At 34.0% G+C, this 72,089-nt stretch overlaps 2 protein-coding genes across 4 annotated transcripts; both read left to right on the plus strand.

The window, feature by feature from the left end:
• Positions 1 to 9,015: 9,015 nt before the first annotated feature.
• LOC120067718 (late embryogenesis abundant protein At1g64065-like) lies at positions 9,016 to 9,739 on the plus strand. The gene is made up of 2 exons (XM_090307740.1): positions 9,016 to 9,156; positions 9,251 to 9,739. Exon 2 carries the CDS (start codon positions 9,266 to 9,268, stop codon positions 9,707 to 9,709), a length of 444 nt encoding a protein of 147 aa, XP_090163866.1. The 5' UTR covers positions 9,016 to 9,156; positions 9,251 to 9,265; the 3' UTR covers positions 9,710 to 9,739.
• Positions 9,740 to 19,953: 10,214 nt separating this feature from the next.
• Positions 19,954 to 24,429, plus strand: LOC120092637 (RING/U-box superfamily protein). 3 transcript variants are annotated; one of them, XM_039050782.2, is made up of 9 exons: positions 19,954 to 20,277; positions 20,382 to 20,655; positions 21,959 to 22,060; positions 22,169 to 22,251; positions 22,347 to 22,463; positions 22,701 to 22,803; positions 22,872 to 23,478; positions 23,590 to 23,783; positions 24,054 to 24,429. In XM_039050782.2, the coding sequence occupies exons 1-9, from the start codon at positions 20,159 to 20,161 to the stop codon at positions 24,141 to 24,143; spliced, it is 1,689 nt and encodes a 562-aa protein (XP_038906710.1). In that variant the 5' UTR covers positions 19,954 to 20,158; the 3' UTR covers positions 24,144 to 24,429. The 3 variants fall into 3 exon arrangements, with proteins under 3 accessions (XP_038906710.1, XP_090163867.1, XP_090163868.1); XM_090307741.1 differs by having other exon boundaries at positions 19,972 to 20,277; positions 20,389 to 20,655; XM_090307742.1 differs by having other exon boundaries at positions 20,058 to 20,277; positions 20,392 to 20,655.
• The last annotated feature ends 47,660 nt before the right edge of the window (positions 24,430 to 72,089 follow it).

Raw genomic sequence — 72,089 nt, forward strand, 5'->3', positions numbered from 1 at the left:
TAAGTTTTACAAGTGCAATTTACATGTTCATTGAATAAACCTCAATAACATCTTTATTGCAAATAGAATATGTATATTACAAACTGCGAATTTTGGGACATACAACCCAACAAACTCCCACTTGGACTAAATATCCAGTGGGTTTACATATATATAAATATATACAACGTTGAGTATGTGAGAATAAATATAATAAACTAGGTCATCAGATACAAAATAATTCTCCCACTTGCCCTAGATTGATCTTTCGTAGTCCTAGTCCTACTAAGTTACGCTAGAACACTTTAGCCGGGAGGGCTTTTGTGAACGAATCAGCTAAATTGTCTTCTGAGGCTATCTATGTGATGATCACGTCTCCTCGGTGTATGATCTCCCTTATGAGATGGTACTTGCGCTCGATGTGCTTTTCGTGCTTATGGCTTCTAGGTTCTCTGGAATTTGCAATTGTTCCACTATTATCACAATAAGGGGTGATTGGCAGGTGCATATTTGGAACCACTTCCAAATTGGTCAAGAACTTTCTATGTCATATGTTCATGCTTAAATCGATGTTGTTAATTTGACTGTAAACCAAAACAAAAATATTTATAAATTACCAAAACCTACATCTTATACTAACAAGTAGCATAAGCGGTGAGTACGGGGTCGATCTACATGGAAGGTTTATGTCTAATCTTTTCTTAAGCTAATTTTAACTATGGAAGTAGAATTGAGGGAATTATCATAGAAAACATAGCTCTTTTAAGACCTATCAAAATACCGCCACCTTGAACCTTGGTCATCCCGAGCAAGTTGAAACTAGAAATATGTATGCAGTTAAGCAAAATATGAACATTCATTTGTGCATTCATTCAAGGAGGTCATTCAAAATGTTTATATGTTCACTTGACTTACACAAAAAATTGATTTTCATCTATCTTTTCAACAAACAAAGAAGTAATGATACAAATAGGCATTTATAAATTTAAAATTTTGCCAACAAATAGTTGAAACTTATTTTTGAAAAGAAAATGTTCTCTTGTAAAGTCATAAAAGAAAAGATTACTAAGTTTTAGTTTATTTAAAGGTCAAAACTAGTAGAAAAGTGATATCAAACTCTCAATTCCTCTTTGCTCTACACTAGCTCGGTTATCGGTCTCAGATATACCTAACTTGCAAAAAAGAGAGGCAATTCTAAGACAAGGGTGCCTTTTTATAAACTCATGCACACAAATTTTAATTTGCATTTCTTTTACCTAGAGGGATAACTTTCACACTCACACCGTAGGGAACCTATCGCTTTTTTCTCGCGGGCTCTAACTAGACACGATGGAGGTAGCTCTTTTCACCTCTATCCATGCACACACACGTTAGTGAAAGTCATGTTATTTTGTAAGCTTACTTTGTTTTTTTAATTTTTTTCTTCTGGAAGACCTTATTTGATCCTCTTTGTCTAGATTTGCTTCTAAAACAAGATGGTTGTTCTTAGACCAAAGGTTATCCTATCAGAGTAACAAAGAAAATTAAGTAGATATGACGTTTCTAAAAGTTTTAAGATTCTAAATAAATCTAAAAGTTAAGTATTCGATTTTTTTAATGAAATTTAAAAAAAAAAAGAATTTTTCTTTTGAAAAATAGTTTCAAAATTTTGTTAGAAATTTTAAGAAATCTAAAATTTTGTTTGTATCTTTACTTGAAAGAATGCGTCATCAAAGTTTCATTGATAAGAATTGAGAGATTGTTTAAAAATCAATTGATGCATAAAAACAAGGTGAATAGTGATCCTTGAATGTTGTGTTTCATGCATAAAATCAATTATGCATTTAAAGCAAAAATGAGTCATTTTAAAAATGTCAAGAGATCATGAAATATTATATTCTCAGAGAACAAAGTTATGCTATCGAAATGCATTAGAGCCTTATAAATATATCAAGATATATCTAATCACAATCACAAAATCTAAATAACCCGAGCTCAGGTGTTTAAGAGTTCCAGACATGGATTTGTATCATCATAGAGCAAAAAAATTTTAGTAAGGCTCATTTTTTTACAACCCTAATTAAAGAATTCCATGAACATGCAATGTTCCCTATCCCTAACTTAAACATTAAACATTGTCCTCAATGTTTTAAAATATAGATATAAGCTTGAAGACAAAAAGATAAAGGGGAACATAAAACTCCCCTGATTTTTGTGCATTGGGTGGTGATAAGACTGACAGTTTCAAAGCGATGACCTAAGTACCTTATTTTGATAACACTAATGGATGTGGCCTACTTTGTATTTAGTACAAACTATGTGATCCTGAATAGTTTATGTGGAGACATGCGAGTGGGGGCGTCCTATGCAAAGAGTTTTCATAAGACCGGACCAAGAAGTAAGTCACTCTTACTTTATAACGTTGTTTACTGTTTAAGACTGACAGATTCAAAACAATGACCTAGGTAACTCGACCTTAATCCTGAACTAACTACGAACTTCTATTTATTTGAGATTATCCTTAGATTTTCATAGGTGAGGGTTGGCTCAACAGCCTCGGCTCAATAAGTGTCCCATTTCAGGGGTAAGACTAGATAGATAGCTAGGGATATAGGGTGCAAGACAGAATTCACTCCTATCCACTTTTAGGATAGTGGAAAGATGGTTCTCTTACTGATTCAAGGTCTTTAACAAGGGGTCATACCCTCTCATTGACCCGAGAGGGACTCGGTTTGGTGGTTAGGTCACGAACCTTTTGTTCATTAGATGATCAATGGAACTTAAGGAGCAAGATGTAATCTCGGGGGTGAAACAATATTCCAGCCGTTATTACGAGCAACATGTGAAGGGACGACTTACTCATTATGGTTAAATCAAGTGGACATAAATATATCTACAGTGAGGGAAGTGAAACTACTAGACTTTAATGAAGTGACCCGATAGTTAATGACGGTTGATTGATTCGTTTTAAAGAGTTTAGACAATTAATCTCAGATTGTTGGACCCATGATCTGTAGGTCCATTAGGTGCCCCTACTAGCTCATAAACAAATTGAACCTTAGAATATAGTGATGAGTAAATTTGAAGTGTTCAAATTCGAATTAAGGGAACTAGTTATTATATTCAAATTAAGGGAATTAGTAATTATATACGATATAATTACGCGTTTAATTATTGAATTAAACAAAGTTGGAGAATTGAATAATATTTTGATAGAGTAAACTAACATGCAGCAGAAAAAATCAGAATTAATAAGCACTATAATTACACTTAATTTGAGTTTAAAACATGCATTGAAACATAATTTATGAAGAGGGTTTTTAGAACACAATACCTTTGATGAAAACACTTCAATTCTAGCAGATATCCATAAATTTATGCTTCAATCTTTTAGTAGACCACCACATAGACCTTCTTTACTAATCTCATGCTTGGATTCTGTGATGAAAACACTGAATTGAGCTGGTTTTTGTGAGAAAGAAGAAGGTTTGTACAGGGATGATTTCTGTAGAATTTTCTTGGTTTAATCAGATTGCATAAAGTCTGAATTAAAGTTCAAAACTCCAATTTGTACATGAAAATCATGCAATAAACTTAACATGTTTGATGCCACTTCAATTTCATGGTATGAGGTGTAAAATTGAGTAGGATTCTGGATTTTCCAACTTTCAATTTTAAATTCAATTTTAATTCTTCAAATTTTGATTTATTTAGTTCAAATCTAATTTTCAAAAAATAAATTTTAATTTTAATTTTATAATTTTGAATTTTAAAAAATTCAAAATTTAATTAATCAAATTTCTAATTTTGAACCATTTCAAAATTTGAATAAAATTGGATAATTAATTAAACTAATTTTAATTAATTAAATTTAACATCAAACATTAAATATTATATTACACCTCATCTAATATTTAAATCAATATTTAAATATTTTGAACTTTCTAATTTCGTTTAATTTTGATAAAATTAAACGTTTCAATTTTATCAGATACAATTAACAAAAACCCTAAATGAATTTGAACATTTTAAATTCTAAATCCTGATTTCAAATCCCATCTAATTCACTCAATTCACTAATGCTAATCCAATTTACGAATTAGTAGAAGGACCTTATGGACCTATAGATCATGAGCTCCAACGATTTGCAATTAATTGGTTAAACTCTTTAAATCGAATTAATAATTACTCGTTAACTACCAAGACATACCACTATAGCTCGATAGTTGCACTCTTCTCACTGTATATATATTTCTGTACATTTTAACCATAATCGGTAAGTCGATCCTTCACAAGTCATCCGTATGTACATCTAGATCAAAATTACTGTTTGTCGATCCTTCACAGGTCATCCGTATGTACATCTAGATCAAAATTACTGTTTTACCCCTATAAATACATCTTGCTCCTTAAGCTCCCACTGATCCTCCATTGAACAATTGATTTATAGTCCAACTTATAAATCATGATCCTCTTAATCATGAGATAGTGGAACCCCGTTGTTCAAGATTAGGCATCAGCGCTTAAGAGAACAACCTATCTGCTAACCCTAAGTCACGTAAGAGTGAACTCCATCTTCCAAAGTTATGTCCCTAGCTATCTATTCAGTCTTATCTCCAAAATGGGAAGCTTACTGAGTAGTGTTGTTGACTACTCTCATCTATGCAGATCAAAGGATAATCTTGAACAAACAAGAGTTCATAATTAGCTCAGGATGAAGATTGAGTTACCCTAGGTCATTGAATTTGAAATAGTCAATTTTAACAGTAAACGGTTGTTATAAAGAAAAGTGACTATTTCGAGGTCCAGTCTTTATGCAAACTCATTGCATAAGATGCCCCCAACTCACATGTCTCCACATGAGTGATTTTTGTATCACATCATTTGTATCAGTATACAAAATGAGTCGCATCCAATAGTGTCACTAGAATGAAGTACCCGATTTTATCTATATACTTATAGACTATTTTGGCTATATACTAAAACTTGATCCTCTTTTATGTCGTCACATAAAGTTAAAGTATTCATATTATAACCATGGATTTGTTTATTAGATTTTTATAATAGAACGCAATATCAACAACTTATTGAATAAAATACTCAGTAATGGTTTTATTGATAAATAGAATATGTTAACCATATTTACGAACTGTGAGTTTAAGACATTCCTAACATATTTAAATTCAATTTAAATATTAATTTCGTTAATAGAGATTAATGATTGTGGAATTGGTGTTTTAATAATTTAATATTATATATTAAATTATATTAATCAATTAATTAAATTGTTTAATTTATTAAATATATTTTATTTAAAATTAATTACTTGAATTAATTTTATCTAAAATTGAATTTTGAATTTTATGAAAATTCAAATGATAAAATTGAATTTTGATTTAATTTAAATTTATTTTTTAAATTTGATTTAAAATTAACTAATAAAACCCAGTAGTTACACTTTTCTCATTGTAGATATATTTCTATCCACTTGATTTAACCATAATTAGTAAGTCGATCCTTCACAGGTTGTTCATAATAACGGCTGGGTCAAAATATTGTCTCACCCCGATAATACATATTGCTTCTTAAGTTCCACTGATCCTCTAATGAACAATTAGTTTATGATCCAACTACCAAATCGAGTCCATCTCGGGTCAATGAAAGGGTGCGGCCTCTTGTTCAAGACCTCGAGTCAGTACTTAAGAAAACGAATTTTCTATTATCCCTAAAAGCGAGTAGGAATGAATTCTGTCTTGCACCCTAAGACCAGATCTAATGAACAATTAATTTGTGATCCAACTACCAAATCGAGTCCATCTCGAGTCAATGAGAGGGTGCGGCCTCTTGTTCAAGACCTCGAGTCAGTACTTAAGAAAATGAATTTTCTACTATCCATAAAAGCGAGTAGGAGTGAATTTCATCTTGTGCCCTATGTCCCTAGCTATCGATCTGGTCTTACCCCGAAATGGGAGGCTTATTGAGTCAGTGATGTTGAGTCAATCCTCACCTATACCAATCTAAGGATAATCTCGAATAAACAGGAGTTCGTGGTTAGCTCAAGATTAAGGTCGAGTTACCTAGGTCATCATTTTGAAACAGTCAGTCTTAAACAGTAAACAACGTTATAAAGTAAGAGTGACTTATTTCTTGGTCCGGTCTTATACAAATTCTTTGCATAGGACGTCTCCACTCGCATATTTCCACATGAACGATTCAGGTTCGCATCGTTTGTACTAAATACAAAGTGGGTCACATCTAATAGTGTTACCAATATAAGGTACCAAACCTTATTCGTATCTATAGATCATTCTGGCTATTTACTAGAACTTGATCCATTTTTATGTTTCCACATAAAGTTCAAGTATTCATGTAATAGCCATGGATCTTAGTTAATTGGATTTAGGTTTTACAAGTGCAATTTACATATTTATCGAATAAACCTCAATAACATTTTTATTGCAAATAGAATATGTTTAATATTACAAACTGTGAATTTTATGACATACAACCTAGCTAATTGAACTTTGATTTGTATAAAAAAATTTGAATCAAATCAAGAAAAGATCACTATCATCATCATCCAATTTGACTGTGATGGTTAGACATAAAATTCAATATCATGCTACAAAATTCACATATTTCAAAAATTTATCACAAGAACATCTGACAATCAACATAAATGAATCACTAAAGGCATGTTTGGTAGGCAACTCAGATTCTGTTTTATGTTTTTAGATTCCCCGAGTTCAACAAATATGTGTTTGGTTGGCAGTCTGGATTCAATTTTCGAAAATTGTTTCCGAATTCATTGATCCAAACAATGCAAATTTTGAAAACATTTTATTTTTAATGTTTTTAGTGTATTCAAATTTTGAATTCAAAATTTTAAATTGCAGAATTATATTGAAAATGATTAAAACAATAACAATTGTATTATTTCATGTTATAAATTCAATTATTTTTGTTAAACATAAAATGTGTAATATATCATATATATTATGTGATATTACAAAACAATAATTATATAAAAGTTTTAACATAAAACAAGTTCATAAATTAATTAGTAATGATTTATGTTCAACATCGTATTCAATAAGTAACTAAATATATTTACAATCATATATTGAAAATTTATTTAAATTGGAATTTAATTTTTGAATATGCTACTAAACACATTTTTGAAAATATGAAATACAACTCTGTTTTCATCGAATCCCTTGTATTCAAATTTCTATTTTCGGATTGCCTACCAAATAAGCCCTAATTTGCTCATCATAAAGTGGAAACTAAATATGTTGAGTTGTCTCTCAAAATTTTTCAAATCATGTCTTTAGTAGAATGATTTTGTCAACAAATTATTATTATTTAAAATTAATAATGATAAATGCTTTCTATCTTTTCTTAATTTTCGTTCTCAATTTTCAATGAAAAAAATTCTTAATTTCATATAATCATTTAGCAATCTCAAAAATAGAAAATTAAAATATAATCTCTCTCAAAATTTATTTTTAACAAATAATTATTTAAAAGTAAATAATTCCAACTAAGATTAGCAACCAATAAATGCATGCCTTATACGGTTAGACCCAACAAATTTATAATTGATTTTTCCGGAAACAAATAATTACCTTCTTTGTTACAATTAATTCTTAGAATTAATTTCAAATAGTAATAAAACCTTTTTTCCATTTTCTTTTCGTTTACTTGGTCATTTCCAAGACTCTGCAAAACAAGTATCAAATTGACTCCTCTTCTTTGAAGATTGTAGTTGGCATGAGATGATATCAAGTAAGGCTCTCCAATAGAAAAATTTAACTTCCTTTTGATGATTATTTTGTTTTTATTTTATTTTTTAAAAAAATGTTAAGCCTATGAATACTACTTCTACCTCCAAATTTATTTTTTTTAATCTATTTTTCACCAATGATTTAAAAAACTAAGTCAAAATTTGAGAATAAAAAAAAAGTAACTTTCAAAAATTTGTTTTTATTTTTTAAATTTAGCTAAAAATTCAATCATTATATTAAGAAAGATGCAAATTGTAAAAAATGTGGATGAAATAAGTTTAATTTTTTTAAAAAAACTAAGGCCTCGTTTGATAATTATTTTGTTTTTTGTTTGTGTTTTTGAAAATTAAGTATGTAGACACTACTTCTACCTCCAAATTTCTTCTTTTATCATCTACTTTTCACCAGTGGTTTGACAAAATTAAAGCCAAATTTTGAGAATAAAAAAGTAACTTTCAAAAAGTTGTTTTTGTTTTTGAAATTTGACTGAGAATTCAAACATTATACTTAAAAAAGATTCAATCTTTGTTAGAAATGTAGATGATATAGACTTAAATTTTAAAAACAAAAAATTAAATGATTATCAAATGAAACCTAAATGATTACCAAATGATATCTTTTAACTTTTCAGAAACTAAGGTGCCATAGTAACTTCCACAGCCAAAATTTTACTTTCATGATCCGCCGCCCACACAAATCAGGACATCTACAACCAAAATTAATTTGAATATGATAATTAATTTGTGTATTAATGTCTATCTTTTTGGTGTAATTAACTGATGTTCTTTGATGTTTAAAGTGGTTCACATTTTTTTTAATATCTTCCACATTTTAGAGCTTCAAATCAGCGTTTGATTGATATCAAACTCATTCCCAACCTCAATTTTTCTTTTAATTTGGTACAAAATCACTCCTAATACATATTTTCTATGTTTTTCCTTTTGTCAAAATTTAGGCCCCATCCAATTTATTAGGAAACCATATTTTACACACATAATTAAAGCACTTTGTCCCTACTTATCCCACAAAACACACAGATGGACCAATTACAAATTAACACAAACACACAAATATATATATAAACAATACAATATGAACAACTTGACTTCTTTTTCTATTCCTCTCTTTATCAGTGCATTTACAACCACTATATTATAATCTAAAAGTCATGCATGTCTTTGCTTTGCCTTCAATTCAACATTGTTCAATGGCTTCAAATTTTGGGCATTTCCCCAAACCATTGCCTTATAAACTCAAGCACTCAAAAATTCCATAACCTAATTTTTTGCCCCTCTCCCATAACCATGGTGGACAAGGACCAAGCTCAGCCCCTCGCCCCAGCTACCCATCATCGTTCGAGCAGTGACAACGGCGAAACAAACTTACATCTAAAGAGAATCCAACGAAGAAGGTTCATTAAATGTTGCGGTTTTATAGTTGTCTTTCTTATAATACCAACGATAATGATAATCATCATCTTGATGTTCACTCTATTTCAAATCAAGGATCCCGTAATCCGAATGAATAGAGTTTCAATCACAAAGCTTGAGTTGATCAACGGCGCCATACCAAAGCCAGGATCCAACATGTCACTGACCGCGGACGTATCGGTGAAAAACCCTAACATGGCATCGTTCAAATATAGTAACACAACCACAACTCTATTCATTAATGAGACAGTAATAGGAGAGGCACGAGGGCCTCCAGGGAAAGCCAAGGCACGACGGACGGTGCGAATGAACGTGACCATCGACATTGTCGCCGATCGAGTCTTGTCGAACCTCGATGACGACGTGAGCTTGGGAAAGGTGAGATTGAGAAGCTTTTCGAGGATTCCGGGGAGGGTGAAGTTGTTGCATCTTATTGGGAGAAACGTTGTTGTCAAAATGAATTGTACATTCCTGATCAATATTTTCAATAGGTCAATTGAGGATCAGGAGTGCAAGAGGAAGGTGAAAATGTAGACTTTTTTAATATATATTATTTTTTCTTCATTTTGAGGTTTTTTCTTTTTTATTTCCCTTTTTATATTCCTAATTTTTGGTTCGTGGATTGGTGTTTGGAAAGCTTTTTCCTTGATTTCTCATTTAGCAAAATATGAAATGAATTATGTTGGGTAAGTTTCATTTCATAACCAATAAAGAAAACATATGTTCCAATTTTTCGATAAATCAATAATAAACAATAATGGTTTATTTTTTTTAGGTGAAAAAGTGCTGGTTCGGCTATGACTAAAATAGATATTATTGTAAAATATATATATATTTTTTAAATGATAAATTTATTTAAAATATTTGTAAATATAGTAAAATATTACCGTCTATCAGGAAATATAGACATCTATCAATATTTATCAGTGGTAGATGATAGTAGTCTATCACTGATGGACCACATTTTACTATATTTGTAAATACTTTGATCTATTTTACTATATTTGAAAATAACCCTATTCTAAATTACATCTAAATTGGTACTTAATAATCAATATCTAATTTTTTATTTTAGAAAAAACAATATCCAACTGTTTGTTATAAGATAAATGTTTTAAATTTTATATAATTTAAATTACATAACATTTCTATTTACCCTAAACCAGCTAGATTTATTTATTTTTATCTTTATGAAAAAAAAAAAAAAGATTGTTAGAGCTGGAGCATAAAGTTGATTTTATTTAATATTTGGTATTTTAAATCTCAGATAAACTTTAAAGCAATTTTGTATAAATTAATAGATAACAAATGAAATAATTTAGGAAGCGAATTAAAACTTCCAGATCATACTTACCTTGATACCAAATTAGAATTAAACGGATAAATTTTTATGCTTATTCCTGCTTACAAGTAGTATTCGTTAAGATAGCTCATTAATCTTTCTTTTTTCTTTTCTTTTTTTAATTTTTTAATTTTGTTTATATTGGAGTTTGACTGGTGTGGTTCATTTACTATATTCCACCGTTGAATTATTTGAGATAACAACATAGAAGACCTTAATAAAGGTTTTATATTTCATTTATGTTCGAGCTTTTTATTATTTATAAGAATGTCTATATCTTTTCAAAATTAAAAAAAAAAAAAAAAAAAAAAAAAAAAAAAAGTAAAAGAGTCTAATTACCATTTAGACCCAACCATTAATTAACTACAGGATTTTTTGAAATAGAAAAATCAAAGATCACACGTGCCTTTTAAGAAAGATTTATTATTTTTCAAATATTGATTTATTATTTTTCAAATATTTTCAATTAAACCAAAATATTTTCGAAAAACCTAGAAGACTTTCCATCTTCAATGGTCCCCTCTATTCAATCCTCTCTTTCACACCCTCTCCTTCACACCCTCTATCTTCTCCAATTTCTCTCCTAAAAAATCCTATCTCTGAGATCTTTTCGACCAAAATGTTAGGCATATTTAAATAAAATATGTTTAATTAAAGTATGAGCTATTTATATAGATTAATAATTTACTATATTGGGTTATTTTATTAGATTGTGCCCTATTATGTAATCTGATTAATTAAGACCCTAGATTCCTAATTGAGTAGGGACGTATGAACGTAGAAGTCTATTCCTAGTTAATTAGGATTTAATGACAAATCTAATTGAACTAGAGACCTTAGGGCTATGGTTCCCGATATACCAAAGTCTTGAATCCCATCTAGAGAGAGATCTCACTCAGGGCATTTGGAGTTTTGGTCGAGAAAGATCATAGTCATCCTGATCCTAGGGTTTATTTTTTTCAATATAGATATTAAGAATTTATACTAACAAGTGGTATCAGAGCATGATTTCATGTTGGATTGTTGGTTTAGGTTTGTTTTCCATTGAGATTTTGATTTTTAGTTAAAGAATTTAAAGATTATTTGAAAGAAAAAGAGAAAAAAAAAGGTTGAACACAATTTTATTAAAGGTTCAGATTTTTCCGTGCGGATTTGTGTTCTTTTGCAATTTGATTTGTATTTTTTTAGCATTTTAATGTTATTGAAAATTGGCATGAACATAATTTTTATTTCAATTTTTTCTTTTAATGATTTTTGCAATTTGTGCAAGTTCTTGGGTAGACAATTTGTGTTCTTGTACAGTTTTTTTTTTTTTTTTTCTTTTAATCGATGAATTTGGTAGATTCAAGTCCAAAGAACTGATTAATCGATTTTGTTAATAATTAATCGATCCAATTTTTCCAATCTAACATCTATTGGGAATAAAACAATCTATTTGATTTTACCAGTGGTTTTTCTTTAATCTTGCTGATGATTCTTGATTTTAATTATTGATAATTTAGTGAATTTAAAATCAAGATTTTCAATTGATAATTTTGAGAATTCGGTTTTAATTTGAGTGAAAATATTGTCAATTTAATTTAAATTTGATTAATCATGTTGTGAATTTGATTTAAATTTGATTAATCATGTTATTGATTCAAGATTTATTGATCATGTTGTGGACTAAATTTAAATTTGATTGATATTTTGGTGAATTTAAATTTAAATTTGATGATGATATTTGGCGATATTCACATATTTATGCCGCTTTAATTGTATAATGTGTATGCAATTATTAAGTGAATATTGGTAAGGACTATTTGGTGTTCTTCCTCCTTTATTTTTATACAATAATATTATTATATTATTGTGTCTTATATTTTCGATTGAATTGGTCAAAATAATAGTAGCCTCTGTTATCTAGATTAATTTAATTCTAAAATATAATATGTGCATATTCATGAATTTATGCAGATAATTATCAGTCCAAAGGAAGATAATTATTTGGCCAAATTGTGGATATGCATGTGGTAATGAGTATGTGACAATTATAAGGATTGCTCAGGTGAAAAATAATCGGTCCAAAGAAAAGCTATTTTTTAACAGAGTTAATTGTTAGTACTTTGATTACTACGTTGAGAGTACCATTTACAATTGGTGTTTTTGCTCAAAAGCTGAATATCAATGTTGTGTTAGGTATCTTGTTAGAGAGACCCATCACATATGTGAAATTATTTTGTATATTTTAATTGTGAGCATATGTTTTGTTGTTTATTGTTTCAATTGGTCTTACTCAAATATCTGGAAATCTGAGTTCAATCCCTAAGTTGAATGGATCGAACTTCAAGATTTGGAAGGAAAGCCTAGAGATACTTCTCGGGTGTATGGATTTGGACCCTCAATTAAGGACCGATAAACCAACTTCTACTGAGGAACAGCCAAATACGGCTAATATAAAGAAGTGAGAATGGTCAAATCGCATGTGTTTGATGATCATTAGGCACTCCATTCTGGAGTCTTTTCAGGGCTCTATCACGGAAAGTAGAAATGCCAATAAGTTCCTTGCTCAAATTGAGAAATATTTTGCTAAAAATGAGAACGGGGAAGAAAGTAGTCTTTTGACTTCTTTAACTTCCATGAGGTATAAGGGCAATGGAAACATAAGGGAGTACATTATGGAAATGTCCAATCTCGCAGGTAAATTAAAGACACTTGATATCGAGATAAATGAAAATTTACTCGTGCATCTGGTACTTATCTCTCTTCCTACACAATTCACTCAATTTAAGATAAGCTATAATACTCAGAAGGATAAATTGAGTATTAATGAGCCTATCTCACAATGTGTGCAAGAATAAGATAGGATTAATAGAAAAAGGACAAAAAGTGCTCATTTGGCAACATGCTCTCATTATAAGAAAAAAAAGGAAATTTGTGGATGTTGCAGAAGGGACATCTCAACAAAATAAAAACAAGAAACAAGCTACTGAAAATCCTTGTTTTTTTTCTGCAAAAGGAAAGATCACTTTAAGAAAGATTGTCCCAAATACGCCAAGTGGCGTGTAAAGAAACATAAACTTCTTACTTTTATTGTTCTGAAGTTAATTTAGCTTCTGTACCTATAGATACTTGGTGGGTAGATTCTGGTGCTACTACTCACATAAGTATATCAATGCAGGGTTGCCTGTAGAGCCGACCGCCAAGTGATGTTGAAAGATTCATCTATATTGGCGATGGCAAAGCAGTTCCAGTTTAAGCTATTGGAAATTTTAGATTACTTTTTAAAACTGGATGTTATTTGGATCTGAGTGAGACTTTTGTTGTACCGTCATATAGATGAAATTTAGTTTCTATTTTCAGTTTGGACAAATTTGGTTTTTCTTGTTCTTTTGGAAATAATAAAGTTAGTCTCTTTCAAGATTCTAAGCTTATTGATACCGGTTCTTTAATTGATAGTCTATATATGCTTGATTCTTTTGCTTCATTTAACGAGATCTTGCTATCTATTTCATATGGTACAAAATGTAAATTAAATGAGAATTTCGCTATGTTATGACACAAGCGTTTAGGTCACATCTCTAAATAGAGAATTCAGAGACTTGTGTCAGATGGAATTCTTGATTCCCTTGATTTAAGTAACTTCAACGTTTGTGTGGAATGTATTAAGGGAAAATAGGCAAACATAAGAAATTAGGTGCCAACAGATGCTCAGACGTCTTAGAACTAATACATACAGACATTTGTAGTCTATTCCCTATGGCCTCTTGGAATGGACAATAATATTTTATTACGTTCATAGACGATTATTCAAGATATGGATACCTATATTTAATTCATGAGAAGTCTTAATCCTTGGAAAGAAAATTAAGGCTGCCAAATCTGATCGTGGTGGTGAATATTACGGTAGATATAATGGATCGGGTGAACAATGTCGAGGGCCCTTTGCCAAATATCTAGAGGAATGTGGAATCGTCCTGCAATACACTATGTCGGGCAAATCCAGCATGAATAGTGTAGCAGAGAGGCAAAATAGAACACTTAAATATATGGTAAGAAGTATGATTAATCATTCTTCTCTACCAGAATCCCTCTGGGGTGAGGCACTAAAGACTGCAGCATCTATCCTTAATAGGGTACCTAGTAAAGCAGTAGCCAAAACCCCTTATGAGTTGTGGACAGGAAAGATGCCTAGTATTAGGCATCTTCACATCTGGGGTTGTCTAGCTGAGGCTAGGCCTTATAAGCCTAATTAAAGAAAACTAGACTCAAGAACTATTAGCTGTTATTTTGTTGGGTATTCTGAGTGCTCTCGGGGTTTCAAGTTTTATGATCCCACTTCTAGATCATTGTTTGAGACAAAAAATGCTAGATTCCTTGAGAATGTTGTGTTTGGAGGGAAGATAACATAAGGAACGTTATCTTTGAAGAGGAATTAGTTTCTTTCCTCATATGATTATAAATGATGTTTAGGCTCCAATTCCTAACTTCATTATTGAACCAATTATAGAACAAGACAACATTGAAGTTCCCGTTGTTGAACATGAAGTTCAAACTCAACAACCTCAAGAAGTGCCACTAAGAAGATCTACTAGAGAGAGAAGAAATGCAATTCCAGATGATTATATTGTGTTTCATTAAGAACATCAGGATGATGTGGGCGTAATGGAAAATGATCCAATCAAATTCCAACAAGGTTTACAAAGTTTTAACTCTCAAAAGTGGATAAGTGCTATGGAAGAGGAAATAAAATCCATGAAAGACAATGACGTTTGGGAACTTGTCGAACTACCATCAAGAGTGAAACTTGGGTTGTAAATGGATATTTAAAACCAAAAGGGATTCACATGGCAATATCAAAAGATATAAGGCTCGTCTTGTTGCAAAAGGTTTTACTCAAAAGGAAGGCATTGATTACAAAGAGACTTTCTCTCCGGTTTCATTGAAAGACTCTTTTAAGATAATCATGGTATTGGTAGCTCACTTTGATTTAGAGCTACACCAGATGGATGTAAAAACTGCGTTTCTCAATGGGAACATTGATGAGACGATTTATATGGTGCAACAAGAAAACTTTGTGTCTGATAATTCAAAGTCTATGGTGTGCAAATTAAAGAAATCCATCTACGGTCTCAAACAAGCCTCTCGTCAATGGTATCACAAATTCCATGAAGTGATAACCTCATTTGGTTTTGAGGTGAACATTGTGGAAGATTGTATATATCACGAGTTCAATGGGAGTAAATCAATATTTCTGGTGTTATATGTCGATGACATACTCATAGCTAGTAATAATGTAGGTTTATTGCATGACACTAAGAGATTTCTCAAAAGAAATTTTGAGATGAAGGATCTTGGTGATGTTTCTTTTATATTAGGAATTGAAATACTACGAGATTGTTCTCAAAGTATTTTGAGATTGTCACAAAAGAACTACATTGAAAAGATCTTGAGTAGATTTGACATGAAAGATTGTGCCCCAGAAAATACTCCGGTTGCTAAAGGTAATAAATTTCATTTAGGTCAATGCCCCAAGACCACACTCGAGACTAAGGAGATGCAGAAGGTTCCCTATGCGTCGTCCATTGGAAGTCTAATGTATGCTCAAGTATGTACGTGTCCAGATATAGCATTCATAGTTGGAGTGTTAGGCAGATATTTGAGTAACTCGGGGATGGATCATTGGAAAGCAGCCAAACGGGTTATGAGGTATTTACAGAGAACAAAAGATTATATGCTCACTTATCGGAGATTAGAAGTTTTGGAGATCATTGGGTATTCTGATTCTGATTCTGATTATGCTGGATGTCAAGATATTTTTCTATCCACTTCAGGCTATATCTTCATGTTGGCTGGAGGAGCTGTATCCTGGAAAAGTGTTAAACAAACACTTATGGCTTCTTCTACCATGGCTGCGGAGTTTATAGCATGTTATGAGGCATCCAATCATGGAATATGGTTGCAAAATTTTATCACTGGGCTGCGGATAGTGGTTAGCATAGAAAGACCACTAAAATTATTTTGTGACAATAAGTTGGCAGTGTTGTATTCCAACAACAACAAAATCAATATGAAGTTAAAACATGTAGATGTGAAATTTCTGGTTGTTAAAGAAAGAGTTCATAAAGGTCAAATTTCGATAGAACACATAGGAACAAACTCTATGGTGGCAGATACATTAATTAAAGGTTTACCACCTAAAGTTTTTCATGAGCATGTTGCTCACATGGGTGTTAGTCACTTTTCTGATTCCATGGTTTAGTGGGAGTTTGTTATTGAGGATGTTCTTTGACCTTATTTTGTTTTTTTTTTCTATATAGAATAAAGCTAATGGTTTATGTTTTATTATCTGAACTCGTTTATCATGCATGCAGTTTAGCATAAAGTTTTTTAGAATGATATCATTAAGAAATTTGGACCAGTTGGAAACAGACATGATCTAGATCACTTTATATGTAGTTTCCATGCTATCCATCCATACTTGATCTGTGTCATTGAATGTATTGGAATTGGTAATCAAGGAAGGTTTAGTTACAAGAGTAATGACGAAAGCCGCTTTGATTCCATGCTAATACAGGAGATGGACCAGATTGAACTAAAGAGGAATTCTATTATTGAAATAACCTTTTATGCGCGCTTATGGTTTATGTGATTTAATTATATCAGGTACACAGACATAGCCCAAATGGGAGATTGTTAGACATATTTAAATAATAATATATTTAATTAAATTATGAGATATGTATGTGGATTAATAATTTATCACATTGGGATATTTTATTAGATTGGACCCTATTATGTGATCTAATTAATTAAGACCCTAGATTCCTAATTGAGTATGAACTTAATGGGTAGAAGCCTATTCTTAGTTAATTAGGGTTTAATGGGAACCCTAATTGAACTAGTATAAAAAGAGACCTTAGGGCTACGGTCTTCAATATACCAAAACAATAAGCACTCAGTCTTTATTGAATCTCATCTAGAGAGAGATCCCACTAAGGGCATTCGGAGTTTTGGTTGAGGAAGACCATAGTCATCCATCATCATCTTGAAGCTATCATCAATTTTGCAATAGAATCCGGTATGTTATTCTTGACAATTTGGCATGAATGATCATAGGGTTTATCTATTCACTATAGATATTAAGAATTTATGCTAACATAAACCTCCTCTCCAATATTCAATTTTTTGCTGACAAGCGAATTACTGACGACCACAAAGGATGTTGAATGGTGAACTCGGAGCGAACGAAGAATGGCGAACTCGAACAGTGTGTGACTTGGCTGAAATATTTGTTCAACTCAGCATACTCAGACAGTGCACGACTCAGCTTGACGGTGGCACGACTTGGATGACGGCAGACACGCAACAGATAGTCAAATAGTGGTAGATGGCATGGACGACGGATGGTTAAACGACAATAAAGATGAAAATGGGGAGATTTTGCTCATGCAAACCAAGAAGCCTCTTTTGTTGTTGTTGTTGTTGTTGTTTTTTTAACACTTTTTCTCTATGCGTTTGTACATATATATATCCCCAAGTAGGATATATACTGTGATATAAATGAAACTTATGATATAAATTGTGATATATATTGAACATCAAGTATCAAAACTTTCAAATGGTACAACCATCTATTTGAGTACATTTATGTTTTATATATTAGTTAAAATATTTGCAAACATATAATACTATATTTTTTTAAAAAAACCATGAATCCGCCAAAAAACCAATAAGTTTTCGTGAAACTAGTTGTATTTAGAGGTCCAATTTCCCCACGAGGACCGCCCCGTGGGGCCCCACCCCGAACGGGGCGAGGATTCCCTGATTAGGTCGGTAATGGGGGAAAAAAATTCCCCGTGAGCTAAACGGAGACGGGGTTCCCCATCCCCACCCCAATTAGCTTTTACATATTTATTTAGTATAGATGTTATTATTATTATTATATAAATATTACATTTAAATTTAAATTTTGATTATTTTTTTGGGGAAAGATAATAAATATGTTTAAATTGAATGTTTAAATTTAGATTATATATGTAAATAATTTGTTTTATATTTATTTCTTTCTACTCAACAAAAATAATTAACTTTTTTAGGCCAAAATTTGAGTAATTTATCTTTAAATTCAAATTGTCATATAAAATTAACCATAATAAACAATTTAGTAATAAAGTTAATTATTTAATTAAATTTGCTCACATTAGTGATTTAAATTAATTGATTTTTTAACCAAAAAAAAAACAAAAAGGTAATGGAAAAAAATTCTTCGCGGGGAACCCGATCCCCGTGAATTTTCCATAGGGAATCCTCGCCCCGATCCCGGCGGGAAATTTCACATGGATGGGGAATGAAATGGGGAGCGGGGACGGGGATGGGGAATGGAAGCCCCTACCCCGCTCCGCCCCGTGGACATCTCTAGTTGTATTTGAGTACATATTAAATATATTTACCAGTATATTTCATATATTGGTTAGAATGTTAGCAAAAATCTCATACAATGTTCAAAGGTATTTTTAAAAATAATATGAGTCCTCCAGTAAAATAGTTGCTTGATACATGAAATACGTTAAATGAAAAATAAAATCATATTAAGTACATTTTCTCTCTCCAATTGAAAATGGAAACAACTCTCAACTAATTAATAATATATAATAAATGCATTTTCTGTCTCGACATTAAGAGTTATTCCTAAATATTAAAACAAAATGTCCAATTCATTCTCTCTCCAACCGCCCACCATAAGTAGTATTATTGAAATCCATTAAATGTTATATATGAAAATATTAAAAATTTTAGATATTTATGAAAATAAATTTTAAAAATGGATTGAATTTCTAATAATCCCAAATTATTTTATTTGTGTATTGGGCTTCACATCCTCTTTCTGTTACTAAAAGATTATTATTGTGGTTTTTCTCCTTCAGGTCATTTATATGTACGAACTCATATAGTATATATGAGATAGATAAATTACTTCTCTCATTATCAATTGGTATTGAGATGAAACTTCATATTATCTAACAATATTCATATATATAATTATTGAAATATCTGTTAACACGTCAAATATTCACAAGTCGGGAGGTTAGACATTTCCTCAATTTATTGATATATACATAACTTTTAAATTTCGATATATTAGTCTTAATTTCGATATATTAGTCTTATATATATATTCATGTCATGATGGTATATATTTTTTTTAAAGGGTTGGTTTTATAAATAACATTTTTTTTAGCACATATGAGATAGGGAGATTCAATCTATATATCTTGTGGTTACTAACACATTTGTATGCTGAATTGTAGTATGAGTTCGATTACTATTAATAACGTAAGTTCATCCAAGAATGACCAAATTGATAAATATTTGTTAATACAAAAAAAATGTGGTAATTTAACCTAAAAAATTGGTAATTCTTATTTAAGGGAAAAAAAGAAGTATACATAAGTTAGATCCCAGAAAAGACAGCAACCAAAATTTCATCGTCTTCAAAACTTTCCCACTCTTTCCCGCTCTGCAACAATGGTTTCAATCAATTCCCTTTTCAAATTTCTCTTCTTCCCTTTCCAAATTTTCCCTCCAATTCTCTTCCCATAACACATCGCAAAACCCAATTTCCCAAATTCATCATTAAACAACCCACAGAAACGTAAACAATGGACAATGGTTGCGGCTTTGCCAAAACCATTTGCTCAATCTGCTACGAGGATCTAAAACCCATCATCGAGGATCTTCAATCCATCTCAATCTGTGGCCATGTCTTCCACGAGCTTTGGTAAGTAAAACCCTTGTTGATTTTCGTCTTGTATTGACATTTTTTGTGTTTTTTGTTCGTGTTGAACATTGATGTGATGTAAATTTGTAATTGGGGTTCTTTAGTTTACAGCAGTGGTTTGAGTATTGTTCCAATGGAAAGAAGAAGTACAGTTGTCCTATGTGTAAGCAGACCTGTATGGGGAAAGATGTTGCGCGGCTGTATTTTCAATCTGTGGGGGATGCGAATGATTCAATGCTGGCTAAGAAACCGGCTGATTGGGTTGAGAAAGATCCAGAGTTGTTGAGAAGTGAGGTCAAGAGGTTGGAGATGAAGGTCTCGGTGCTTAATTCAACATTGGAAACTCAGGGGAAGGATCTCAAAGAGCTTCATGAGGAGGTATTTCTGCTTCGTTGTTGGAAAAACTTGAACAAATAGATGTTTAATATTGAATTCTTGGGTGTTTGATTACTCATCCTTCTAATGCTTAAAACTTCTGGAATTTGCAGTATCTGAAAACGTTTAAGTCTTCACTTGGTCTGTGGCCTTGTTTCTTTCAACACGAATGATAGAATATGGGTTAATTGTTATTCGGTTGGGGAGGATATTGTTGATTATCTCTTCATTCGTTTTGCTTATTAATGCCGGGTTTCTTTGGGTCTTTATTTGAGTTTTAGTGGGGTGCTTACTTAGCTTAGGAATAATATCTGATTCCTCACTAGAAAATGAGTGGTTGTCTTGGGAGCAAAGTTGTCTATGTTAGATAACATGAAGTTTTATCTCATAAAGATTATGAGGTCTCTTGATTTCTCCAATGTGGGATCTTCAATATGTCCTTTCAAGATGGTGCCTCTTTGAGTTCATCATTCTTGGATCATATCTCAATTTTTATTTTTGGACTGAATGCCTGTTTAGGTTTGATGAGGTATGATACTATTTTAGATAACATGAGCTTCCATCTCAAAACTAATTGGCAAGGAGAGGAGTAGTCCATGTATTTTATAAATATTGTGAGGTCCCTTGATTTTTCTAATATGGGATCTTCAACAATCTATGCTCTGGTGGGATGATTTTACCACCCTACATTGGAACATTTGATAGGAAAGTAATGCTGGGACATTTTAAGATGGCTACAAAAATGGGTGTCCTTGCTTAGTTAATATTTTTATAGGCTTCTACTCGAGCTTGTTTGATAGGAGTTTCTTTTGTAACTATTCTTCTTATATCATAAGATAGCCATTGAGGAGTGTTTGGTATTTCTTAGTTGCTTTGGGTCTGTTCTATTTTTGTACTTTTTAATTAATCTTTCTTATGAAAATTGAAAACGTACTTGGTTGTTAAAGGAATGATTTCTTTTTCTTTTTTTTTTTTCTTCTTCTTTAAATTGGTTTTTCTTCTACATTTTGGTTTATTATAATAATGCACATATTGTTCTAAGATGATGATTGTTTATTCTTTTGAGTTTTGAGTAGTTAGCAGAGAGGCTTCTCTACACTGGATCAGGATAATCTAACTTTAGAACTAATAGTTTCTTGGTTTCCTTATGTCCTAAAACGATACGTTCAGTGATGATTTTCTTCTGAACATCAAAATTTTAATTCTTCAGCTCCTAGAGAAAGCGCCATCTGCTATTATTTGCTCATGTTAACTATTGATGAGTGCATGGATACACGTGGTACTTAATCACATTGTCTTGTTTCAGCTCCAACTTTGCCAGGATGAACTGAAGAAGGAAGTGGGCTTAAGGAATGATGCCATGAAACAAAAAACTTCAATGTCTCAACTGCTTCACCTAAAAACTGAGGTCAGCAATCACTTTTAAGTTTCTATGTTTCTTTTCTTGCAATTTTTTACTTTCTTTGTGGCTGATTATGCTATACATCCATGGTGTTTGGTTGCTGATCTGGTACAGGAACTCGAAAAATCAACTGTTGAGTGCAAAAGGTTGCACGAAAGAAGTATGGCTTTAGCTAAAGAACTTGCAGCTTTCAAGTTGTAAGTGTGATTTTGTTGTTAAGGAAAATAAAAAGAACAAGTTTTGTTCCCTTTTGTGTTTTTGTATAACAACAGTGTTGTCATTTATATTGCAGAGTATCTGAAGTGGATCTTGATGAAGAGGAGGTCCTAAAGCTTTCTTCATTGGGTGGTGGAGCAGACAATAAAGATGCAATTGACATTCTTAGGAAATCCTTGGTCCTACGTAATAGGTCAATTATCTCAAATATCAACTATGGAATCTGAGATAGTAATGGAACTTAACTTTTTGCAATTATGTTATTTAACCTTAAATCAAAACTTTGAGCAATTTTTATGAATTGAAAGCCGTGATGTTCTATATACTAATGATTCTTGAAGATCAGACCAAAACTGAGGATATGCTTGTATTTCCTCTGGCTTATTCTTCGTTTTCAATGTGCTTTGACAAAATCTTAACTTTTCCATAGGAGTTATAAAGAACTGATGGCAAAGTGCAATCTTCTTGGAAGGGGAGAGGCTCGCTCTTGTAAGAAACTTGAGAAGGCAAATGAGAAAATAAATAAGCTGAAGGTGGGCTCATAACAAAAATCTCCTCTGGTTTCATTGGCTTTGGTTTAATGTCATATGGTTCTTATTAGGTAAGGGTCCAAGAACTAGAGAAAGCCATTGAAGATAAAGATAATGAAGTTCTGAGAGGCTTGAAAGATGCAAACAAACAAGGGATTCAGGGTAGTGTATGTTGTAAATGTAACATGGTATCAGCAAAAAATAAGCCCGCTGCTTCACCAGATGCTTCAGGTTCAACTGCAAGTCAGATCAACGAACCATTATCTTCTAGAAAAGGGAAAGTTCTTGACTTAGCAAGTGATGTTCGTACAAGCTTTTTGACCTTGGTAGATACAGCTGAGGACATACGCTCCTCAATGGATAAGAAAACTTTTGAATTTTCTCAGGTTGAGAATGCAAAAGATTCTACTATAGAACGCCAAATAAATGAGGAAGGAAACCGAATGTCTTACCATCCGCAGTTGACCAGTTGCAATTTGGTCCGGAAAAAGGCACCAGAAAGAACAACCAACTCAGTGAATCGTATGCCTTCAACAACTACAGTCAATAATATAGTCGGAACTGCTCTCCCTGGGGATGAATGCATGCCTTTATTGGTTGAAGACACTGCAGAACCTGAACCTGTACTTGTTAACATTAGGCGAGAATCCTCTAGCCACATATCACTTAATAAGCCAGGTAATGGTACATTTTTAAGCGTAGAGTTTGATAACACATACTTGGTTTTTTCTTTTTCCCAAAAATGCAATCTATGCTAACAATTTTAAGAGGTAATAATTCAATATCCAGGAGGTATATCTTTTTCTGGTGGACTACTTGGTCCTGATGGATCAAATAGATATTTGGGTAAATGGTGCAAACGTGGACAGACCAATGGCTCAAGTGCAATGCAAGGTTCACGATCTGGTGAACTGATTGTCGTTGGCGCTGATGGGAGGGGTGGACAAATAAAAGTCCTGAGATCTCAAAATGAATCCTCACTGGTAAGTTTTGAATTTATTTCTTCTCTTCTGTCATTCTCTGGAACATATTCTGTTTCATCTTGTTTTTCTTGGATATTTGATCATTCACACCTTTAGGTGGTGATTGGGATGTTGAATTGAGTTTTGAAGTTTGGTGTTAATATGTTGGAGTTAGAAAGTTTGTGTTTGGGGTGAATAGTTGACTTTAGCGAATAGAGCATAAATTTTCAATTTCATGAGTAGCTTGCAACAAATCATCTCTGATTATCTATTATGTGTAAATTTGTGCAGAGTGACGCAACTTCAGCAGGGGCAAAGAGGTTCAAGAACGGAGTAAAAAATGTTAATATGCGAATAGAAAACTTCTTTTCAAGGTGTTAGTCACTAGAGAGCTTGTTTTGTAGGTGTAAAGTTTGTCATTTTTCATAACAGATTGTAGAAAGTAGAGAAGTGAATTAGGCATGATATGTTTTCTTTATAGAACTGTTTGGTTTCATTATCTTATTCCTTTCGGAGAATTGGGTTATTGGCAACTGAAAAGAGGATTTTTGTTCTTACGAGTGCCACCTCTAGTTTCATCCTGTAAATATGACCTTGAGTACCTCTCAAGGCCAACTTGGTTGTGCTTTAATGACTAATGAAATAACTTAACCAACTGCTTATGACATGTTTGATAATGTATTTCATTGCCCGTTTTATGTTTTGTTTGTAGTTTTTGTTGAGAAAAAAGAAATATTTGGTCGTTGACATTTTTTTTTTCTAAGGTAGGGATTCGAGTTTTTGACATAGATTAGATGATTATTTGTAATCAAGTTGCTTAATTATATGTAATTCGTCAATTTAAATATAACTAAATGGATATAGTTTTCAATCACCATTCTTAAAGTTGGATGGTTGGAGTCTGCATCTCGCTTCATTATGAAAATTGATTATTGAATGGTTAATATAGTTTCTTCTAATAATAAAAAGAAGGAAAAAAAAAAAAGAAAAAATCATTTTGGTCCATGATTTTTTTTTATTATAGTTTCCATTTGGACTCTAGGTTTTTTGATATTACACTTTTGCCCTTATTTTATGTTTAGTTTTTATTTGGTTAGGTTTCAAAATGTCGAGTTTTTACCTTATTATTTTCATTAGATTTCAATATATATACTTTTACTCTTGATTTTTCACCAAATACTCTCTTTTTTGGTATTATAATATATTAATTAATTTACAAGTTAAATTAGTTTTCATTAATTTTCTATTATGATATAATGAATTAAAAAGTTTCACATTGAATTATTTTATGTTAATTAATTGATAATTAACACCCATGTCTAAAAGTAAGTACAAGTGAAAATTTGAGTTACAAAGTATAAGTATTGAAAACTATTTGCCAAGTAAAATATAATGATAAAGAAAAACATAAACTAAAAAAAAATTTAATTATAACATTTGGAAAGTTAGGTTACAAATAGATTAAAGACAATCTCTAGAGACCAAAATAATTATTTTCCTATACAAAAAAAAATTAGCTAACCACATATTTGGCGTTCAAGGAAAAGAAAAGGATAAGGAAACAAATGAAACCGTAATTATACCAAAAAAAAAGTGCTTTTTCAGAATTGCCAAAAAAAAAAAAAGAGAGGTGCCTTCTCATTTTTTTTTTTTTAATTTTTTTTAATCATATATACTCAAAATATAGATATTCAATATTTTAGATGACTATTTAATATTTATTTTGAAGGAGTAATTTATAAAAATGTTCGGAGGATATTCAAATAAGTATGTTTGTTTTACAGGATTTATGTATAAAAATGTCTTAAGATTATGTAATACCCGACTAACTTTAAATATTTTTACTCATTGTATCACTTATAAATCATATCACACGCATTTTGGTCTTTATAAATTTATTGTTATATTTGCATATCAATTTTAGTTTATACTTGTTTTGTACAATAAATTAATCTATCTATGAGTTTGAGGTTTTTATAAAATATAAGATATAAATTTTATTCTAACTTAATATTTAATCACACAATTCAATTTGATCCCCCAATTGTCGGACTAAATATATAAACCTAATTTAATATGGATTTTAAAAATAAAAGTAACTCAGTTAAAAAGGTTGTTTCGTTTTATGGTCCAAGCCAAGGTTTGAACTTTGAAGTCATATACCCATTACTTCTGATCTTGTGGATTATTTTATTATTTTTTTGTGTTAAATTAAAATAAATTATTGATTGGTTTTCATATTTTATGTCTTATATTTATTTTATTATTTCAACCTCTTCCTTTCATCTGACATTCTATTTAACATCTATTATAATCCACCAGTTAATTTAAAAAATTTGATTATATATATGTAATGATGGATAAGTCAAATATAATCTCAATTAAAGAAAATGAAATTTCTTGGTTCAAAGAGCTATTTTTTTCTTTTTGTTTATATAATAGAATTTGGGAGGTTTTGATTTATCTAGATAAGTAAGGTGTTGACTATTGAGATTGTTCAAATAAAATTCTTTATTTTAATTCACTTTTTAAAAAGTATTTTCAAAACTATGTTTGATTAATATTTTTTAAGAATGTTTTCATAATTCGAAATAGAAATTAAAAAATATAACATGTCTAATCAACTCAATGAGAATAATTAATGATTAAATGTTGACAAAAAGTTTGAAAAATAAAAAAAAGTAAATAATAACAAATTAAGGGTAAGAGTGTCTTGTTATATGAAAGACGTTGAAATTATTTCAAATAAACTTGTTTAATTTAATTTACTTTCTGAAAACAGTTTTCAAAATTATGTTTGATTAATATCTTTTTTAAAGTAGTAATTTCAAAAATATAACTGGTCTTACACCTCAATTAATACAGTACATACATGGTATATAATAATAATGTTCAAACTCAAAATTAAGCCAAATGATATAACAAAGCGTATGAATCAAAACAACTAAGAACCTCAAGATATGTTATAAACTTCAATAGGTAGTCGAAGCACACGCTTCTGATAAGCGTTGTTCTAAAGACAATTATTTGCTCTGCACGGACTGCAAGTAGACTATATTGAATGTCTTAGCAGAATACAGCGACTTATATTCTAGTAAAACTGTAACCTCGAACTACATAGATCCAACAAAACTCTTGGATATACTTGCTTTTAACTCAACTCAAAATCAAAAGAAAGAAACAAGAGAACTCTTTGATTTAGAATGTGATGTTACAAATAAAGAAACAAGTTGTTATTTATAGGCTAGTAACTTAGTAACCCTTCAAAATACAAAATAAAATCAAATATACAAAATGTTACTCCAAAATACGAAATAAAATCAAATATACAAAATTGAAACATTTGTCAAATTTAACTTAATTGAGTTGTTTCTTGACCAAAATCTAACATAACTCATTCAAATGGAAGAAACTACAAATTTAATATTCATACATGTTCAATTTGTACATGAAACATCATCAACAATCCAATTTGAAGTTTTTAATAATGAATTTAATCTACATTAATAATTTTTTTTAATGTTTCAATATTTAATATGTTCCACTTTCTAATATCCTACCAAGTATAAACCTTTGTAGGTTTGTTTTTTTAAAATAAAAAATAGCATCGAATACTATATTCTCTCTTTACATGAATTTTAGATCTTAAAAAAGTAAGGATTTGATTTTTAAATTATGTGATTTGAAAAACCATAATGGTTTTAAAATTGGTATGCTGTTTAAAATGGGAAGGATTTGATAAAAACATATTGTCTGAAACTTTGTTGGAAACGTACGAAAATAAAGGATGACTAAAAATTATATTTTTGTCATAATTTGTGAATGGAAAATGAGATTTGCTGAGGAAAAATTAGTAATTGAATGTGAAATTCCTTGAAATAAAAAGTTATTTTAAAGTTAAAAAAAACGTTTTTAAAATCTCATTCGATTCAGTACCACGACGAAAGAAAAACAAAAACGAAAACGAAAACAAAAAGTCAAACAAAAATAAACAGCAGAAGACCATATTTCTTTAGGTGTTACTTTGTCCAAGTTTTGGCTAAGTATGGCCAAGAAACTGAATAATGGTTACATGCACAATTGAAAAATAACGGTGAAAGTGTTGAAGTTCGAAACTCAATTGAGTGTCGAAATTTTGGAAAAAAAAATGTGTGAAATTAAATGGTTGAAAAAAAAGTCAAACAAACAAAAAAAAACTAGAGTAGAAGATTATACTTATTTACTCTAAAAAAAGTATACCAGATAAATTTGATAAAATAATTCAACTTTACATATCAAACATATATTTTTTTAAACTAAGCTCAACTCTGAGCATCAAACACTCTCTTATAGATTAGATCATATTAGTTACTTTTATATGTATACTCATATTTTTCTATCCATGGTAATAAATTTTGGTCAATATATCAACAATTTCTATCGATGTTTTAGTGTTTCTACGGATTAGACATTGACTTGAGGGGTTGATAGCTCTCTAAAAGAGTTATCTTCACCTAAATCTTGTTAGTTCCTATGTATTTAATGTTTTATTGAGTTTTTAAACAAGAAATAGAGTAATGAGGTGATTGGGACATTCCGCATGCAATTAAGGTCAAAATCGAGCATTCAGTAGAGATCTAGAGGTGAAAAGATAGAGTAGCCACTAGTGATTTTTCTTCTTTCTTTTTTTATCTCTTAGATTAGGTTTTATTTCTTTTGGGTTGTAATCAAGGATGGAACTTCCTAATCTCTTCTACATCTTGTCTGTGGATTCTCGAGGAAAGAGATTCCCTAGTTTTTGGGAGGAAAGAACCTATGTAATCTTTGTGAGGTTTTCTTAATTAAACTTAATGCATTGTGACTTATGTCCCTTGAATCTGATTATACTTAAATGAATGTTTGTGTGTGTGGATTGACGTTCCTATCACAAATGTATGTTTTAGCTATAGATTTTAAGCTTATGCTTTCCTTCTTGTTCGTCCAACTTGAATCAAACATAAGTAGCAAAGGTAGAATGTATGCATGCTCAGGAATATAGGCTAACCACAAACCTTAAAATGCATGCTCAACTTAGGTTTAAGGATAGCTTGGTTAATTAATTGGGATACTCTAATTACTTAATCACACAATGAAGCTGAAGAATGTAATGCACTTGTTTTAGTTCTAGATGGACGCTATTGAATCTAATAGGACTAAAATATTTAGTTCAAATAGAGCTTTAGACTTTTTAATTGATAATTACGGCGCTTGCTTGGTTTAACCCAACGAATTGGCTGCCTGTAGAATCGATGAGTTTGATTAGATTGAATAAGTTGCTGTGCACACGTAAATCACATATATGTTTAATTAAGAAATTCGATGAAGGAAAATTGGATGGGGCTAAATCTTGATTGTCAAATTGGAGATTGGACAATTGATGATAATTGTAAAACTATTACAAAATATGCCATTTCATGTAGTTTTCCAATACGTTTTCACTCATCAAACGACTTACATTTTTGTTTCTATTGATGTCTAACAACACAAACTGTTGAAATTGGTATCAGATCCACAGCGATTTGTTTGAAAAAATTTGTGGGTACAAATCATATCTAATTAATAAACTTTAGAAAGAAATAAAGTTCATTTATTGTTGTGCAATCATTTCGTTATTAGGAAGAAATTTCATTAAATTTTAAAAATATTTTTTTTTATGATAAAGACTGAATTACAACATACTCGAGTTTAACTACTAAATTTTTATAAATTTGAAAGTATATGAATCAAATCGTTACAAATTAAATTGAAGCCCGGCATAAAAAACATTTTTTTAACTATTTAATAATTAATTTTAATTATATTTTTTAAGATTTTAATAATAAGTATAATTATACAAAAAAAAAAAAAACTTAAGAATCATATTAAAAACAAATACGATAATCTGATGATTTGATGTAGAAAGAAAAAACTTAGCTACAACTAATCTTTACTATGTAAAAAAATCAGGGTAATTACAATTGATAGTATTTTTATGAATAATAACCAAGTGTATAACATCATTTAAAAAAATTACAAATATAGACAAGTCTATCTTATTGATAGATTCTTACTAGTGATATGGTCTATCAATGATAGACTTTTATCAATAATATGGTCTATCACTAATTAATATTTAAATTTGGCCATATTTATAAATTTTTTAATATTATATTATATATGCTAATATTTTAGGTCTAATTGTCTATATTTGTAATTATTCCAAAAAATTGATTTGAGGGATGAAATACAAATAAGGCGATTTGGAAAAATATTTGCAAAAAATAAGTAGGTTAGGGACTATTTGTAAAAATAAGATAATTTTTTTGTCCTTATTCATTTCAGTCTTTTGTAAAAACCGAAATTCCACGTGATCAAGTCATTTTGGCATATTTCATTTTTTATTTTTTTATTTCTCCCGGGTTTTTTTTTTTTTTTTTTTTTTTTTTAATTTTTTAATAAAAAAGACGAAATTAAATGTGTATTTTCCCTTTTAATTTTCTTATTTTCTTTGTATAATTTTTTTTTGTTTAGTTCTTTTCATCTTCTGCAGTTTTCATCTTACGGTTTTTGTCAAGTTTGATAATTTTTTTGTTTATCTTTTATACCTTAATTATAAGTTAGTAGTTATCATCTTTAGAAGAAACAACATTCTTTCAAATTAAATATTTCAGAGACCTTCATCTCTAACTTCACCATGAAACTGATATACCACAAATTGATTAGAAAATCCAACGTCGTGATTGGTTACATCGTTAAAAAAATATTATCTTTTCAAAATTTACAATATTAAGAGAAAAAGACATATTTAATTCAATTTTTATTGCAAGTTTTAAAACTTAATATTTTTTTTATTCATGATGCAATCAACTATGATGTTCAATTTTTCTGATCAATTTGTAGTTTACCGATTCTATGGTGAAGGTAGAGATGAAGGTCTGATGTCAACTTCGCTGGGTCAATGTAATCCATGGACAATATATGATTTACGAAGGATGGTTTAGACATAATAATCAAGTAGATCATCATTTAATAATAAATAGAGATATTTTGTTTGATCAAAATGGTCGTAACCATCTTCTAAATCTTGGATACATTTTGGTTTAAAATGAATATTTTACTAAACAATTTAGATAAAAAATATTTTATCTAAAAAATTTAGTTGGGAAGAACGGCGTTTCTTTTTTAGAGATGCTAACTTCCAAATTAAAGTATAAAAGATTAATTTTTCTTTTTTGAAGTTTACAAAAGACCCTAAAATTAAAAAGTATAGGAGATGAGAAAAATTAAACTAAAAAACAGATTTTACAAAAAAACAAAAAAAACAAATTTAATTCAGTATTTACAAAGGACTAAATTGAATAAAAAATAACAAAAGAAAGATGAAAAAAAAAAAAAAATGAAATGGGTCAAAATTGCTTGACCATGTGGAATTTTGAATTGTTTTGGTTTCAATCTACCCAAAATAATTAAATGAATAAAAGAAAAAAAAACAGCCCTTACTTTTACAAATAGTTTCTAGCTTACCTATTTTTTGCAAATATTTTTTCAAACTGCCCTAGTTTTATACTTAATTCTATAATTGGTAGAATTTGAGTCAAGAATATTATAAGGCATATTATAAGGCTTGATGATGATGAGAATGATTGCTTGGAGAGAAAACTAATCAATCAGAAAATTTGTATAGAACAAAAAAGGATTACATAATTCTTTTAAGTGAAGTTTGAACTTTCAATCTAATGTTTAAATTATGATCAAGTTGCCAACAATCAAAATTTTTAATGTCAACATGTATTAATAAAATGTATATAAAAAAACATCAACTAAAAGTTCACAACTTCACCTGTTTGTACATTATTTAACAATATTTTTTTTTAAAAAAAACACAAAGTAAAAGTTCACAACATAATTCTATGAACGAATAGGTTTGAACTATCAATCAACATTTTTAATAGTATATGTAAACATGTATTAATTAAATATGGGAAAAAAAAACATCAGCTAAAAGTTCACAACATCCCCTGTACATTATTTAACAATAATTTAAAATTAATTATTTTTTTAAAAAGTAAAACAAATGTGATAACATAAAGAATTGGCTTCCTCAGTTGTTGAGCATATGGTCGTCAAAATGATGAGCTAAAAGAATCAAGTACTTTTCTTCCGAAGGATGTTGAAGCTATTTTAGAGATCTTGGTTCCTAGACATCAACACGATCATGAGATTATTTGGGACCTAGATAAAAAGAGGGCCTCCTCTATCACAAGTGCTTAGAATTCAGGGTTGGAGTTGCCTAGCTTTTACACAATGCCAACTCTTTTGATGAATAGGATTCGGTGGGTAATCTGGATCGCTGGTTATGGCATTTTAAAAGGGGTTCTCCATGGGAGTTCTCTCCCGTTTGAAGTCTCGGATGCCCTTTTTAGCTCCTAATTGCTCCAAATTAACTTTGAACAATCCATAACGCTCTAGAATGCTTGTATTACTCGAGATCCTACTGTTGGATTTAGTGTCCTAAATCTCGTTCATCTTGTAATTTGTAATTTTGTAAATATAAATTATTATTTAATAAAATAAAGAAGTATTTTATTTGAATTTTAGATAGCATTAACTCAATCTAATAAACTAAGATCCAAGGTCATTCCATGAAACTTGAAGAGTATGTGGTAGACATACGAGTGGATCATGTTCAAATAATGACCTAAAAGGTTTGCAGTATATGGTAAAGGTTGGATGTCTTATCTAGGTGGCACTGCAAATATAACCCACTTTATAATTGTTACATGAGTTATAAGTGTTACAAACAATATGATCCATATTGTTCATGTGGAGACATGTGAGTGGGAGTATCCTATATAAAGAGTTTATATAAGATCAGACCACGAAATAATTGATTTCTCAGTATTACACCGTTGCTTGAAGAAACGAACTTTTCACTAGGATGACCATATGTAACTTGACCTTAGACCTGAATGAGTTGTGAACTTCTATTTATAAGGTAAACTTTTGATTTGTATGGAAGAGAGTGATCTGTAATCTATAGTATGGTTATTAGTGAGCATTTCATCGAGAAGATGCTTTTCGATTGAAGCACTTATGGGTTTAGTGTCAGTGGGAACTCTCTTAAACAAATTAGTTTATTCCTACCCTTCACATTTGCCACACAATAATCGTAATCTTGGCCAAAATGACCAAAATACCCCAGGCGAGAGCATCGCGGTGCCCTAAGGCGCTGGGGCACGATGCTCTTCACAGAACGTTAAAAAATGGTGCAGCACCGCGGCGTCGCCGTGCAGTTATAAAAACTGCACTTTGGTTTTTAGGTGATATCTTTTGATCTGGGTGGTTGTTTTGGACAAATGACTATTCGTTTTCTTCTTTTTTTCACCCTCTATCCATCTACATAATTAGTTTTTAGTTTTTTTAATTTTTTTTTTTTTTTTATATCTTTCTGTAATCAAGAAAAAACTATGTTCTGCTCTATCTTTTCCACCATCTAGGAAAGTAGGATCTATGTTCTTTTTTCCTTCTAGTTTAGAGGATTTTGGAGGAACTCATTGTATTTTGGGATTATTTTTATAATATGATTGGGATTTCTTGTCTACGGGTTTTACCCTTGATTTATTGATTATGAATTAAAATTTCTTGTTATTGATTGACAATCAATACTTGATTGTACAATTTGATGCTTTAAATTTACGTATAATACGAGACATATAATTGTATGTTAGTCTCCAAGAAGCAATAGATTAGATATGAAGGGACTGGATTCTCGAAGTGGAAGCGTATGAACGCCTCGTGTCTCAAATTTTGTTTGTAAAACTCAATAAAACAGAGAGACGGAAACACAAGATAAACAACAAGTCCTAAGCATGCTTTTCTACAGAAATTCAGAGAAGAAAGGGAGATCGAATACTAAACCTTGAAGAAACATTTCTTCACGTTTCCTCTCACTACAAGAATTCTGGACTTTAATGTCGGTTTAAAACTAACATTAAAAGGCTTTAATATTGGTTGACAACCAACATTAAAGATCGTGTTATAAAAGGTCTTTAATGTCAGTTTTAAATCGACATTGTACACCATCTTCAATGTCGGTTCAAATCTGACATTAAATACAACCGACATTAAAGATCTTTTATAATACGATTTTCAATGTCGATTGTCAACAGATATTAAAGCCTTTTAATGTCAATTTTAAACCGATAGTAAAACCCAAAATTATTGTCCATTTTTTTTAAATGCCATTGTCCAATTCATTTTTAATGTCGGTTAAAAAGTTAAAAACAACATTATAATAATTTATCTACAAACAAGAACTATTTTTATATATTAAGATCTCAACAAACACAAAAATTTAAATCTAAACCTTTCTCACAAAGTACGAATAATAGTTAGCTCCCTAAGAGAATCATAAAATTTATACTTACAAAGAAGTAGTTGACTGCTTATGTATCAAAATCATCCCAAAATAAAATCTTAATTGCTTTTGTATATACAACTTAACTTTCAACAAATACAAAAAATTAACTAAAGATTGAGAGAGCTGGTTGTCTACTTTGGAGTGTCATTACTATCCCAAAAAATCTGTAAAGAAGACATGCTTGCTTAAGTATATAAAATCAAGAATAATTTAAAGATAAATGAATCATACTAAAAGAAATCACATGAAGTATGGAAACTGTATTTATACAAACTTACCAAAAGAAATGAATGCAAAACTTGCTATTCTTTTCTCTATTCTATAGATGAGTTTGTTATGCCCTCTATCTAGAACCTCCCTGTACTCGTTCGAGTGATGTCATATGAGAGTGTATAAACAAACAAATATAAGTTGCATTAGTATAAGAAATTTATAAATAACGAAAGAAATGAACTCAACCCATAAACTACCATAGTTGTATAATAGTCATTGTAATGATCCAAAATTTTAATGCTAAACTAAGGAATATTACCATATTTTAACCTACAACTAACTTTATAATTCTTATATTTTAAAAACTTTCGGCAACATGACAACACTACCACAACAATACAAAAAATTTTTACTTTAACACCTGTATAAAGAAATGCACTTCCAACAATATTCAAACAACAATCTTCTCTCGACAGAACAAATAACATAAACAACAATAATTTACAAAAACTCAGATATGATTACTCACTTGATTTCAAATATCAAAAGTTATCACATGGGCATTCGATCTTATACCTCCAGATTCATGGACTTAATTCCTATCAATGAAATGAAAAGCCAACAAATAAAAACTCAGCAAAGTTCAAAATTTCATCGATCCAAACAAATATCACAATCTGTATTTAGTTATCCTATCCCAGTCTGTCATAAAGAAAAAGATTATAATGACATTGGTTAATCATGATATTCAGTTATCTTAACGCAGCTACCCTAGCAAATAAAGCAGGAGTCTCACAAATCTATAGTAAAGATTGAATATCACGTACCAGCCTCACTATCTACTTTTATGTCTGCTGCATTAAGTTCTTCTAGGAGCTGCAATCCATCCTCTCATAATTCAACTTATTTCTTAGAAGCCAAAATGGAACAACTGCTATATATTATGATAAAAATTAAACATTTTCCTCGCTGAAAATTAGTAGGAAAAAGTATAATATTTACACTATATGCCTTTATTTCTTATTGTTTTACCTAGGCAACAGTTGGCACGGTGGTAGGATCAAACTCATCAGTGTTCAGGGTCGATGGGTATACAAATATGACCTAGAATAAAAAAGTTTACTTGTAGAGTCACACGTTACATGAAACTTCAATTCAAATAATACCATACAAAAAGAGGAGGAAATTCATCAGTTGCATCGGTACATGCAATCATAGAACATATTTCATTTTCTTCATGCTACTTCATATAGGAAAATGTTGCTTCTTCCAACATCTGAATTTGGTTTATATGCACAGTTATCCAAATTATTCCCAAAGCTACAACCATAGAGATTTCATTATAATTATTCATAAAAGTCGAATCTGATTCAAATATAAAAACCATTTCTTCTAACATATAAGTTATATGTGAAAGTGAGAATAACTCAACTGGCATCCGAGGTGTGTTAATGACCATGAGGTCCATGGTTCGAATCCTCCCACCCCTCCCCTTATTGTACTAAAAAAATGCATAAAAGTTATGTAAGTGCAAAGTTTGTTTGGGAGTTGTACCATATATATCATATTATTATCAACTATCATCATCAGTAAAACAATTGGTCCCATAACTTGACAAACACAGTTCTAAGGATAATGTGATCTTCCAAAGGTAGAGGCAAAAATGCCTGTGAAATGATATTGGGGGTCAATTTTGCCCAAACAGGGATAGGAGCTTTTGCATTAGTCCATCCACAAACCTTTTCCAGAAGTGCACAATCTTGCCCAACTGTAGCACCAATTCTCCGTTCGGGCATGCCGTGAGGGCATGAGAAATTGATTTCAAATGCATCCTGACGAACAAGACGTAAATATTGGATGAAAGGAACTTATTCTTGGTATTTAACACAGTAAAGAAGTCATAAACAGTGATCTTACAACTTCAGTTTGTTCGACTCAATCGATAAGTTCTTCCCAAGCAACTTACAACTCCACGTTAAATTTTCATGTAACGTGCGATTCTCCTTTTATATGGAATAATGTACATTAGTGTTCAAAGTTTACCTATAGGGTGGTCGGTGGAACTGAAAAAGGGAAAATGTTCGATGGAGAAATGGATTTGGTTGACGAGCGACGACACGGACAAATCTGGTCGACGACACGATGGAGAAGTGGATTTGGTTGATGAAGAATGGACAAATTTGGTCGATGACACAGCGGAGAAGTGGATTTGGTCGACGACGAACGAACACCAGATGGAAAGAGATGTTGGACGTTGGACAGAGACCCATGACAACGAAAACGCCCACAAAATCAAAGATCTATTGTTGAAGATCAGACTCTACAATGTTGGAGAAAAGAGGGCTTGGTAAGAGAGAGTGAAAGGGAGAGAAGATTTGTTTGAAATGAAAGAGATTTTTTTTAATAGAGTAAAAAAAAAATAAATTGAGATCTTTAATGTCGGTTTTAAACCAACATTAAAGTCAATCTTCAATATTGGTTTAAAATGGATATTAAAGATCCATTTTTTAAACCGTCATTATACATCTGATTTCACTTTTTCCAATCGACATTAAAGTCCAAATTCTTGCAACAAAAGATCACAAATCTCTACTGTTTACAACAACACGGAACCACAACAAGATCACGAACTTGGCAAGGAGAACACCATCACAACGTTACCTTCTTATTCTCAAGATGAGACTCACAGAGAGTTTGATGGACTTTTGTTTGATTCCAGTGAAGGAAGATAAGTAAGAGTTCTCTGAGAGTTTTGGCAGAGGGATTAAGATCAAGATCTTGGGAGAGAGTTTTTCTGCAGAAGAATGATTTTACGTTCAATTCCTTCTCTCCTACCTCAATGTTGCCATAATGAGTGAGGAAGTTATGCCACTAATTAATAACTCCCAAGGAGTTAATAAATTTGGATTTCAAAAACTAAAATTTAATTTAATTATATTACATTAATGTAATTAAATACAACCATATATTATATCCCATATAATATCTAACCTATAGTTTATTATATCACATATAATATAACCTATAGTTTATATTCTCTCATCTAACCTATAGTATTAATATGAATCATATTCATATAGTTAATATTTGAATCATATTCAAATATTTATTTCTCTCCTTAAACTTTATGTTATAATGCATCATATACATTATATTAATCGTATTATATATAATTGACTCCCTTTAATTATTTTGAACAATTCAAATTATAAAAAATTAATTTGATTCTCATTCATTCTTATTGAGCTAACAAGAGGATCTTATGGACCTATAGATTAAGCTCAAATAATACGAGATTAATGAATTAAACTCTTTAACTAAATTAACCTCCATTCATTAACTACCGGTCACTCCACTAAAGACCAACAACTGCATTCTTCGCACTATAGATATATTTCTGTCTATTGGATATAACCAATCAATAGTGCGTTGACCCTACACAAATTACTTGCAAGTACAGCTGGGTTAAATCCCTTTTACCCCTGTAGTTACATCTAACTCCATAGGTACCATTTATCCTCTAATGAATAATTAGTCATTGTCCAACTATAACCGAAACCCTCTTGGGCCAGGAGAGGGTATGACACCACATTATTTTATACCCGAAATTAGCACTTAAGGGAGCAATTCATCTACTTATCCTAACAATAGGAAGGAATGAATTTTCTCTTGTGTAGCTGTGTTCCCAGCTCTCGAATCAAATGAATCCCTAAAATGGTAAGCTTAAACTATAGGTTATGTGTTATATTTGATATAACATATAGTTTAATATATACTATATGATAAGGTGGTTATCATATATATATTAAATAATTTATTAAATAATTGTAATTTATTAATTTTTTTTATTTTTAATTAATTAATTTTGGAAGGAGTTGTAACTCCCTCCCCCTCTTTTCTTTCTTGATTAGTCGTGGTAATGTGAAGTGGTCTTCATCTTCTTCACAGAAGCTTCACAGAGGAGCTTTTCGATCTCTCTTTGATTTTTTCCCAAAACATAAAAGAAAAATTGTTTTCTTCTTCCTCCAAAAAATCCTTTCCCTCTTCCTAAAATCTTAACAAAGCCCATCACTTCTGCTTATTCTCACCCCTAAGAGAATACAAGAGGTTCTCTTGTGGTGGTGGCCATTTGGGATTACAGTTTTGGAGATCAAGATCTAGATGAATAGTTCGTGACTGGAAGAAGGGTTCTCGCGAAGAATTAGTTCTTCAAGGGTAAGTTGTTTTTCTTCCCTAATTCCTTTTGAGAGAAACATGCTGTAATTTATTGTTATGCATAAATTTTTGTTCTGTAAATTCGTAATTTGTGTAAAAAAAAGTAAACAAGGACTATCCCGTTTCCGCATTTGAACTTCACTATTCCTTCAACATGAGCATGCAATTCTTTAGTATAAATTTTAATTTCTAATTTCATTTATTTATAACTATTATAAAGAATAAATGAAATAAATTAAAACCTTGCACTATATGATATACTTTGGAAAATATAACATTTATAAATTACCTAAAGTAATGTCATGCTTCATACAATCTCATTTTCATTACTTAACATACATAACATTTATATACTAAAGTAGTGAAAATAAATTAACAACATTCAACCATACATACAATGTAAACCCCTGAACTTGTTGTACTAGTTAATTAAGTTTAAGTTCTCTTAATTATGTGTTAAAGATGTGTATTAACATTAATGCAAAAACTAAGCTAAGTATATTTTAATGAATGATGTTTTTGTAATATTTAAGAGGAGGAAAAATCTTCTAAGCGTTAGGAATATATGCTCTTGGGTTGTAAGAGCAGTCGACGCATAGAAAGTTTAAGAGTTTAAACAACAACAAGCTAAAAAAAGGGCAAGAAAATATGCTAAGTATGGAATGTTGAGCTCTCGGGTGATGTAGAAAGAAGATAACACTTATAGAAAGTAAAGGACTCCATGCGTTGAAGCTATGAGGCACCATACGGCCAGCTCTATTGAACTAGGTGGCCAGAAGTCCAAGGAGGGAATGTTATGGCTAAGTACAACAATGTGGTATGAGGAAAGTATGTGACCAACCTCGTCTGCCATTGTTGAGGCTAAGTTGACAAATGAGGCGACAGAGGATCATGCGTTGAAGGTGTCGCTCAGTGGATATGATGAAGAGTAGAAGTTTGCACTGACCAGGAAAAGGCTTAAGTGGCCGCAAGGCCATGTGGTGAAGTTAAGCTGAGAAGTTCAACTTAATTAACTGGTAAATAAGTTAGGTGGCAGTCTTAGAGATGTCAATTGGAAGATAAGTATGCCAGGTGACGTTTAATCAAGCTAGAATGCCATGCAAGCCTAAGTATAAATTAACATGATGAAGAAGGAAAATGGTTTGCCAAAGGTTTTCTTATGCCTAAATGAAGGAGTGTGGCTACCATCTGAAGACTTAGAAAGTGAGAGAGTTATAAAAAATCTTGAAGGAAAATTGGAGGATCCCAATCAACTCAAAGGGAGTAATGCTCAATTTATAAGGTAAGTGAAAGTAAAGATGTTATGAACAAATTCGTTGAAAGGAATTTAGCTAAACAAATGTTGGGATAAAAGTTATGAAATCTGGAAAATTGAAATTTGAAATGATGTTGTGGATGAATAAGCAAGTAACTGCATATGAAGAACAAACAAGCAACTGTCAATTAATGATATGCGTTGATGCGTAAGCAAAGAGTTCACAACTAAGGTGCTCTGAGCATGTCGTAGTAAATGTTCGTTGCACAGGCTAAGAAGGTGTTTCAGTGTTTACCTAAGCACCTTGAGAAAGGATTTTTAATTCTCAGCCAAATTAGAAGGTAAGAGGGCTAAGGATAGTTGATGCGGTGTAGATGGTTTATGATGCGTCGAACTTAATTGTAATGCAATGAAGTATTAGTATGTGATGAAGTTAAGTTTATGCGTTAAGCAAAAACGGGAGCTAATTATGCTGACTAAGGGACCTTTCCTTATTCCAAGGCAAACTCAAATAGAAAAAGGCTTATAGACCCTTTAGACAAGTAGCTTAAGATTGTGAGTGACTAGTTTTCAAAATATTTTTTAAGCGTTTTACTTATGAATGTCCAATGTATAGTGCTCTTGTTGGAGTTAATGTCCTAAATCGAGTCTATCTTGTAGTTTGTAAAGAGAAATTATATATCTAATAAAATAAGAGGTATTTTATTAATGTTTAGACTGCATTAATTCAATCCAATAAACTAAGATCCAAAGTTATCTTATAAAACTTAAACATATATGTTGAGACATATAAGTGGATCATGTTTAAGTAATAACCTAAATGGTCTGTAGTAGATGGATAAAGCTGGGTACCTTATCCTGGTGACATTACGAATACTATCTACTTTGTAGATATTACAATTGTTAGAAAGTGCTACAAATGTCTGATCCTGATCGTTCATGTGGAGACATGCGAGTGGGGTATTCTATACAAAGAGTTTGTATAAGACCGGACCACGAAATGAATAGTCTCTCTATATAACACCATTGCTAGAATAGACTTACATTTCATTAGAACCATAGGTGACTTGATCTTAATCCTGAATGAGTTGTGAACTTCTATCTATAAGGATAATCCTTTGAATTCATGGGTGAGAAAGACCTTGTTAGCTGACTCAACATGCCTACCATTTTGGGGACTTGTTCGAGTAGGTAGTTGGGAAGACAACTATACAAGATGAAATCCACTCATTTCCTGACCTTAGGGAAAGTAGATAAATTGCACCCTTAATAAATGATTCCTGGTCTTGAACATTGAGGCCTCAACCTTTTACTGGCAGAGAGGTGTTTATAGTTGGACTATAAACTGTTTGTTCATTAAAGGGATCAGTGCTATTTAAGAAGTTAGATGTAACTATAAGGGTAAAACAGTATTTTGACCTAGTTATAGTTTGAGAAATTTGTGAAGAGTCGACTCATTGTTGATTTGTTATATCCGTGGACACAAAAATAAATCTAGAGTACGAAGAGTGCAACTCTCAATCTTTAATAGAGTGACCGGTAGTTAATGAAAATTGATTAATTTAATTAAAGAGTTTAAGTAATTAATCTTATAGCATTGGAGCTTCTAATCTGCAGGTTCATAAGGTCCTCTTGTTAGATCACTAAAGGATATATAAGAGGAATGGTTTAAATTGTTGAGAGGGTGAACCATGAAAAAACCTTCTATCCTGTTGCTATGATAAAATTTGTCAGGATTCTCTTATCTATTGCCACATATTATAAATATGAGATATGGAAAATAGACATTAAGACTGTCTTATTGAACGGTAATCTTAAAGAGATATCTACATGACTCAACCAGAAGGATCCATAGTACAGGGTCAAGAGCAAAAAGTTTGCAAGCTTAATCAGTCCATCTATGGATTGAAACAGGCATCTAGATTTTGGAACACGAGGTTTGATGCTACGGTCAAAACCTATGGCTTTAATCAAAATGTTGATGAATCTTGTGTTTATCAGAAGATCATTAACGGTTCAGTAGCTTGCTTGGTGTTGTATGTGGATGATATCCTACTCATTGGGAATGATGTAGGTTTTTTGACCAAAATTAAGGAATGATTAGTTGTTTAGTTCTAAATGAAAGATTTGGGTGAAGCTCAGTATGTTCTAAGGATCCAAATTATATAGGGATCGTAAGAATAAAACGCTAGCCTTGTCTTAAATATTCGATGCAGAATTCTAAGAAAGGTTTACTACCTTTTAGGCATTGAATTGTTCTTTCTAAGAAATAGTGTCCTAAGACACCTTAAGAGATTGAGGAGATGAGATGGATTCCTTATGCATCTATGGTAGGTATGTTGGGATTGGTGTCCTAATTCTCCCGGAGTTTCGTTGTTTTGTAAAGATACACATTGTTCAATGAATAAAATAAGTGTTATTTAATTATGGCATTTACTCATATCCAATAAACAAAGCTCCTTGGTTATCTTATGTGAACTTAAGCATGTATATATGATATACAAGTGCATCATGCCTTAAGTGATAACCTAAATCGCTCTGTAGTATAAGGATTAAGGTGGGATACCTGATCCTGGTGACACTACAGATACGACCCGCTTTATAGAGGTTTACAAGTATTGTAAACTACTACAGATGGTAGATTCTAACCATTCATGTGGAGACGTGGAGTGGGGGTGTCCTATACAAAGAGTTTGTATAAGACCTAGACCACGAGATGATTAGACTTTGTATATAACACCATTGATACTAGAGACTTGCATCTCACCTAAACGACCGTAGGTGACACAACTTAATCCTGAGTGTTTTGGGAACTCCTGCCTTTAAGGGCGGTCCTCTGATTAATATAGGTGGGAGTGGCCAGATTGCCAACTCAACATGCCTACCTTGTTGGGGACTTGCCTGATTTGGGAGCTGGGAACTTAATACATAAGATGGAATTCACTCCTTTCTCGAAGCAGGGATAAGTAGAGAGATTGCTCCCTTAAGGGCTGATTCCAGGGCTTGAACATAGTGGCCACATCTTCTCTTTGGAAGAGAAGACTCAGTCATCGTAGGACTATGATTTATTTTCATTAGAGGGATCTGTGGTACTTAAGGAGACAGATGTAACTACAGGGGCATAATGGTTATTGGCCCAGTTGTACTTACAAGTTATCTGTGAAGGGTTGTTGCACTGCTTATTGGTTAAGATGGACACATAATATATCTGTGGTAAGGAGAGTTCAGCTGTCGGTCTTTAATAGAGTGCCCGACAGTTAACGGATGGTGGATCCCGTGATTAAAGAGTTTAGTCAGTTATTCATGTACCGTTGGAGCTTCGAGCTACAGGTTCATGAGGTCCCCTTGGTAGCTCAATGGATTCAGTTGAGGATTAGTTCTTGGTATTGATTTGAAATGTTCAAATTGAAAAGAGGCATTTTGATTATATATGATATAATCGGTGTGGTGTATGAGATACATCAAGTGAAGGGTTAATGTAAATGAGATTTACATTAAGTACCATGGAAAAGAAAAAGAACTATGGTTTATATGTTTCATGAGATGAAATATTAAAACTATAGGTTATAAATATAGTATAATAAGTTGGTTATCATTTATGTTCATAATAATATTAATTATTAAATAATTAATTCTTTTTCTTTTAATAACCATATGAGTGGGTGGTTATTGGATCATGGTAACCGTGAGTTTAAAAGGAAAGTGGTTTCCTATTTTGAAAATAAGTTTTTTTTACAAACATTTGAAAAGGTTTTTGAGTTTTCTCTCGTACAAAAGAAACTCACGAAGTCGTCAAGTAAATTCGGATTTACTAAACGACGGCTGGGCGAGCTAAACAATCGTGCAGAGTAGAGCTAAACGATCGTGCAGTATTTACTAAACGATCGCATAGCTTTGCTATACAATCGCTGGCCCAAGGTAAACGATCGTATAGTGTCTGTAGGCGACAGATCGAGCTAAACGATCACATAGCTTTTGCTATATGATCGCATAGATTTATCTAAACGATTGGGCATCGACCTATACGATAGGTTTTCACCATCTCCCACTCGCCCAGTCGTGTACGCGATCGTTGTTTCCTCCTTCGTCTGCCTCATACCAAGTCCGAACAGAGCCCACCTCTGGATTCTCACACCGAGAATACCAAGTTCGCCTTGTAGGTGGTGTCAGACTTAACTCGACATCGTTGAGGTTTTTTGGAGGCCGTTCATGTTGCGGAGGAGATCGTGACCGAAGCGATCATTGAGGACGAGCGCGAAGTGTTCATGTTATCGTGCTGTGTTCGTGCGGTGTTGCGGTTGAGGTTTCTGTTGTTCGAGCGTTCGTGCCCAACGAAGCGTGGAGACGCTTCTGCCTATGTTTGTACAGAGTTTGCTCTCTGTTCATTTGTATTGTTCATGCTATAATTTCTGCATTTGAATTGTATAACCGCTTGTTTGAAGTCGACTATAAATATATGTTCATTCATGGTTGTAATTTGGAATAGTCTTGTTTTCACTACTCATGGAAATCTTAGTTCCGATTTCCTTCAAGGTAGGCTTATGTATGCCATGCTGTGTACTTGGCTCGATATCTACCATGTAGTGGGAGTGGTTAGTAGATATCAGTCCATTCGAGGATTTGATCACTGGACATCATCAAAATCATTCTCAAGTATCTTAGGAGAACAAGAAACTATATGCTTGTGTATGGTGCTAAGGATTTGATCCTTACATGATACGTTGACTCTAATTTTAAGACTGATAAGGATTTCAAGAAAACCACATTAGGATCAGTGTTCACTCTGAATGAAGGAGCTATGGTATGGCGGAGCATCAAACAAGGATGTGATTATCACACAAAAGTTGAAAACATATAGAGCGCAAGTATCATCTCATTGGGGAGGTTGTTCAATGAGGAGATGTGATCGTCACACAGATTGCCTCGAAGCACAATGTTGCTGATCCATTTACAAAGGCTTCTACGACTAACGTTTTTTAGGGTCACCTAGAGAGCATGGGTCTACAAGATATGAGTCACTTAATCTAGGGCAAGTGGGAGATGTTATTGGGTATATTATATGCCCTAGTTTATTGTATTGTATTTGATACCGTACATCCCATTTTTGGTATTTGAAACTTTATCCACTTATACATTGTATTGCATTTGATATGATACATCCCTTTTGTTTTATGACAAGTGGGAGATTATTGGAGTTAATATCCTAAATCAAGTGTATCTTTCAGTATGTAAAGACAAATTATATATCTAATAAAATAAGAGGTATTTTATTAATGTTTAGACTGCATTAATTCAATCCAATAAACTAAGATCCAAAGTTATTTTATGAAACTTAAACATGTATGAAGAGACATATAGGTGGATCATGTTTAAGTAATAACCTAAATGGTTTGTAGTAGACAAATGAGGTTGGGTACCTTACCTGATGACATTACGAATACGGTTTGCTTTGTAGATGTTATAATTGTTGTAAAGTGCTACAAATGATCTGATCCTGATCGTTCATGTGGAGACATGCGAGCAGGGGTTGACGGTATGCGCAAGCGCACATAATCGGAGTTATAAATCCCAAATAAGGTATCTGAAGGAACTCTAAAATAGAGAAGTAGTGAGCGGAAGCGGATCGTTCCAATTTCCATTGAGAAAGAACAAATAGATTTACAGTCAAACACAAGTGATTATGCATAAACAATAAATTACAAGCATGCTTCTTTAATTCAATAAAAAAGGATCAAGTATACAATACCTTTGAAGAACTTCTTCTAGTATTCCCTCGATCAATCAACACAGCGTTCAGGCAAACTCAAAAGCAACGATCAGAACAACCAACAACACGAATTGAAGAATCCTCGATCACTATCGAGGGCAACTTGAACCTCAACCCTCGAATGGAACAAGACACTACAAAAAGGCACCTTGGTATCCTCGGTGTGAGAATCCAAGAGTTGTGAGCTCTATATGACTTTGGCTAGAGGAATGGAGGAGGTGAGTGATCGAGTAGACGATTGAGTATGTGACAGAAGAAGGAAGTCTATCGTATAGACTTGATACTCCATCGTGTAGTAAGAGGAAGCCTATTGTATAGACTTGCTACTCGATTGTGTAGCAACGGGTAACTATCGTATAGAAACCTCGATGCTTGATCGTGTATGCTCTCTAAGCGATAAACTTTCGAGACCGACTCGAATGAATTGAATTGATTTTGGAAAACTATTTTCCTTTTATTTCAGCGTTACCATAAACCACCAATAACCTCCCACTGAAGTCTGTTATTGTGAAAAAGAATAATTAATTATCATATAATTAATATATTATAAATAAATATAATAACCAACTTATCATATTATATTTATAACCTATAGTTTTAATATTTCATCATATGAAACATATAAACCATAATTCCTTTTCTATTTTATAGTATTTAATATAAATCATATTTATATTAATTCCTCCAATGATAATGTATCAAATACCTCAAATCAATTATATCACATATAATTGAATTAATTTAATTATATCACATATAATCAAATTCCCTCTTGTTAATTTGAACACTTCAAACTAACCCAAAATCTGATTCTCAACTTGAACCCATTGAGCTACTAAGGGGACCTTATGGACCTGTAGCTTGAAGCTCCAACAGTAGGTGAATAACTGACTAAATTCTTTAATCATGAGATCCACCATCCGTTAACTGTTTGTCACTCCACTAAAGACCGAAAACTGCACTCTTTCCACTACAAATATATTTATGTGTCCATTGGATATAACCAATCAACAGTGTGATGACTCTTCAAACTAACCAATCATGAGTATGATGACCTGTGACTCGTGGGCCTATGGCTCGAAGCTCCAACGGTACGTGAATAGTTGACTAAACTCTTTAACCACAATATTCACCATCCGTTAACTGTCAGTGATTCCACTAATGACCAACAGCTGAACTCTTCTTACCATAGATATATTTCTCTGTCCATCGGATATAACCAATCATGAGTATGATGACCCTTCACAGATGCTCGTATGTACAACTGGGCCAATTTACCATTTTGCCCCTATAGTTACATCTCACTCCTTAAGTACAACTGATTCCTCTAATGAACAATAAAACATAGTCCAACTATGTATGAACACCTCTCGGGCCAAGAGAAGGTGTGTGGCGCCACATCGTTCAAGCCTCGAAATTAGCCCTTAAGGGAGCCATCTATCTACTTACCCCTTCCTCGGGGAAGGAGTGAATTCCATCTTGTGTAGCTGAGTTTCCAGCTCCTAAATCAGACGAATCCTCAAAATTGTAGGTTTGAATCGGCGACTTGGCCACTTGTACCCATACAAATCAAAGGACTGCCCTCAATGGCAGGAGTTCCCAACTCACTTAGGATTGAGGTCATGTTCCTATGGTCATTCTAGTGAAGTGAAGTCTCTGTCATGAACGGTGTTACATAACGAGACATTAACACTTCGTGGTTAGGTCTTATACAAACTCTTTGTATAGGACGCCCCTGCTCGCATGTCCCCAACACGAATGATCAGGATCAGACCATCTGTGGCAAATCACAACATTTATGACCATTCCACAAAGCAGGCCGCGTCCGTAGCATTACCAGGATAAGGTTTCCCTCCTATATCCATATACTACAGACCATTTTTGGTTATCACTCAAGACATGATCTACTTGTATGTCACCATATACATGTTGGAGTCACATACAGATAACCAGGGATTTTATGTTTATTGGTTTGTGGTAAAGCAAATAAAACAAATAACCGAGCAAAACAACAAGATGTGAAGTAAATATCATATATTAACAATCATTGGTGTTCGTATATACTGTTTACAAGCTACAGGACACAAGACTTTAAGGCATCAATCCCAACAATCTCCCACTTGTCCTAAAGCGAAGTGGGGTGTACAAAAAAATTAGTACAAAACAATAAACTAGGGCATAAAAGTCCAATACAAGAAAATCTCCTACTTGCCCTAGTTCATCCGCGGCGATCCTTTAGACCCATGCTCCATAGGTAACCCTAAAAAATTGTAGCCGTGAGAGCCTTTGTAAATGGGTCAGCAACATTATGCTCTGAAGTGATCTGCGTGATGATCACGTCCCTTCGATGCACTATCTTGCAGATCAGATGATACTTTCGCTCTATGTGTTTACCACGCCGGTGACTCATTGGCTCCTTGGAGTTCGCCACTGCCCCACTATTATCACAATAGAGGGTAATGAGCCCAGACATATCTGGAACAACTTCCAGGTTTGTCAAGAACTTTCTGAGCCAGACGACTTCCTTAGCAGCTTCGCAAGCCGCTACGTACTCCACCTCTATAGTAGAGTCGGTGATACACCCTTGCTTAGTGCTTCACCACACTATAACTCCTCCGTTAAGAGTAAAGAATGACCCTGATGGGGATTTGAGAGAGTCTTATCAGTCTAAAAGTCAGAATCTGTGTATCCTGTAAGGATCAAATCCCTCGAACCATACACGAGCATGTAGTCCCTCGTTCTCTAAAGATACTTGAGGATGTTCTTCATTGCGGTCCAGTGACCTTGGCCTGGGTTAGATTGATACTTACTGACTATGCCCATAGCGTAGCAGATGTCTGGACGAGTACAGAGCATCACGTACATTAAACTGCCAACGACAGACGCATATGGGACCTGTCTCATCTCCTCAACCTCTTGAGGCATCTTAGGACACATTTCCTTAGACAAAGTGACTCAATGCCTGAATGGCAGTAGGCCCTTTTTGGAGTCCTGCATCGAGTACTTGAGCAACATCTTGTCAATGTACGATGCCTGAGACAGTGCTAGCACTTTGTTCTTACAATCCCGAAAGATCTGGATACCTACAACAAACTGAGCCTCTCCCAAATCTTTAGCTAGTTCTTAACTACAGTCAGTAGACTTACATCATCCCCAATGAGTAGGATATCGTCTACATACAACACTAAAAAGACTTTTGAAGCGTTGATGATCTTCTTGTAGACACAAGGTTCATGAACGTTTTGATCAAAGCCATACGACTTGATCGCAGCATCAAATCGTATATTCTGAGATCGAGACGCCTGATTTAGTCCATAAATGGACCGATTCAGTTTGCAAACCTTTTGCTTTTGACTTTGGGCTATGAATCCCTTAGGCTGCATCATATAAATGGTCTTCTCAAGATTGCCATTCAGAAAGGTCGTCTTGACGTTCTTTTGCCAGATCTCATAATTATAATAAGCTGTAATGGACAGGAGGATGCATATCGACTTTAACATGGCAACAGATGAGAAAGTCTCCTCATAATCGACTCCTCTACCCGGGTATAACCCTTTGCCATAAGTCGAGCCTTGAAGGTCTGTACCTTCCCATCAGTACCTCGTTTGCGCTTGTAGATCCAACCTATAGGCGAACCCTATCAGGCTGATCTACAAGATCCCATATTGAGTTGAAGTACATCGACTCTATCTCGAGATCCATGGCCTTAACCCATTCATCCCGATCAACATCCTTCATTGCCTTCTTATAAGACAATGGATCCTCAATGTCGCCATCTGCTACCATAGCAAGCATTTTTGTGAAACCCAGATAGCGAACGGGTGGGTTTGCAACCCTCTCACTACGTTGAGGTTCCTTCAACTCTTAAGGTGGGACCGACCTACTGGATGAACTCCCATCAACAACTCTTGTTGATATAGCAGGCTCTTCAACAACTCTTGTTGAAGTTTCAGTAGTTTCATTAGAAAGCTCACATAACACGACTTTGCTCCGTGGACTGTGCTCCCTTATATGATCCTCCTCCAGGAAAGTAGCGTTTGTTGAAACAAACACCCTATTTTTCGTTGGATCATAAAAATAACCCCCTCGTGTACCTTTGGGGTAGCCTACAAAGAGGTATAACCTTGACCGTGGTTCCAACTTCTTGGGATTAGCCTCAAGCACATGTGCAGGGCAACCCCAAATGCGAAAATGACGTAAACTAGCTTTACGCCCGTTCCACAACTCTAGAGGTGTTCTTGCAACACTCTTGGAGGAAACATAGTTGAATATGTACACCGCAATCTTCACTATGAAACCCCAAAACGAGTCCGATAAGGAAGCGTAACTCATCATCGAATGAACCATGTCTAACAAGGTCCTATTTCTCCTCTCTGCTATACCATTCTGCTGAGGTGTACTCGGCGCTGAGAGTTGAGAAACGATTCTATGTTCTATCAAATAGTCCTAGAATGCGGAGTCCAAAAATTCTCCACCTCGATCGATCGAAGTGTTTTAATCTGTCTATCCAATGCGTTTTCAACTTCAGCCTTGAGCTCTTTGAACTTTTCAAAGGATTCAGACTTCTATTGCAAAAGATAAACATACCCGTACCTGGAGTAATCATTTGTAAAACTGATCAAATACTCATAGCTACCTCGGGCTCGCACATTCATAGAACCATAAAGGTCAGAATGTACTAACTCAAGAGGCTCCTTGGCTCTAAAACCTTTTCTAGTAAAAGATCGTTTAGTCATCTTACCCTCAAGGCAAGATTCGCACACAGGTAAAGAATTTTCTTCTAACTCACTTAGAAGTCCATTCTTCATCAATCTCTTAATCCTATTGAGATTGATGTGCCCTAAACGTAGATGCCAAAGTTGGGCATTTTCTTTTGGAGAAATTCGTTGATGTTTTGATTGGGTTACGACAGTTCTAAACATTTCAATATTATGGAGGGAATTAATGGCTAACGACCTTAGCACATATAAATTCGATTCTAGATTTGTTGTGCAAATAAAAACACCATCTTTATGAATAAACGCTTTACAGAAATAAGGTTCCTTTTTAGTTCAGGAACAATATATACATTATTTAAAATTAGAAACCTATTTTTTAAAGTCATCTGGAGTCCTCCCACAGCCACAGCTGAGATGACGTGCCCGATACCTACTCACATCATCATCTCACCAGCCTCCAGCTGTTGCCAAGATCTAATCCCTGAAAACAAGAACGAACATGGTTAGTGGCGCTTGAATCAGTTATCCAGGCAGAATCATTATTCACCACTAAACAAGTTTCGAGTAATAGTAAATCACATTTACCTTTATCTGCCTTGGCCTTAGCCTTGGCTGCTTTCTTCTCCTTCAGATACCGAGGACAGTTCCTCTTCCAATGTCCATCTTGGTTGCAATGGAAACATTTTCCCTTAGCAACTGGTGAACACCTCCTTGGGGCGACAGGTGGTGGGTTAGCAGGTGCCTTCCCTTTTCCCTTACCACACTTCTTCTTCTTCCCCTTTGCAGAGTTAGAAGTAGAAGGTGCAGACTTCGTTCCTAAGGTCAAACCTCTATGGAACGTCCTTGAGGATGAAGCAACAGTTGCCTCACCCTTTTATCTCTCCTTACTTTTCAGTAAAGATTGGTATGTCTGCAACTCGTTGAAGAGAGTTGTAAGGTTATATTTCACTTTGTTAAGAATCACATTGCTAACAAAGTGCATGAAGCTTTCCGGAAAAGAATGCAGGATTATGCTATCCTGGCTGCCCTCATTGATGGTAGACCCATTCAACTCACCCACATTGAAGTGGACCATCATGTTTAGCACATGTTCAGAAACAGAGGTGCCTTCTTGCATTTTGGAGTTAAATATGTATTTAAGAGCCTCATGCATAAGCTGTTCAGACGGTTGTCCAGACATCCCCCGTAGGACTCGATGATCTCAGGGGCTGAGACCATATGCTCATGCTTCTTGGCTAAGACGTCAGAAAGACTTTCCAAGATATAGGCTCGGGCCTTCTCATTCGCCCTTGTCCATCGCTCGTATGCCTCTCGAACATTTCGAGCTGGAATAGGAGGACAAGCCCCCGTGAGAGCAAACATGAGATCCTCGATGATTAGGATTGTCGTGATCATATGTTTCCATGTTGAAAAATTGTCGCCAGTTAATTTTTTTGCGCTTAACAACGATAAGGTGGCTGTAACCATTTGAAAAAGTTGCTGAAAGTACGAACAAATCTTAATTAGATTTTGCTAAACCACGTTTAAACCAATAGTTTTGCAAAATAGTTTCAAGTATCCTAAGTTATAGACTTCTATTTTGCAATGATGCCTCAGTGAGTCAGGACAAATGCCACCAGTAGGGTGATCAGTTGTCCTTTCACTAGGATGAGACTATCTCAACCATTAGGCAGAACCAACTCTTGGAACTGAACCTAATAACCACCATTTTTCGGTCCAGAATCGTTAACCTTTAACTAATCCGTGCAAGTGTAACCCCTCGTTGTCGATGCCAGGGTCCTGCCCTAATGCGATTACCGTAGGGAAAAGATAGATTAGGACAAGAGATTAAATTACCTTATCCTCTTACAAGAGATCAAATAAATAAATGCGCAAAACGTTCATTCTTTAGGGGGACACTCCCAGGGTGCCTCGAGTCGATCCGCAATAACTTTATTCAACCTAACGAGGGAGACCGAAGGATATACTGTCACACTTCCCGCTCCCACTTACTATGAACATTCTTTGCATCCACCTTGATATTGACCTACCTAAACACCATCCGTTGGGGGAACACGCCAAAGGTGCCGTGAGGCTTAAGATAGATCTCACGGTGTGGACTTTGGGAGAAAAGTGAAAGGTTTAAGTGAAGCATCTTATGCCCATAGTACCTCCCACTGAATGTTCTACCTAGGGATTCATTAACCTAGACAAATTGGCTCTGATACCAATTGAAAGATCTCATACCGAGAGTTCCATGAGCGAGCTTAAATCACTCTGATTTCAGAGTGACTGAAACATAAACGATATACATTCCATACAAACAGTTATGCATATTAAACTCATAATCGGCATGCTCAGAATACAATAAAACACAAGGAAAGGGTTCATACCAAATGAAGACACTCTTCGAACGACTGAACCCAAAGCAGTGGAAAACCTCCTACCGATCTACCAACACCCGATGATTCTATCGACTGCAACAGCACGATCTGAATGTACACGAACAATGCTGTGGGGACAATACCACCATAAGAGATACCCGATTATCTTCGGCATCAAAAACCCAAAGAGTGGGCTCTGGTGAGTTTGGTAGAGGACGGAGGAGAAGACGTCGTGTAGACGATAAGAAAGTGGGAGATGAACTCTATTATCGTATAACAGAAATGCTTATCGTATAGTAGAGCTACACGATCGTTTAGGAAAAATTGAACGATTGTTTAGAAAAGATGTATACGATTGGTTAGAGAACGCGTGAAATTGACGATCGTTTAGATGAACGAGCTTCTATGGTATAGGCTCTCGTGATCGCTTTTTCAAGGATTCTTTTTTTTTTGGGCATGCAATACGAATGCAAGATTGAATTATAAAATGAAAATGATTTTCATAGCTTTAACCCACTGGTTACCATAACCTTCACAGCCCCACTTCCCACGTCCAAACGTGGATTAATCGATTAATTATGAAATAATTAATCAATTGATTTAATTAATAAATATAATCATATTATATTTATATCCTATAGTTTGATATCATATATCTACTATAGTATTTTCTCCTCTACTTGATATAAATCATATTTATATCTAATTTCCTCTAAAATAATGTATCTCATACATTTAGACAATTATATCATATATAATTGAACTTCCTCTTGTCAATTTAAACATTTCAAATTAACCCAAACACTGGTTCTTGACTTTATCCAAGCTACCAAGGTGACCTAATGGACCTGTGGCTTGAAGCTCCAATGGTACATGAATAGCTGACTAAACTCTTTAGCCACGAGATTCATCATCTGTTAACTGTCAGTGATTCTACTAAAGACCAACAGCTGAACTCTTCTTACCACAAATATATTTTTGTGTCCATCAGATATAACCAATCATGAGTACGATGACCCTTCACAGTTGCTCGTAAGTACAACTGGGCCAATTTACCGTTTTGCCTCTGTAGTTACATCTCACTCCTTAAGTACCACTGATTTCTCTAATGAACAATACAACATAGTCCAACTATGTGTGAACACCTTTCGGGCCAAGAGAAGGTGTGTGTCGCCACATCGTTCAAGCCCCGAAATCAGCCCTTAAGGGAGACATCTATCTTCTTACCCCTACATCGGGGAACGAGTGAATTCCATCTTGTGTAGCTGAGTTTCCAGCTCGCAAATCAGACGAATCCTCAAAATGGTAGGTTTAAATCGGCGACTTAGCCACTCGCACCCATACAAATCAAATGACCGCCCTCAATGATAGGAGTTCTCAACTCACTCAGGATTGAGGTCATGTTACCTATGGTCATCCTAGTGAAGTGAAATCTCTGTCAGGAACGGTGTTATATAACGAGACATTAACACTTCGTGGTCAGGTCTTATGCAAACTCTTTGTATAGGACACCCCCGCTCGCATGTCCCTAACACGAATGATCAGGATCAGACCATCTGTGTCAAGTTACAACACTTGTGACCATTTCACAAAGCGGGCCACGTCCGTAGCATTACCAGGATAAGGTTTCCCTCTTATATGTATATACTACAGACCATTTTTTTTTATCACTCAAGACATGATCCACTTGTATGTCACCACGTACATGCTTGAGTCACATACAGATAACCAGGGATTTTATGTTTATTGATTTGTGGTAAAGAAAATAAAACAAATAACTAAGCAAAACAACAAGATGTGAAGTAAATATCATATATTAACAATCACTGGTGTTCGTATATATTGTTTACAAACTACAGGACACGAGACTTTAAGGCATCAACTCCAAAAGTAACATCTACAAAGCGGGTCGTATCCGTAGTTCACCAGGATAAGGTATCCCTCCTTTATCCATATACTACAGACCATTTAAGTTATTACTTAAGGCATGATCCACTTGTATGTCTCCACTACATGCTTAAGGTACATAAAATAACCTCAGATCTTAGTTTATTGGATTGAGTAAATGCTTATAAAAACACTTATTCTATTAATAACAATATGTTCACAAAGTGTTTACAAACTACGAGACTATTAGGAGAATTAGGACACCAATCCCAACAGTATTGTCCTGAGGGATCGGCATGAGCAAAATTTTCCTATCTTAGCTGTCACAATTCTTTGTCAATTTTTATCCAGCCAACCAAAAGATGATTTTTATCTATAACTATGTATAACAAAAATTTAGTTACACAAAAGAATAATTCAGAGCAAACAATTCGAGGGTGTTGTTTCATTTAGGGTATACAATGAATATGACATACAATTGGTTGAAATTGATAGATTGAGGCTAGAAGTTCTAAAATCAGGAAATCCTCTCTCGAGCTCCAACTATCCTAATAAATACTCATCGACCCGAATCTCTTCTATCGTTTGAATAATTACAGCATTAAGAACCTTCAATCGCACCCCTTATTATTCTAAATTCACTCTCATGCAATTTCCAATAACAATCTAAATTATTGAGTCCTCGAATTAAATTCTCTCTCGAGACATCTAATTAACTTAAGTTCATTCAATTCGTGGCCAGTTAATAAAAAAACATTGAGCACAAAGAATTTAGAAATTTATGCAAAATCAATGAACTGTACATTCAAATACTCAAAGTAACATCTTTAAAATTCACAAACACCCTAGAAACAGAGTTTAGTCACGCATGATTCCGATAATAGTATTCAACAAACAAACAATCATTATGGCAAAAAATAAATTAACAAAAAAGAATGATCTCCCCTCAATAGGTTCAAATCCCAATCACAATCTTCTTGACTCTCGTCACGAATAGCGGATTGTTCTTCAAAAAAACTGCACGATCACGATCAATCTTCTTGTCACAATCGATCCAGAAACGCTCTCAGATTAACACTCAATCGAAATCTCGAGTTTTCAACCAAAACTGGTTAGAATTTCTCTATTTCAGCTCTTGTACGAACTAGAATTTAGGTAAAATCTATCAAAGTGGGCTCTCTTTTTTTTCTCTTCTTCAGACCTGGCGGTGCAACGCTATTATTTATAACATGCTCGCAACGTTGCAACGCTACAAACCAACATTGCAATGCTGGTGTCATGCCAGCCGCACGTAGAAGTCGTAGCATTGCAATGCTACCCTTTTTCCAATTGGTCTTGGGTCTACAGCATCAGGGAGCAGCGTTGCAACACTCTTCCAATGCTGGCTCCCCTAAATTTCCTTCTAATTTGCCTATTTTCTTGATCTTGGGTGCTTGGTTTCTTTCTAATTCCATGGCCAACTTGTAATTGCTCAAAATTGGAGCGTTGCCTCAGATTTTTTTTTATCATTTTCGCACAAATTGCTCCTGATGCTTAGTTTCCTGAAATTACTCAATAAACCATGTCAAACTAAACAAAACTAGCAATATTAGTTCTAAATTTGAAGGTAATAAAAGCACTTTTTAGATACGTTTTAGGGGTATTCTATACAAAGAGTTTGTATAAGACTGGACCGTAAAATAAATAGTCTCTCTCTATAACACCGTTGCTAGAAGAGACTTACATTTCACTAGGTTGACCATAGGTGACTTAGCCTTAATCCTTAGTGAGTTATGAACTCCTATCCATAAGGGCCAGCCTTTGATTTGTATGGGTGAGAATGGCCTTGTTAGCTGACTCAACAATCCTATCATTTTGCGGACTTGTCCGAGTAGGGAGTTGGGAACATAACTACACAAGATAAAGTTCATTTCTTTCCCGACCTTAGAGAAAGTAGATAAATTGCTCCCTTAATAACTGATTCCGAGTCTTGAATATTGAGGCCTCAACCTCTCACTGGCTAGAGAGGTGTTAGTTTATAATTGGACTATAAACTATTTGTTTATTAGATGGATTAGTGGTATTTAAGAAGTTAAATGTAACTACATGGGTAAAACGGTATTTTGACCCAACTATAGTTATGAGCAATTTTGTTGATTGGTTATATCCATGGACACGGAAACAAATCTACAGTGTGAAGAGTACAACTATCGGTCTTTAATGGAATGACCGATAGTTAATGAAAATTGGTTAATTTAATTAAAGAGTTTAATTAACTAATTTTATATTATTAGATCTTCTAATTTGTAGGTCCATAAGATCCACCTGTTAGGTCACTAAAGGATTTATAAGAGAAATGATTTGAATTGTTCAAATCAATCGTATATTAATGAGATTAATATAATATGGTTAATTATAGATGTGATCTATTAAGAGAGAAAAAGATTTGAATAAGATTCAAACATTAAAGAGATGTACATATATAAATATTTGATAATTATATGATGATTAATTTTATATTAAATATGATTTAATATAGTCGTTTAATTGATTAATTAATGGTTAATTAATTAATTAATTAACTAATTTTTGAGAAGTAGAGATAAATAAACATGTGATGTTTATTTATTAATTAATTATATATATTAAATTGGATTTAAAATATATGGTTATTTAATTATTGAACTAATTAATTAAATAAAAATTATTTAATTAAATTAGAAATAGAGTAGGAATAGGAAAGATTAGGAGAAGGGAGTCACCTTTCCTCTCTATAAATAGGTTTTCATATCCCATGTTTGTGACACAGTTGAATTGGGAATTTTGAATCCTAGTCCCCGACTGCTTCTCTCAAATCCTCTCTTTTTTACTCTATTACTTCTTATTCCTCTTCCAAGTCTTTGAGATCACACATCCAATTCTTGGGATCCTAGGGAATAACAAGGTTTCACTTATAGTGGTGTCTCTTAATCATAAAAAGGATGTTTTAGAGAGGATGCGAAGGGAGTTGTGAAGAATTTAGGAATCTACAAAGATAAGTTTTAGCTCTTCCCTATTTTCTTCTCTTAAATATATGCTAATCTTGATTGTTTATTCATTATGTTATAATTTTTATACCATATTTTGTTTATGTAAAAGCAAAAATAAAATTACAAGGTGATCATACGTTTCTGGTTATGCCATTTGGCCTAACTAATGCCCAGTGGTGTTTATGGATTTGATGAACAGGATATTTCATCTATACTTAGATAAGTTTGTAATTGTTTTCATAGATGATATTCTGGTGCATCTGAGTATAGTGTTGCAAAAACTACGTGAGAAGCAATTATATGCTAAGTTCAGCAAATGCAAGTTCTGGCTTTACCATGTGGTATTTTTAGCACACATGGTGTCTGCAGCAGGTGTTAGAGTTGATCCTTAGAAGATTAAGGCTGTAGTTAGATGGGAATGGCCTACCTCAATTACAGAGGTACATAGTTTCCTTGGTCTAGCAGATTACTATAGGAGGTTTGATGAAGGTTTCTCGAAGATAGCTCTTCCATTGACCAATTTAACCAGAAAGGATGCCAAGTTTGAATGGACAGATAACTGTGAACGAAGTTTCCAAGACTTGAAGCAAATATTGGTGACTGCACCAATCCTAACCCTTCTAGTGCCAAAGAAGGAGTTTGAGATATACTATGATGCATCTAGACAGGGATTAGGATGCGTGCTGATGCAGAATAGTAAGGTTGTAGCTTATGCATCCAGGATACTGAAGAAGCATGAGGGTAATTACCCTACTCATGATCTAGAATTAGTAGCTGTTGTGCTAGCATTAAATATTTGGAGGCATTACTTGTACGGTGAAAAATGACATAACTTTACAAACCATAAGAGTTTAAAATATATCTTTGATCATAAGGAATTAAATCTGAGACAAAGACAATAGATGGAGTTGATAAAAGATTATAACTGCACCATTGATTACCACTCATGTAAGGCTAATGTGGTAGCAGATGATTTGAGCAAAAAGTCAAGCTGCTCTAAAGATATGTTAGTTCTTTAAGAGGAAGGTTATTACAAGAGTTAAAATGAGCTAATGCAGCACTGATAGTAGGTTGTTTGGGAGAAAGGATAGCTCATTTTCAGGTGAGACCTACGTTAGTAGATGATATCATCATAACTCAAATAACAGACTGTAAACTTAGTAGGTTGATTAAAGAAATTAGACAACAACAGAGATCAAATTTTTTTGTGAGACAGGATGGAGCATTAATAAAGGATGATGGGTTATGTGTACCTAACGATGAGATATTAAAAATGCAGTGTTGGAAGAGGCACATGATTCAGCCTATGCTATGCACCCATGTAGCACCAATATGTATAGAACATTAAAGAAGTCTTATTGGTGACCGGGAATGAAGAAGGACATAGTTAATTATGTAGATAGATGTTTGATCTGTTAGTAGGTTAAGCCAGTGTGTCAGAGACCTGCAGGATTGTTGAACCCACTTCTAGTACCTGAGTGGAAATGGGAGCATATGATTGTGGATCTTTTGTTTGGTTTACCCAGGACGCTCGACGATTATGATGGTATTTGGGTAATAGTAGACAGAATGACAAAGACGACCAAGTTTTTGCCCTTTAAATCCACATCTACTCTTGACCAACTGGCTAAGTTATACGTTGATCGAGTTATGAGCCAATTTGAGGCTCCATTATCTATTATATCAGATAGAGATCTAAGATTTGCCTCAAAGTTCTGGCCTAGTTTGCAAAAGACACTTGGTACTAAGTTGCATTTTAGTACAACCGTTCATTCACAGACGAATGGACAGTTAAAACGAACGATTAGACCCTGGAAGATATATTGAGACTTGTGTATTACAGTTTAAAGGTAGCTAGGATACATATTTACCATGGATGGAATTCGCTTATAATAATAGTTACCAGTCTAACATTGGTATGTCACTGTATAAGGCTTTGTATGGAAGACCTTGTATAACTCCAGTATGTTGGAATGACGTCGATGAAAGACAGTTGGTAGGACCAGAGTTGGTTTAGACAACATCAGAAAATATTAAGTTAATAGTAGAAAATTTGAAAATAACTTGTGATAGACAGAAGGGCTATGCAGATAAGAGAAGAAGAGAGTTAGAGTTCGAAATCAGAGATTGAGTATTCCTAAAGTTATCTCGGTGGAAAGGGATACTCAGATTCGATAGAAAAGGTAAGCTGAGTCCCAGATATATAGAACCCTATGAGATAATTGAATGCCTGGGGCCAACAGTTTATAGATTAGCTTTACCAATTGAGTTATCTAAGATACATGATGTTTTCCATGTATCTATGTCAAGGAAATATGTACCCGACCCTACTAGTACATGATGTTTTCCATGTATTCTCCAAGACCAGCTAGTACAACTGAAGGAGAATTTATCTTATGAAGAGGAACTAGTTCAGATTGAAGACAAAAAGGAGCAGGTGTTGAGGAACAAGACTATTCTGCTTGTAAAGGTCTTGTGGAAGAATCAAGAATCATGAAGAGCAGATGAAAAACAAATATCTACACCTGTTCACATAAAGAGTTCAGGGCAAATTTCAAGGACGAAATTTCTTTAAGGGGAAGGTAAATTGTAAACCCCTGAACTTGTTTTACTAGTTAATTAAGTTTAAGTTCTCTTAATTTTGTGTTAAAGATGTGTATTAATATTAATGCAAAAGTAAACTAAGTATATTTTAATAAATGATGCGTTCGTAATGTTTAAGAGAAGAAAAAATCTTCTAAGTGTTAGGAATATATGTGATAACTTGTAAAAATACAAGTTATTATATCTCTTTTATTTAAAATAATAAGGTAAAGGCATGCAACTTAGATAAATTTTGCCAATAAATTTATACAAAAAGCAAAGCATGCGCTCACTTATTCTAACGCATAACATATTTAAATTCCAGACTAATTTCGCTACTTCTGTGAGTATACCCTTCAGCAGTCTGATGATCGCGTGATTACATGCCCATTAATGCATTCAAAGCAAGAAACAGCCTTAGAAGAAAATGAAGTCGATCACATAAGCTGCAAGCGATAAGGCATGACATGACTTGGGCGGTGGGTGTCACATCTCAAGTTGCATTGGTGGCTGAAACTATGTTGAAGATTCAATGAACCACTGACATGTTGCAGCAACGCAGCGGGATATGGAATTTAATGCGTCCCATCAATGCAATCATGAGCTTAAGAAAAGCAGTAATCATGAATGGCTATAAATACCCATGCAAATGCCATGCAAAAATATATGAATAGTGAGAGGAGTTAGTCGTTAGTTGTTAGTTAGAATTCTGAGTTTGAAGTTCTTATTATACTAGGGGATACATTGTAGAAGACAAGAAGAACACCCTGAAAAGGGATTTTGCTTGAAACCCTTATCGTTCTTCTATAGAAACTCCTTGGTGAGAGCTTAAGACTCTAGGGAAAGAAGAAGATTATTTTGTTCGATTATCTAAGAAAGCAACTGTAAAAAAAACCAGAGGAAGCAAGACATTGCGAACCACAGCTTGACTTTTTGACCTTTTCTCTTTTTGTGTATTTGTATTGTATTTCTGGTATTCACAAATTCAGAATTGCAGTAAGAATACATGTTTATTATACATCTTGTCTATCATTTTCACCAATATCATGCACAGCTAAATTGCTTCATGAGTTGGAAAGATTATAGCCAGCACGACTAAATAACTAGAGGAATCATGCGATCAACTTGTTTAATGCATGGTTATATTTATTGCTTGAATCAATTAAGAAATTTTTCTAAGTAAAGCTAATCTAAGTTTGAGAGAATTTAGAATAAGACCTCATAAAACGAGGGAAAATGTTCCTTAGAAATAAGTACATTCTATGTATATTACACCTATCACATGCATCTTAGAGATAAGATAATGTGGAAAAAGACACTGAGAAGTGCTGGTTGTAACATTGAGTGTATAACTTGATTGCATATTTCATTCAGTTGTTTAGAAAATGTTAGTGAAAGTTCTTCTCAACCCTTCTATCGCATAACTGCTATCCAAATGACACCGCTTCACTTTAGACATAATCCCCATTGCGTATTTAGGTTTAAGTCTACTTATTCTATCATTCCTTTGAACATTTCTAACTCACGTGAAGATCATATTTTTAGTTTCATCGCATACTTATGAGAAATCCTTGCATTCGACCTTGGACTCACAAGGAACTTTGGTTAGATTTGCACTTGGGTTTGACTAAAGAAAACTAAGCATTCAATTCTCATAAGTATTATTATTTCATCGCATGAACATAACGCATCAAGTTTTTGGTGCCGCTACCAGGGATTGTGGTAACTAAGTGTGCTAAAGCCATTTCTATTGATCTTTGCAGACCTCGAGTTTCTAGAGTATTGTACCTTGACTGCGAGAAAAGTGAAAATGTTGTATAAGCGAAAGATACTACTCTCGAGCTTGTATACGACCCAGAAATAAAGAGAACTTTTCGCAGAAGATAGAGAGCCAACTGAAAAAGAAGACAAAACAGAGCTCGTAGGATGGCCGAACAGCAGAACCACCTTGAGCAACTGTGAGAATAAAATAATCGCAATGAAGTAATCGCCAACCCGATTTTGTTAGCAAATGATCACAATAGACTCATCAGGGACTATGTGTCACCCAACTTATATGATTTCTCTCCAGAAATCATGCAACCAGCCTTGGATGGAACAAAATTTGAAATGAAGCTCATAATGCTTTAAATGGTTCAAGCGGCCAATCAATTTGGGGGAAGACGCAATGAAGATCCCCATGCTCACTTGAGGAGTTTTTTCGAAACCTGCAACACCTTTATATTTCCAAACATCACACTAGAGGAAATACGACTTACATTATTTCCATTTTCACTATGCGACAAAGTTAGAAAATGGGCATATTCATTTGAACCAGGGGAAATAACCTCATGGGAACAAGTGGTAGAGAAGTTTATGAAAAAGTACTTCCCACCAATAGAAAATGCAAGGAGAAAAAGGTTGATCACAAACTTTCAGCAGAAAGAATCAGAAACGCTCAGCGACATGTGGCAAGATTAAAAAAATTAGTTAGGGACTGTCCGCATAATGGACTCTCTGACTATCTCCAGGTGGAAATATTTTACTATAGGTTGAATTTAGGATTGCAGACAGCTGTGAATGTTGCGGCGACATGTGGACTTCTAGACAAAACGTACATTGAGGCCAAGAATATATTGGATCAGATCTCAAAGTATCACAAAGATTGACAGGAAAATGAATATGGATCCAAAACAATGATGCTATAGCATCTCTGCAAACACAAGTTAATGCGATGAATAATTTGTTGCAGGCGATGAACATGACAAAGATCGGTGCAAAAGGCAGGCAAGTGAATGCGATTGGCCAAATGAACAATGAAAATTGTGTCATTTGCACCTCACTCCTTCGAGGAATGCTCGTGCAATCCTCAATCAATATACTTCGTTAAAAACAATCCGTTCTCCAACACATACAATCCTGGCTGGAGAAACCATCCTAATTTCTCTTGGGGTGGTAATCAGTAGTAAACAGAAGTCAATACTCACAACACCCATAGAGATGGGCCACCGGGATTTCAACAAAGATCAAATGTATTTTAGTAGACAACCAATACATCTTAGTCATCATCATCCTCTTCCTTGGAAAATTTATTGAAAGAATACATTCAGAAGAATGAATCAATTCTTTAAAATCAAGCAACATCCATTCGTAATCTTGAAGTACAAATGGGCTAGATTGCAGGTGAGTTGAAGAACAGGCAACAAGGAACACTTCCCAGCACCACTGAAATTCCTCACCATATGAGAGATAAAGGCAAAGAACAATGTCAGGCGGTGACTTTAAGAAGTGGATGCATGACAACAAAGGTAAAAAGAAAATCGCATGAAGAATATAAGATCCAAGACGAAGATCATGCGTCTAAAGAAAGTGTTCAGAAGGAAGAAGAACCAAAAGAAATGACCATAGTAATTCCAACAACACAAGAAGTGCAACCACCTTCATTTCCAAAAATGCTGAAAAAGAAGAAAACGATGAGAGTCAGTACCAACGCTTCTTGGAAGTATTGAAACAGCTGCATATCAACATCCCTTTTGTTGAAGCAATAGAGAAAATGCCTACATATGTTAAGTTCTTGAAAGATATCATAACCAAGAAAAGAAGCATAGGAATGTACGAGATGGTGGCTCTAACATAGGTGAGCAACGCGATCATTCCTCCAAAAATGAGAGATCTAGGAACTTTTACAATACCTTACTCAATCGAAGGAGTTTACATTGGACATGCGCTATGTGATCTCGGGACAAGCATAAACCTAATGTCCTTGTCAATTTTTAAACAATTGGAGGTTGGAGAACTCATGCCAACAACAGTAACCCTCCAATTAGCAGACAAATCACTTGTTCATCCAGAAGGAAAATTGGAAGATGTATTGGTCAAAGTTGATAAATTTATTCTCCCTATAGACTTCATCATTCTTGATTATGAAGCTGACAAAGATGTCCATATTATCTTGGGATGACCATTCCTCTCCACAGGAAGAGCTTGGATTGATGTGCACAAGGAAAAGATTGCAATGAATATCAACGGTCAAAAGTTGAAATTGAGCATTATGAGTTACTCGGATGAAGCTCAGTCATGCGATGAAGATGAGGAATGGCCATGCAGCTGGGATTGGGAAATAAATGAAGAACCAGAGGAAGAGGCCCACGTTGCAATCAAAACATGCAATACGATGACTATGATACCGAGGGCTTGTGAACGATTGATTATGGAGGAAGAAAAAGGACTGAGCAAAACTTCTCTAGAATAACCTCCAAACTTGGAGCTGAAGGTCTTACTATGTAACGACCCAACTCCCTAGGACTCGAGCTAGGTCGTTATTATACACATGCATGCATAGAATTTAAAATGATACGTTTTCATAGCGAAATAAATGCTAAATAAATAAAGTCAAATAAAATATTTTCATTAAAACTAAATAAAAGTCAAATAACAGGGTACCCATAAATCATAATTAGAAATTTAATGAGTCTAGAAAACTGTAAAAGTTTGGAAATGAATACTAATCAGTAAGTTTCAAACATGAAGATTGAAAATGGAAAGCATGAAAGAAATCTAAACATCATGAGCGAAAGCATAAAACTGGTCCCAGTGGCTCGATCACGAATTCCGCTTGTCAATCACCAGTGCATCTCTACCTTTACCTGAAACAATAACATGAGAAATGATGAGTATAAAATACTCAGTAAGGAACCCCACTATTGGGGTCAGGCTAGGCATCTATGTCCTCTAGATGTCTACCTCTAGTGGAACATATAAACTGCTCTAGTCCTCCTGGGACACATACATACATGAAAAAAAAAACTTATTTCTACCCTACTGTAGTTAAGTATGGCCAATACCTCTAATAAGTCCCGTAGAACCCACAACCTCTGGTGAAACCCGAAGGAAATACAATCTCTGGTGAATTCCGAAGGAAACACAATCTCTTACGTACACATGGTTATGCATACAAATTTTTCGTATACACATAACCCATTTCATGTGTACCTCTTTCGTACACATGGTTATGTATACACTTTTTTCGTATATACATAACCCACTGAATGTGTACCTCTTTCATACACCTGGTTAAGTATACACCTCTTTCGTATACACATAACCCACTGAATGTGTACCTCTTTCGTACACCCCAGATCCTCTCTATGAATGTAGGGATGCATACCTCTTTCGTACACATGGTTATGTATACATCTCTTTCGTAACATACAACCCACTGAGCGTGCACCTCTTACGTACACCCCAGTACCCTCTAGGTATGTATCACTTTCATACATACCAGCCCTAGTAAATCTCTTTCATGTACTAGCACCCTTGGACTTGCATCACTTTCATGCACTCACATAGTATGGAAAGGAAAAGAGATTGCATCTAACTTCATATTACATATAGCATTCACATAATCATGAGTCCTCTAAAATCTCCTCATCAAGGTCATGTTAATTAACCTCAATGTATGTGTTAATCTAGTATTAATGGATCAACTCTAGTACATCACTTTCATGCTCTAACTCATGTAAACAATCAAATATTTGAAATTTCATTATACATCATATAGCTTACACACTTTCATAATAAATCACATAAATATGCATATCAACAAATGCTCCAACTTTCACCTAACTTTAAGACATTCCCGTAATAGTGTCGCTTAACTCATAATTTAGGGTCGTGCCCAATCGTACTTTTAATAGCCTCATAAAATTCTAAATCATGCTCATACATTAAAATGCTTCAGACATATTATCACATGCTCCTATATCTTTTCTAAACAGTCCATTAAATCTGAGAATAGTCAAAATTATCCTTGTAACTAGTCTTAAAATCCTCAAAATAAATCATAAATTTATTACCCAGCACAAAGGCGGTTCTAGTAATAAGATTACTTACCTAAAAAATAAATCCAAATAATCCAAGCAAGCTTATCTTCCCTTTACCAAGCAAGACCTTGAAACAAGACAAAAATTGTGGCTTGGTCCTAAATTAACTCCAAAACTCAATTCTGTTGGCCAAACTGTACATAAAACAAAAAGTCATATTTAACAACTTAATTTTCCACAAATTTCCTAATCTAAAGAGAACCAACCAACTATTCACCCAAAACTTATCAAGACTTCAACAATTTTCATTGAAATTGGTCTCAAACTCCATGGCAACGTCTCAAAATCTCTAATCCTTGAGTTCAAAACAAAAATCCGGTGATGCACGACAGATTTTGGCGACGAACAGGGTTAGGCAGTGACGGTGGTGGCGTCTAGAAGAAACGGCGCGGCGGCTAGGCGTGAAGGCAACGACTGGAGTTAAAGTTGGAAGCGGTGGAGTCGCTCGACTGGGCTTGTTCGCGCATGAAGGCCAGCACGACTTCCGCAACGGTGAGCAAAAGTGACCGATGACTACGACGACTGGAGACGCTGGACCATGAGTGGCACTAGGGCTCGACGAGCGACGGCTTCAGAGTGCGGACAGTGAGTGACCGATGGGTTTCACGAGGGACTAGGACAGGGGAATGGCGGCGTCTGGCTGGAGGTCCGGACGGCTGGTGGTGGAGATCTACAGACTTGGCGGCTTCACAAACGAAGCGGCGGCGTCCGACGAAGAGGGTCGACGAGAGGAGGAAAAATAAGAGTTTCAGGGGGGTTCTGGCGGCTCGGGAATCGCGAGGAAGAAGGAGAAGGGAAAAAATTGTTTTTATAAAATAATAATAATAATAATAATAATAATAATAATAATAATAAAAACTTAAAAAGAAATAAAATAAATTTAATTTAATTTTATTCTTTTCCTTATTCTATTTTATTTTATTAACTTACTTTCTTTCCCTACACAAATATATACATATATATGTTTAAAACCCTTTACTTTTCCTCTTAAATCCAATTTCAAAATTTAACCAATTTCCCTGATTTAAATTAAATTTTCAACATTAACTTAAATATCAAATCAATGCGACATAAAATCCAAATTTTCCTTTAAACAAAAAACCAAATTTCAAAATTAATAAAATATCCTCAAATTTTACGAAAATATAGAATTTGAATTATGGAAGAAAAAAAACTCGAGATGGTACATACTAGCTCATTTGAAATATGTTTTTTGGGGCAAAATGAAACCTTGCCAGTTATTATATCATCCATGTTGACCAAAGAAAGAGAAACAACCCTTCTTAAGGTGTTGAAGAAGTACAACAAAGCAATAGGTGGACCCTTACTGATATTAAGGTGATAAATCCATCCTATTGCATGCACAAAATCATATTAGAAGAGGGATGAAGGGGCTTTTTCGAAGCTTAACATAGGTAAGAAATGGTAAACAAGGAAATCATAAAACGGCTGGACGTTGGAATTATCTACCCCATATCAGATAGCACATGGGTCAACCACGTGCAATGAGTGCCAAAGAAAGGGGAATGACAATGGTTCCCAATGAAAACAATGAACTGATACCAACGCGTACAGTTATCGGTTGGAGAATTTGTATGGACTATTAGAAACTCAACGCCATAACAAAAAAATATCACTTCTCCTTACCTTTCATTGATCAAATACTGGATCGACTGGCGGGGAATGACTATTTTTGTTTTCTAGATGGCTACGCGGGGTACAACCAAATAATGATCGCACCAGAAGATTAGGAAAAGGCAACGTTTACATGTCCATATGGGACGTTTGCTTTTCATCGCATGCCATTTGGATTGTGCAATGCGCCCAGTACAACCAAATAATGATCGCACCAGAAGATTAGGAAAAGGCAACGTTTACATGTCCATATGGGACGTTTGCTTTTCATCGCATGCCATTTGGATTGTGCAATGCGCCCAGTACATTTCAAAGGTACATGCTGGCCATCTTCTTGGATTATCTCAAAGATTATGTTGAAATATTTATGGACGATTTCTTAGTATATGGGAAGACATATGAAGTATGCTTGGAGAACTTTGAGAAAATCTTGAAAAGATGTGAAGACACGAAATTGGTCTTGAATATGGAAAAATGCCATTTTATGGTGACCAAAGGAATAGTTCTTGGCCACAAGGTTTCTAAGAATGGACTAGAAGTTGATCGCACGAAGATTGAGGCGATTGAGAAGCTGCCGCCTCCAATGAATGTGAAGAGTTTGAGAAGCTGTTTGGGACATGCCGATTTTTATCGGAGATTTAGCAAAGACTTCTCAAAGATTGCCAGGCCATTGAATATGCTGTTGGAGGCAGATCGATCTTTTGATTTGGACAACAATTGTTTGGATGCATTTGAAAAATTGAAGAAAGCATTATTCTCCTCTCATGTTTAAATTTCTCCAGATTGGACCAAACCTTTTGAACTTATGTGTGACGCCAGATAATACACGATTAGAGCTCTGTTAGCTCAACGAGTAGAAAGGATTCTACATCCTACCGCGTATGCAAGTAAAGCCTCAACAACACTCAAGAGAACTATATGACCACTAAGAAGAAGTTGCCGCCGGTGGTTTTTGCTGTGGAAAAATTCCGACCATATTTGCTAGGATCCAAGGTCTTCATTCACATTGATCACTTTGTTATTAAATATTTGATGACCAAGAAGGACGCAAAACCAAGATTGATTAGGTGGGTCCTATTACTACGGGAGTTTGACACCGAGGTTGTGGATAGAAAAGGAACAGAGAACAAGGTCGCTGATCATTTTTCAAGACTTGAACATCATGAAAATGATCGTGTACAACCATTTGTGAATGCTTTTTTTTTTTCTAATGAGCAATTGCTAAAAATTGATGAATATTTTCTATGGTATGCAGACATAGTCAACTTTCTTGTTTGCAAGTAGTTCCCAGAAGATTATACCTCTCAACAAAAAAAGAGGCTCATGAATCATTGCAAATTTTATTATTGGGATGAGCCCAACTTGTATAAAAGAGGACCTGACCATATTCTAAGGAAGTGTGTTCCTGAGACAACATTTCATTGCATCCTATTTCAATGCCATGAATTGCCTTACGATGGACACTTTGGAAGTCAACACACGGCTGCGAAGGTCTTACAAAGTGGATACTATTGGCCTACTTTGTTCATGGATGCGTGCAACTATGTTATAAAATGCGACAGGTTCCAATGCATTAGGAACATCTCTGAAGGAAACGAAATGCCAATGAACGTCATTTTGGAAGTGGAATTATTTGACGTATAGGGAATCAATCTCATAGGGCCATTTCCACCATCTAATGGTCACAACTCTATCCTACTGGCTGTTGACTATGTATCAAAATTGGTAGAGGCGATTTCTTATGCCTCAAACGATGTGATCACAGTATCAAAGTTCTTACAGAAGAATATCTTCTTTCGCTTTGGCACCTCAGCCATTATAAGCGATGAAGGTACGCATTTTGTCAATCACATCGTTAGCAAGATTTTGATCAAATATAAGGTACATCATAAAATAGCAACAATATACCACCCCCAGACCAATGGTCAGGCAGAGGTATCAAATAGATCAAAACTATATTGAAGAAGGTTGTTAATTTTACAAGAAAGCATTGGGCTCAAAGACTCGATAATGCATTATGGGTGTATCGCACAACATACAAAACTCCCATAGGGATGTCCCCATACGAACTTGTCTTTGGCAAGGCATGTCACTTACACTGAAGCTTGAACAAGGGCATTTTGGCCATAAAGAAACTCAATTTTGACCTAAAAGCTGCAGGAGAAACAAGGAAGTTGAAATTATTGGAATTAGATGAATGGAGACTACACACTTATGAGAACACCAAGGGAGTAGACGAAACGTTGGCACGACCAACACATTCGTAAGAAAAATTTCGAAATTAGCCAAAAGGTTCTCCCATTTAATTCTAGACTTTGTCTTTTTCTAGCAAAACTGAAGTCACGATGGTCAGGACCATTTGTTATCAAAGAAGTAGGAGCGATAGAGCTGATCAATAAAGATGGGACCAATGCTTACAAAGTCAACGGGCAATGCAGCAAACCATACTATGGAGAAGATCTTGACCGCGTGAAGACCTCCATAGATCTTGGAAAGTCCGAATGATACGATAGAAGGAAGCCCCTACGCATCAAAGAATTATTCTTCATGGATGCATCATATCCTTTTTGGTATCTTTTACTTTCAGTTGTTATTTCGTTGTTCGTTATTATTGCTGTTTTGATATTTTTTGGTGTTTTTTTGGTTATTATTATATATAAAAAAAATGCTTCCTTAGAAAAATGAGGGGATTAGGGTTTCTTATACGATGAGTGATGCGATGAATTTAGGAGAGGTAAGAGAATTATATCTCAACGCATCTCCAAAAACTCATCGCAGGTGAGAGAACAATACATCACCCACCATAAGGCGGTGAAAAGACGTGCTGCCAGTACATTAATGTGCACAACACTATCATTGCCCCTAATCATGAGGCAACCGTTCATTTGCTCTTCAACCCTCACCTATTTAAACCTCTTCTCCCCCTTCGAACATTTGTCTTCTTCAAGCAAACCCTAAACTCTAAGCTCTCTGTATTCCGAAGCCGCCTCGAGCATTAAAAAATTCCCTTCAACCCTCTCTCTGATCACTTCTTTACCTTTCTTTCATCAAATGGAAGGGCTAAAGACTCCTTCTTCAGCCCGTTCATCCACACCCACTTTCTCCCATGAAGTGATGTCTCCAACTGTTTCCTTCAACCCAGTCTCGATCTCGGTCGCTGCCGTGTCGACCTATGCGCCACCAGCCACGATGGCTTTGCTTTCACCATTCAACCCTACATTCATCCCACCCACCATGATAGCGTCCCAATCCTCGTCCCCCCACTTTATTCGTCAACCATCTGCCTCTGCTATAAGCGAGGCAACGCAAAGGACGAATGAGAGGTTTATGGAGAAATCCTCAAAAACCTAAACTGTCTCAAGTTCCTGGATGAAGGCGTGGTCAACCTACCTAGCGGACAGAAAATTGAGGTCGAGCCTTCGCCAATCGAATCGATCAGTACAGTGGCTAGGGAGGTACGAAGCATCAAGATTGTTGAAAGGAACGATCCCTTGGAGAGAAATGGAAGAAATAAGAGAGGCAATAGAGTAGGCGCTTCTGCTGCGGAGGCGTTGGAAAAAGAATTTCAAAGAAAGGCCAAGAAGGTGAGGGAAGGCCTCGGAGAAATAAGGAAGGAAGCCGAGGGACTCATCGCAGCGACAAAACTTTGTCGCAAGATTCAGATGAGAAACTTGAACGAAAGTATATTCCATCGCAGCCTGAAAAATCAATGGACAACGTAGAACGCGTTGTGATGGAATTTGAAAGAAAGATGCAAGAAGAGAGCGAAGAAAAGAGAAAAAGAAAGGAAAAAGCTCAGTGCACAAGGAGCGAGTCGAGTAAGGAAAGGGAAGGAAAAGTGGATGTAAAAAGGAAGGTTTTGAAAAAACAAAAGAAAGAAGAAAAGAAGAAAGGGGTAGTAGGTGGCGCCCCGAGCAAAGAAAAAGCATAAAAATAACGGTGGCACAAAGGGAGGAAAATGGAAAAATGCCTATGGTTGATGTGGAAAGAGCTCCAAAGAAGTGACCACCAATTTTAATCGAGATGGGATTCTTTTCAGAGAGATTACCTCTGCCATCCTTCATCATAGAGGCAATCGACGAGTTGGATTGAAGAGATTTCTACATTGGGACTAAAACGGTCAAGCCATCAGTGGTGACCGCTTTCTACGATGGGAGACCACACACTGGGCAATGCAAGGCTGACATTGGGAAAACAACAACAGGGTTTGGCATTAGGAAAATTAACTACCTGTACAACTTGGAAGATATAGTTGACGCTAAGGGAAATATAGCTGTCTCTAGGAACTAGTTTCCTGAGCAAAAGTATAGATATGATTAGCAGCACTTGAATATAATATCTAGGTTAACTTATCATTTTCCACGAAGCATGTCTCAATGACAAATAAATCATATTTACTTTGTTG

This window comes from Benincasa hispida, chromosome 12 (genome assembly GCF_027475165.1).
Source record: "Benincasa hispida cultivar pf3 chromosome 12, pf3_genome.v1.1, whole genome shotgun sequence".
Taxonomy (NCBI): domain Eukaryota; kingdom Viridiplantae; phylum Streptophyta; class Magnoliopsida; order Cucurbitales; family Cucurbitaceae; genus Benincasa; species Benincasa hispida.

Excerpts from the sequence above, each read along its gene's own strand:
- LOC120067718 (XM_090307740.1), top strand. The coding sequence starts at position 9,266 with ATGAATAGAGTTTCAATCACAAAGCTTGAGTTGATCAACGGCGCCATA.
- LOC120092637 (XM_039050782.2), top strand. The coding sequence starts at position 20,159 with ATGGACAATGGTTGCGGCTTTGCCAAAACCATTTGCTCAATCTGCTAC. Across the intron at positions 22,804-22,871 it reads AGAAAATAAATAAGCTGAAG|GTAAGGGTCCAAGAACTAGA; the intron begins GTGGGCTCATAA and ends GGTTCTTATTAG. Across the intron at positions 23,479-23,589 it reads CATATCACTTAATAAGCCAG|GAGGTATATCTTTTTCTGGT; the intron begins GTAATGGTACAT and ends TTCAATATCCAG.